Source organism: Sciurus carolinensis, chromosome 5 (assembly GCF_902686445.1).
Source record: "Sciurus carolinensis chromosome 5, mSciCar1.2, whole genome shotgun sequence".
Classification (NCBI taxonomy): domain Eukaryota; kingdom Metazoa; phylum Chordata; class Mammalia; order Rodentia; family Sciuridae; genus Sciurus; species Sciurus carolinensis.
In genome coordinates, this window is record NC_062217.1 from 120658786 (window position 1) to 120716457 (window position 57672).

The following is a 57672-nucleotide window of genomic DNA, read 5'->3' on the forward strand; positions in this document are numbered from 1 at the left end:
ACCACTGGGCTAAATCCACATCCCTATTTTATAGACGACAAGGTCTCTCAATTGTGTAGGCTGACCTTGACCTTGTGTGATCTCTTGTTTCATTCTCCCAAGTACCTGGGATTATGGAGCCTGGGTATGAAGTGGTTTTCTTATTCCTCTTTCATGCCTGAGAAAGTGGTGTTCAGCTTAATTACACAGCAAATAGTAGCAAAGGCAGATTTTCAAAGCCAGATGATATTCAAAAACATTTTATTTTGGTGGTATTAGGAAATAAATCCAGGGCCTGGAGCAAGCTAGGCAAGAACTCTACCACTTATCTACCCCTCAGCCCTCTAACACATATTTTAACCTACCTTGAGAATCTCCCAATTCTTTGAAGAACCACTAGTTCTTCAGAAAAAGCTTACCATTACTGTCACTGACCATTCAATGGGCCACTTAACTGTTTTAAGTAGTATAGTGTCCAAATTAGGCACAGAAGCCTGTTTATTTCTAATGGAGAGCTAAGTAGTTTTGACGCCCCTTTTACTGGTTCCAAGGCCAGGTTAGATGTCTCTGTATGCCTTTTAAAACAACTGACACTTGTCTCTCTTCCACCAGTCTAAAGTTTCTTGAGGGAGGCTTGGGTGTTGTTTGCTGGTGAATGCTAGCCCTGATATTTATACCTCACACCATAACTCGCACAAAGGGGATGTATGTTAAGTGCACTTATGTACGAATGACCCAGACCTTTTTTTTTTGTACCAAGGATTGAACTGAGGGGCGCTTAACCACTGAGCTACATCCCCAGCCCTTTTAAATATTTTATTTAGAGACAGAGTCTCGCTAAATTGCTGAGACTGGCTTTGAACTCACAATCCTCCTGCCTTAGTCTTCCGAGCTGCTGGGGATTACAGGCGTGAGGCCTTTCTTAATTCTGGTTCTTATCTAGGTGAATTTGGACGTCATCTCTAAAAGGCGACGAATATTACGTCACAAGATGAAGAGCACACATCCTCTGAATATGCAGGATAAGATCCCTGCAAATACGAGCTGTCTAACTGCACTGAAGAGGCGCCGCTCAAAGCAATTAGTGATCATTTATCAAGCGGGGCTGGCGAGAATCGGCCGGCATTAGAATACAAAGCTAACCTTTGTGGTTCCCTCCAGTTCTACTCTGCGAATTCTTTCAGGTCAGTCCCTGCACCCTAAGCGACCACCAAGTCCCAGGCTGGCTGGTGCGAGGCAAGCACTCTACCAACTGAGCTATATGCCCAGCCCCTGGCTGGTACTTTGTATCCACCTCGTGGACCCCGGACTTCCTTGTGCTTTGTGCTTCCGGCGGAAATGCTTTGCTACAGGACGTGACGGAAGCTGGGTGGCCCAAGGGGGCTGTACTTTCTCTTCCTCTGCACGCGGTTGAGGAAACCGGTAGGCCTAAGCAAAGTGTGCCGAATAATGCCGGGAAAACTCCGTAGTGACGCCAGTTTGGAATCAGACGCGGCCATGGAAAAGTTGGAGACCCTGCGAAAGCAAAACGTGAAGGTGATACCGAGGGACCTGGGGCAAGGCAGGACCAGGGGCTGGGTCAACGACAGCAGCGGGTCCCGGCAGTACGGGAGACATGCCGGGCTGGGAGCGTGTGGCACGCGGCGAGGACGGGCCGGGCGTGGGGCTGGGCAGGCGGCAGTCCTGGAGTGGCCCGAGAAAGGCCACATTGGGCCCTTTGGACGCGTCGTCTCCCGGACCGTGCCGGCACTGTAGCGCGGACCGCTTCTCTCTGCTTTTACGGCACCCCATGCTCGAAGTTGAACATCCACGGTTAGGCCCCACGTTGTTGACTCAGACTTAACTCCAGGAGTGAGAGTGCGCAAGGGAATTATAAGTAAGTCTAGTGGAGACTGAAACTTTAGATTGAGGAGATCTTAAACCCGTCCGCGCAGCACACGTGGGCCGCTTAAGCAGTGACATTTTTGTCACTTATTTTACTACAATAAGGGAAGTACAGTTTGTTTCTCGGCAAGCAGCTCATAGAAGACGAGGTAATCCAATTCTTAGTATTTATTGGCAAAATCGTCTTATGTGGAAATGTAGTGAGGGGTGTGCGAACGGAACACCCTGTTTCTTATATAGGTTGGCAGTGTGTAGTAGTCTTAAATTGCCCTGGTAGTCGTTCCATTCTTGCCTGTTGCTTCCTTAGGTGGTGATTTAACTTGTGACCAAGTCTGTTCTGAAAGTCAGTGGAAACAAGATTGCTCCTGAATTTGTGTTGTACACGCCTTATAATTTACTTTCTTTGCTGTTTCTGGGTCATTTTGACGGGGAACTCTTAAAACAGCACTATTTTGGCTTTGTAGGAAGCCCAGGGAGCACCAGATTTGTTACCCACAGTGCTGTGGTAGTGGCTTTAATTTACTCACTCTCCATCAGTTAAGTGGAGATGCTGCAGTCAAGAGGGACATGAGCAGGTCTGAGGATGTGGCTCAGTGATAAAGTGCTTCTGGGTTCAGTCGCCAGTACCTCCCCCTACCCCCCCCCCCCAAAAAAAAAAAAAAAAAAAAAAAAAAGAAGCAGAAGAGAGACATGAGCAAACTCTTGTTCCAAACTTGACCTCACAGATGGAAAAGGGGATGAGAGACTAGCTTATTTTTCAAATATTTGAAGGATGATCATGTGGCAGAGATTACCTCAAATCAGTGATTTGAATGCAGAGGCCAGACCTGAAGTTTCAGGGAGGGAGATTTTAGTTCAGTATAGTTTTTCTGCTTTTGGGATTCACCTGAGGCTCTGTTTGAGAGATGCTAAAGTGACTACAGCACATAATTGTTAGACGTTTACAGTAATATTAAAAGTTGGAGAGGATCAGAGACTGTGTACTTGTAACTTGTGCATTTATTTGTTTTACATATATATATGTATATTTTTACACAGGACGATAGATCGAATTTTTACAGTTTTTGTTTCAGAAAGTGTCTTTGTATGTTAGTTCATTTGCTCTTAAGATAGGCAAGGTGCAGATATTATAACATGATTTTACCTGTATAATTTTAGCAGGGAGAAAGAACTCTTGGTATCATCCATCTGTGGACATATGGCCTTATTTCTGTATTTAAATTAAATTTGGACAGCACCCGATCATTACTTCCTATAGTATTTAGTTCAGGGCCTATGGAGCTCGGATCTCTAAGGAAAATTCTGATTTATAATAATTTGGCCAAAAGGAATTGCATAGTTATTAAGAAGTACTCTTACTTTTTCCAAGCTAATAAACCTATTGATATACATTTATCTCCACATATCTAAGAAGTGGTAGTAAAAAGCATACTGACTTCTATCTTGTCACAGGAGGAATAACAAATGTTGAAATGCCCCATAATTGTGATCTTAAAATGAACCAGAATTATCATCCAAATGTATAGATGTTTTGTTCAGTGTTTGTGTTTTCTTTATTAATTTTTTAGAAAGATAGAAAAGAGAAGCCAAAGTCTAATAAGACTGAAGAATCTGCAGAAGGAAAGGAAGAAACTATTTCTTCCAAAACTAAAAACGTTAAAAAGAAAGCAGGGCCTTCTGAAGCTGACACAAATTCTCCTAAATCCAAAAAGGCAAAAAAGCAAGAGGAGCCTACTCAAGATGACATTATTTCTCCTAAAACCAAAAGTGCCAGAAAGAAAAAGGAACCCCTTGAAAAGAAAGTTGTCTCTCCTAAAACCAAAAAATCAATAAAAAATGAGGAACCTTCTGAAGAAGATGTGGATGCTCCTAAACCCAAGAAGATGAAGAAAGAGAAGGAAGTGAACGGAGATATTGGAGAGAAAAGTCCCAAACTAAAGAATGGATTCTCTCATTCTGAACCTGACTCTAACTCCAATGAAGCAGCCAGTGAAGAAAGTAACAGTGAAATAGAGCAGGTAAAGTTGCATATGTAGAATGTATCTTTCATTGTTAATGTTTCAGAAAAAGAAGTAGATAATTGCTACACATACACATTATTTTTTTAATATTATTGTATTTTTTAATACCTTTATTTTATTTTTTTATATGTGGTGCTGAGAATCAAATCCAGGGCCTCACATATACTACGCAAGTACTCCACCACAGAGCTACAAATGTAGCCCTGTGCACACTATTTTAATAGTAGAAGGGAATTTTATATCTCAGCAATCAGTGGGACTACCTTGAGCTACACTGTGAGACTTCATCTTAAAAATTGTAGTGTTAGGGGCTGGGATTGTAGCTCAGTTGTGGAGTGCTTGCCTGGCATGTGTGAGGCACTGGGTTCTGTTCTCAGAACCATGTATAAATAAATAAATAAAGGTTCATTGACAACTAAAATATTTTTTAAAAGTTGCAGTGTTAGAAAGCCTCCTTTGCAAATAAGTAGATCTGTTTTGGCTTAGGGAAAGTCTTGGTCTGCTTATTTTCAAGTCAGAAAGAGACACAGTTGTGTATTTGAGCACTAACTTTCCTCTGAGGGCTTTCACCAAACAGATTTTGATTTGATAGGCCCACTGAAAAGAGTTTCACATGATTGCATTTGTTTAGGCCATTAAGTAATTTGAGTTGAACAGGATTAAATGTCCTCATGGAACTAAGTTCTTTTACCATTCAGAAACTTAGGTCATGGAAGAAAAGTCATGGACTGGTCATGTAGCTCAGTAGTAGAGTGTTTGTCTAGCACGCCCAAGGCTAGAATTTTAGCATTCATTCATTCAGTAAATACTGGATACTTTTCAGGTACAGAGACAACCTGCTGTTAAATTTTGATGTTTCTTAATAGTACTCTCTCTATATATATAGTCAGTTTAGGATTGTACCTTATGTGGTCTTATATCCTGCTGTTTCCACTTTTATGTAAGCATTTTTCCTTGTTTTTTAAATATTTAATGTTGAATGGCTACATAACCTCTTGTAAATGCTTACAGATTCATTGAATCCTGTTGTTGAACTCTTGGGCTTTGTATTATTATAAAAATCACAGTAACTGCTGTGTCATAGACTTCTGTTCCTGGTTTTCTGTGGTTGTATATGAGGGATGTTGCTATGAAAAAGGGCTAACAACCTGTTCAATACTGGTTTGGAATGGTTATAGGATAGTTATTAGTTGAAACTGATTCTGACTTTATGAATCACACATTATAACATAGTATATATATTTGCTGTTATATACTATCTGCAGATTTTTCCTTTCATCAGGGTTTAATAGATTACTTTAATATATTTCCTTTTAGATGTTGATTTGCTAAAAGGTTTTGCCTTTTTTGGTGGAATTTAAACTGATGTTTTAAAAAGTTGTTTTTGAGGAGATTTTTTTTTTCTTTTTTCTCAGAAGGCTTCTTTATTATCTTTTATGTGAGTTATTATTTCCCTCTGTGGTCCTTGATAGGAAATACCTGTGGAACAAAAAGAAGGCGCTTTCTCTAATTTCCCCATATCTGAAGAGACTATTAAGCTTCTCAAAGGTAATAATCTTGGAAATATCACATAACATCAGAACGTATTCAGAAGCACTGCAGTATTTTTGTTGAATGAACTGGGACATATTCTTATTGTAGGACAATATAGGCAGTCAGGTAATGAAGTAGACCATTATGTTCAGAGTAGAACTATGGTAGTGATAGCTCTGGTTGCCTCTAACAAGTGATTACAATTTATCCTTCATTCAGGAGGAAGGAGGGACTGTATAGAGGGAAAAGAGGGGTGGGAGGGGTGGAGGGGAAGGGAAAAAATAATAGAATGAATCAAACATCATTACCCTATGTAAATGTATGATTATGCAAATGGTATGCTGTTACTCCATGTACCAACAGAAACAACATGTATCCCATTTGTTTACAATAAAAATAAATAAAAAATTTATCCTTAATTAAGAAGTGTAATGATTGATACTGCTGATTAATGCCACGTTCAGTTTTCCTTTTCATCTTCTGTTTGGGGCATCTCTAGGTTAATATGAGACTGATTGTGAATATATCTTTGTCTGTGAATTGTTGGGTAATCTCAGATACTCCACAAAGTGTTTTCTGAATCAGGTACAGCATAGTCTGGATTGCAAAGTATCAGATTTTTCAGGCTCACAAGATTTTATGACAGGTGACTTGCTCTCTTAAAATATAAAATATTTATTATAATTTGGTGCTTTAAAAGTTTATAAATATTTTCCAGATTCTTCATTACCAGAATATATTTGAGCCTGACTTTGTAGTTCTCAAACAAAGGTACAATTCCTTAATTCTGTAGGACTAGAAATCTGAGAATCCTTCAGTCTTGGTTATAGCTGATATTTTAAGAATTACAGTACCAGCATTGGGAGTATAGCTAAGTGGTAGATTGCATGTTTAGAGGGCAAAAGGTCCTGGGTTTAAAACCCATTCCAAAAAAAAAAAAAAGAGAGAATGCAGTGTTGGCTAATGTGATTTGTTTGTTCATAGCCCGTGGAGTGACCTTCCTGTTTCCTATACAAGCAAAGACGTTTCACCATGTCCATAGTGGGAAGGACTTAATTGCACAGGCACGGACAGGAACTGGGAAGACATTCTCCTTTGCCATCCCTTTGATTGAGAAACTTCAGGGTGAGCTGCAAGATAGGAAGAGAGGCCGTCCCCCTCAGGTAACTTTTTTGTTTTTTGAGAAAAAAGATTTATTGCTTTTCTTGCCCCTCAGGTAACTCTAAACACAGACCTCAGGTTCCAAGTCAGCACCCAAAAAACATCTCTGGGGATGGGTTACATACCCAACTATTTTTTATTGGATTCCCCTTAAAGCCAACCATCATGTTTACTATAGATCTTTACCTGAAGGTAAACCAGGATAATTCTTTTTGACACTGTTGTCCACAAACCCTATATATTTAAGTATTGTACTTAAGTGTATTTAAGTACTGTCCTGTGATTGTGATCACCAGTAACATTAGTGTTCATCATATTCCCTTTATTGATTGTACCTGGAGCTCACACATTTGGGTAAGTGTGTTTGACACTAGACAAAGTATTTTTAGTAGAGGAACTTGACAACAGGTTTCATAGCCAGACTGCCTGAGTTTAAATAATCCAGACTCTGCTTCTAACTACCCTTTTGGTTTTAGTTAAGTAATTTGCCCTCCAGTTTCTACCTCAAAAGGCTGTTGTGAGAATTAGATCAGAATAATGCATATATAAAGTACTCAGTAGAGCATAATAAGCAAAAACATTAGCTAATGGTATCATCATCATGAGTATGCTCTTTGCTCAGGTTGTTATTTTCCTGTAATGCTGCTTTATGAAATCTACAGTTCCCTCCTGGAATATCATACATTTGAACATCTACCTCTTTTTATTTATTTATATTTGGTGCTGGGGATTGAATGCAGGGGAATTAACTACTGAGTCACATCCTCAGCCATTATTATTTTTTATTTATTTTATTTTATTATTACTTTTCGGTACCAGGGATTGAACTCAGGGGCACTCAACCTCTGAGCCACATCCCCAGCCCTTTTTTATATTTTATTTAGACAGAGTCTTACTGAATTGCTTAGGGCCTCGCCATTGCTGAGGCTGACTTTGAACTCACAATCCTCTTTCTTCACCCTCCTGAGCTGCTGGGATTACAGGTGGGTGCCACCGTGCTGGGCTTATTTTTTATTTTGAGACAGGGTCTCATTAGGTTGCTTAGGGCTTTGCTAAGTTGCTGAGGCTGGCTCTGAATTTGTGATCTTCCTGCCTCAGCCTCCTGACTTGCTGGGATTATAGGTGTGCACCACCACACCCAGCATCTGCTTCTCTTCTGATTGGTATGATCACAAACTTGTGAGTATATTTGTCAGGAACCATATTTATGATTTTTATAGCACATTAGGAAGCACATAATAGATGTTCTGAAAATATATCAAAAGTTTAACAGTGAGTTGAACTTTCAAGTGAATTCCCAAGTGATAAAGAAACAATGCACAGTACTTTGAAATCAGTGAGGTTTTTCTATTTCAGGTACTGGTTCTTGCACCTACAAGGGAGTTGGCAAGTCAAGTAAGCAGAGACTTCAGTGACATCACGAAAAAGCTGGCAGTGGCTTGTTTTTATGGTGGAACTCCCTATGGAGGTCAAAGTAAGTAAATTCAAAAGCAGGAGAAGGGACGTGTCATCCATTGTTTTGAATACCATGATGGGATTCCTTCTGATCTTCACATCTATCTTCTCTCCCTTGTCTAGTCATTTATTGTATTTGTCTTTTACCATTATTGTTTAAAGATGGTCAAAAGCATGTTTCTGAGTGATGATGAGTTAATTTTGTGTGTGGTTAGTAAGACTTTTGTGTTACCTATCAATATTTATGTAAGGATTCCAAAGGCAACGTGTTGAAAAGTCAAAATTTGAGGTTGTTCTCTTTTGTCATATCAGTCTCTGCCTCCTGCTTGTTTTCTTTCCTGTGGTGAGCTGGCTGACTTTCTTGGGACCCAAGGGCCTAGTGTTGTAGCTCCTGTTTTAGCGCTCCATCACTTCCAGTTAAGACCTTGCAGCTTTAATGTGTAGAGTGGATATGAAGAGTTTGAAGGCATTAAAAAAAGTCTCAGTATTGGCACACAAAGCTTGTGATTTTTTTTTTTTCCCCCAGCTTTGGTAGGATGAATGTAGCTTGGCATCAGAAAGGCATTTGAATCTAGACTGCAAAGTGCCTAGTATGATTCCTAAAGTTAATGGAAACTTGAGAAAGGTGGGTGGGATTTAGCCCAGCGGCAGAGTGCTTGCACAGTACACATAAGGTCCTGAATTCATTCCTTACCCTGAAAAAAGAAAAAGGGAAAAAAAAAAACCTCATCCCATGGCATACATGGAATGCCTCCGTTTTCCCAAATGTTTGTGTACACTATGAGAATATTGACATTCTATCTGATTTTATCCTCCCTATACCTGTTTACATTATAGAAAGTTCTTAGTTAAGATTTTTTTTTTTTTTTAGTTAAACACAATGCCTTTACTTTTTACTTTTTTTATTTTTATGTGGTACCGAGGATCGAACTCAGGGCTTCAGACGTGCTAGGCAAGCACTCTATCACTGAGCTACAACTCCAGCCCCTCTTAATGAAGGTTCTTATTCCGACTCTATGAAACTTTGACACTTTCTGTCTGCCACCTAAAGAGTCATTCTTTCCTGATGCTGCCATCCGCCAGTGATGCACTTTGCTATTGTGTAACTTAATATATTGACTGTCACTTCTTACATGTTTTCCCTGCTGGATTAGAAGCACCTCGAGTGTTTTTGTAGCTGCCTAAAAAGTATTTGTAGCATATTGTTTTGTAGCTGTCTGAGTATTTTAGAAGGGAAGTGCATTTAAATGGTACTCCAGAATGATAAAAAGATTTGCTTTAAACCACAGCTAATCTTTTCTTTGGTGTTCTTTATAGTTGAAAGAATGCGGAATGGGATTGATATCCTGGTTGGGACGCCAGGTCGTATCAAAGACCACCTACAGAATGGCAAGCTAGATCTCTCCAAACTTAAACATGTTGTCCTGGATGAAGTTGACCAGATGTTGGATATGGGTTTTGCTGATCAAGTAGAAGAGATTTTATGTGTGGCATACAAGAAAGGTAAACCCCAAAGTTGAACAACTGATAAAAAGAACCTGAGTAAAGGTGGTGATGAAGTAATTTTCTAAGATATAAATGAAGTTTTGGGGACTAGCAAGGGGATTTATTTATTTAGGAAAATATGCAGTTTTTAAATAATCATGATTTATCATGTAATTGCAATGGGGAAAAGTAAAAGAAAAATTATATATTCTATGAAATTGTCATATTTTGCTTTTGGGGTATTCCAGATGTTCTATGTGTCATTATGTGTATGTGTGTATATGCTTATTATAATCTTAACCTTATGTATTAAAACTAGGCATAAAAGCCCCCTGCATGGGAGCACATGCTGATGAACCCTGCTACTGAGGAGGCTGAGGCAGGATAGGTTGCAAGTTTAGGGCCGCCTAGGCAACTTAGCAAGTCCTTAAACCAACTAAGTGTGACCCTGTCTCAAAATATAAAAAGGCTAGGGATGTAGCCCAGCGGTAGAGTGAGTTCCATTCCCACTATTGGGTGGTGGGACTTCTGCTTACAATTACTTATACAGATTTCCTTCCACCTCAATATCTGAATTAATTCTTTTTTTTTTTTTTTTTTTTTTTAATTTTTTTATTTGTGGTACTGGGGATTGAACCCAGGGTCTTGTGCATGCAAGACAGGCACTCTACCAACTGAGCTATATCCCCAGCTTGAATTAATTCTTTCGGATACATTTTCAAATGTAGAATTACTGCCTTAAATTAAGTTATGACTAGTTATGCTTTTCAATATATATTGTCAAAATTGCTCTTCAAAAGGGATTCTGGGGGCTGGGGAGATAGCTCAGTCGGTAGAGTGCTTGCCTTGTAAGCACAAGGCCCTGGGTTCGATCCCCAGGACCCAAAAAAAAAAAAAAAGGGATTCTGCCAGCTTACCTCATTTGAAATATGTGAGAATGTAATGATAATCTTAAATGGAAACAAAAAATAGTAGGTGACCTCAAGGAATGAATAAATATGAATTCAAAGCTGATAAAATATTAAGGAAATATCAAGGAGCAAATAAGTGGGTATAGAATCTGATTTTTTTTTTTTGTACCAGGGATCAAACCCAGTGGTGCTTAACCACTGAGCCACATTCCTAGCCCTTTTTGTATTTTATTTAGAGACAGGGTCTCACTGAGTTGCTTAGGACCTCAGTTGTTGAGACTGACTTTGAACCTGCAATCCTTCTGCCTTAGCCTCCCAAGCTGCTGGGATTACAGGTGTGTGCCACCATGCCCAGCTTGAATAGGTTATTTGCTCAGAAAATGATACTGGCTGGTTACTGGTCTTTTTGAGTCGATATTTTTCACTTGGTAGATCTCAGTATATTGGAAAAATCTCCTTCATGATTCTTAAAAGACCAGTGAGCAGAAAACAAAATAAGTTTAAAGTACTTTGACTGTTTCAAAGATCCTTTATATAAATTATTCCAGCAGTGTTTCTTTGCATGTTGGAATCCTCTGTTTTTTATTTTGTGTCCTTAATGCATGGCTAGCCTCAAAATAATTTCTGATTAATGTTGGTAGACCATGGAAGTATTAGGTGAGGTAAAATACTGTGTAGCCTTGTTTGGATTATTCATGATGACTTTTTTTTCCCCCCAAAGATTCTGAAGACAATCCCCAAACATTGCTTTTTTCTGCAACTTGCCCTCATTGGGTATTTAATGTTGCTAAGAAATACATGAAATCTACATATGAACAGGTGGACCTGATTGGTAAAAAGACTCAGAAAACAGCAATAACTGTGGAGGTAAATGATTCATTTAGTTGCCGGAATTGGTATAAAATTGTCTATAATTTGTTTCCTTTCTGATAATATTAGGACTGGCAAATACAGTCTTTCCAGATAAATGCTAAATCTGTATGAAAAATCAAGTAAAGATATATTTCTATTTGAGTTGCATATGGTTGTCTGTGTTCTCTAAAATCCATCATCTGGTAGCCTGATTTCAGAATCATTTGAACCCTAAAGTGTCTGAATTATGTAAACAAAGAAATTACCCTTAGAATTTAAACATTAGAGGGCAACTGAGAAATCTGATGTTTTATCCTGAAGCTATTTTCATCTTAGGGTCCGGTACCTAGATGAATTCATTTCACCCAAGGAACAAACTTAGTTCAGTAACTATCGGTTGTACTTTTAAACGAATGAAAGAACAAAACTTACAGAAACTTTTTTTTTCTTTTATTCTTAGTTACTTGACTTCCTGTAGAAATCTGTGGAATCACATTTCTTTTCCTACATTTTCTGCTTAAGTCAGAAAACAGAAGCCAAATACTCTCTGGAGAAAAGGGAGAGACACAGGGGAACAGATCATGTTGCTTTTAACTTTCATGGTTTAGTTTCACTCATTTTTTTTTCCCCCTTAGCAGTGGTGGCAGCAGTCTGCCCTGGTAGGTTTGAGCCCTTGCTTCCAGTACCAAGGCATTAGACCATTGGTATTGAGCATGAAGTTTCAGGTTCCGTCAAGGCTTACTAAATCGACTTTTTTTTCTTCCTTTCCTAAAAGCATCTGGCCATCAAATGCCACTGGACTCAGAGGGCAGCAGTTATTGGGGATGTCATCCGAGTATATAGTGGTCACCAAGGGCGTACTATCATCTTTTGTGAAACCAAGAAAGAAGCCCAGGAGCTGTCACAGAATGCATCTATAAAGCAGGTTGGTTCTTCTCATGCCTGCAAAGCTGGGGTCATTAACAAATCTTGACCTTGGGCATATCTGCTCTTGGTCTGTTCATTCATCTAGTGATTCCCAATTTATCTTAGGTTAGAAATAAGAGGGTACTTTTCTCAATGAATAGTCAGGTTATCCATCCACGTTAGAGCTTATCTAATCTTATCAGTCTCATCATACAGAGAGAAAAGGGTGACTCGAACCTAAAACTACCTTAACAAAGTAGGTTGGATCTCTGGTTTGGTGCTCTCAATCTTAATGGGTATAGTTAAATATAGTTGATTTAATGGTAGAGGATTTAGAAATAATTTGGAGGTTCCTCCATGTAAGAAGATGCATATGTTTTCCCCTTTATTATATTTTTGGCATGAATATCATTAAAATACTATCTCTTAACAAACCTAGCTGAGGATGTATTGGTGAAGCTAGTATTTTTAGGCCAGTTTATTTCTTTGGCAGGATGCCCAGTCATTGCATGGAGACATTCCACAGAAGCAAAGGGAAATCACCCTGAAGGGTTTTAGAAATGGTGATTTTGGAGTTTTAGTGGCAACCAATGTCGCTGCACGTGGGTTAGACATCCCTGAGGTTGATTTGGTTGTACAAAGCTCTCCACCAAAGGTATGTGTTTTATACCTAGATTTTACTTTGTTACTTGCATGTACTTGGTAATAAATAATCTTTTCAGTGCCAGTATGCTAAGGGTGAATTTAAAAACGAACCTGTTAGAGTTGACATGTGAGTGTCAGAACAGTCAGTGGGCAGAGGTTGGAATGATGGACTTTCTGGCTAGATGGGGGAGTCCTGAGAGGCTTCATGGAGGTAGTACAGTTTTGAACAGGACCTTGAAATTGGAAGATTTAAATGTTTACTTTAGTTGTAGCTACTTAAAAATTGGAAATACATATGTGCCTTTATAGGAAAAAGCACTGTTTACACAATGTTCTTTGTATGTTTGCCTAGGATCACTGTTTTTGAGGATTTAAACTGAAGTGCTAAGGGACCTCCTCCCTCCTGAACCAGGCACACCACACTTGCTAGCCCTCGTTCACCTTTGCATAGGCTTCTTAGGTGTTTTTTTGTTTCTGTTGTGTCACTTATGTGCTTTATCCCAATAGGATGTAGAGTCTTACATTCATCGTTCTGGGCGGACGGGTAGAGCTGGAAGGACAGGGGTTTGCATCTGCTTTTATCAGCACAAGGAGGAATACCAATTAGCACAAGTGGAGCAAAAAGCGGTAAAAATATTTTCCTAGCTTTCATCCAGCAGATACCGTGTTCTAAAGTTTATCTTAGACTTTTTAATTTAATTTTTATTAATTCAAATTATTATTTTTACTTCTAGCACGTGACCCTGACTGAAAACTAGTTAGATATACGTTGTTTTATATTGTCTTACAAAGCCCATTTTGAAATGATTTTGTATTTGAAAATGGTTTCCTTTTCATGTTTGAAAAGCATTTTTTGGATTATGGTAATATGAACATATTAGAAATATTGAATCAGGTATAGGAATTACTTGAAAACCAAAAGAATGGTGTGGTTACTGTCAAAAGGGTAAAGGGAGAGGAGAGACTAATTTTCCTTATAGAATTTTATTTTATTTTATTTTATTCATATTTTGCGGAGGAGTGGGCAAAACAATCCTTTACTTCTGGCAGAAGGGTGTGCTATGGAACCTGGCTAGCAAGGGCGCCTGGGTAGGCATTCCATCTGCTTGTATCTTGAACCTAATGCAGTGCTACTGTGATTGGAGGTAGAATTTTTTGTGGAGGGAGTACCTGGGGTTGAACTCAGGGACACTCAACTACTGAGCCGCATCCCCAGCCCTGTTTTGTATTTTATTTGAAGACAGTGTCTCATTGAGTTGCTTAGTGCCTCAATGTTGCTGCTTTGAACTCAAGATCCTCCTACCTCAGCCTCTGAGTGGAGGTAGAATTTTTAACAATATATATAGTACTTCCTCCTCTGGGAGATGAAGCTTAACCTCCTCTTTTCCCCTTGAGTGGACTGCATTTCATGCCTGAATAGTAACTGACTTACAAAGATAGGAGTATGTGTCAGGCATAAAATGTACCCTCCTGTAATCCCAGTGATTTGGGAGGCTGAGGTAGGAGGATTGCAATTTGGAGGTCAACCTCTGCAATGTAGTAAGACCCTGTATCAAAAAAAAAAAAAAAAAAAAGGACTGGGCTATAGCTCAGTGGTAAAGTGTCCCTGGGTTCAATCCCCAGTACCAAAAAAAAAAAAAAAAGTAATGAAGTATGAAGGAGGTTGATAATTTTTTTCCTTTGTACTGGGGGTTGAACCTAGAAGTGCTCTGTCACTGCGCCATCCATCCCCAGCCTTTTTAAAACTTTGAGACAGGATCTTACAAAGTTGTCAAAGCTGGCTTTGAATTTGGCAGTCCTCCCCTCCCTAGTAACTGGGACTATAGGTGTGCCACCTCCATGTTTCAGTTTTGGGAGTTGGAGCTTTACAGTGGAGAATCCAGCAAACATTACCTGAGCCAGGGAATCTCAAATTAGGCCTGTTCCACAAAATAACTGTTTAAAGCTGTTAGGGTCATGGAAAACCAGGACATACAGTCTAGGATTTAGTTAATAGTAATTTTATCCATGTTGGTTTCTTAGTTCTTAAAAATGTACCGTAGTAATGTAAACTGTTAACAATGTCAAGAATTTGGTGGATGGTATGCAGGAACTGTACTGTCTTTGTACCTTTTTTGTTTTTTTTTTCAATACTTTCATTTGGTAGATATAAAAAAGGATGGGACTACTTAGTCATGGAAATAAGTGATGACCATCTTATGTTAAACTATGGATCATTTTCTTATAGGGAATTAAATTTAAACGAATAGGTGTTCCTTCTGCAACAGAAATAATAAAAGCTTCCAGCAAAGATGCCATCAGGTATGTTTCCTACCATCACTGTGGACTGTTTAGTGTTTGGTCTATGTATTGAATGCGAATGCTTTTGTGTAGTACAAAATTTGGGATTTGACCTTTTAAAATTTATTTTTTACTTTATTTGTTTTTATTTTCTGCAGTTCTGAGGCTTAAAATCCCAACTCTCTCCCCCATCCCCTACATACACACACAGTACTGGGGATTGAGCCCAGGGGTATTCAGTAGTCTACCACTGAGCTATATCCCCCAACTCTTTTTTTTCCTTTTGAGACAGGATCTCTCTAACTTTCCCAGGCTGGCCTTAAACTTGCATTACTCTTAGCGCAGCCTCCCAGATCACTATGATTACAGGCATGTGTCACCATGCCCAGCTTTTATTCATTATTTTGGCGAAGTACATATCCTCATTTAAGGAATGATGACTAAGATGTGATAGAGGTGCTTCCTATCTAGGCACTGGTTAGACTGGATCACAAATTACATTCCAGATCTTCATTAACTTAGTCCCCAACCTGTTAGAAAGAAAACTAATTTTTTTGGTAGTGGGGATTGAACCTAGGACCTCACACTTGCTAGGCAAGTGCTGTACCACTGAGCTATATCCCAAGCCCTAAAAACTGATTATTTCTGTAGGTTCTAGTAAATATCTATGGTGAGGATTGGGTAAGCTAAGTGTTTGTCAGTGGAGGTGTTATTCGCATTGAGAACAAGAGCATCTTTGTATGAGATTATCCTACAAACTGAAGGATATTTAGAATTCCTGATTCCCTTGTGCAGCATATGCCTGGGGTAAGTAGGGTTGGCATTATAAAAACCATTTTCCTCCTAATGTTGAGCTACATCCCCTGCTAAGGAACTACTGAGTTTGAGAATCAATTTGAGAGTACTCATTGCACATACTGTTATACATGTGTGAAATGCTTGTCTGAAAAATAGGCAGGAGGACTGGATCCAGCCTGTCCTTCATGCCTTAACCCCAGAAAGCAGTGCTTTACTCTCAAGTCAGAATGACAAACAGAAGGACTGGGGTGTGACTCAGTGGTGCCTCTTTTGCCTAGCATGCAAGACACCCTTGGTTCAATTCCTAGCATCACAAAAAGGAAGAGTCCACAACAGAATGGCAAGCAGCCCTGCTACTGCAGCATCAAACTGGTGACTGGGTGGTATTCAAGTATGGTATAATAGTGCTCAGGATTCAATAAACTGAGGTTAATTTAAGATGATACAGTATATGAGCATGAAGATGTAAAATGGGTATTTCTTGAAAACCTTAATAATGAAAGAATATTTCACATTAAGAGAGCAGCAGGGGCTGGGGTTGTAGCTCAGTGCTTGCCTAGCACATGTGAGTCCCTGGGTTTGATCCTCAGCCCCACATAAAAAAATAAATAAAAAGGTATTGTGTCCATCTATAACTAAACAATATATTTTAAAAAAGAGAGTGCAGCAGCAGCAGCAGACATGACCATAGCATCAGATCTCACTGTGAAGAACAGTGGTAAGATAAGGGATAGATTCTACCAGGAACTGTATCCAAAAGAGGTTATTTGGGGCAGGGGTAAGGGAGGGAAGAATGGACATAGAAGTAATTGTGTAGTTAATCTATGTACACAGCTGTCCTCAGTATAGTTTTATAAAGTTTATTAAACCTGAAATATAAAGTTCAAAGAATTTGATCTGTAGATATATTACTTTTAAATGTCCATTATAATTTTAAAAATAGGGACAATCCATGATTAAAAGAAATGCTGAAGAACAGCTTATTAATGATAGCTTGGCAAAGTACAGCAGATGAAGATTTTAACTCAATAGTTTTAAAAATTATTTTAGTTTCACATGCTTTTCCTTAAGTGGTCCGTAGATGATGTTCTTAGGGTACTGGCTTGGGAGGAGAAAAGAGATAAAAGATGCTAGTTATATATAAGAGACAGGCTCTTGAGTGGTAGCCCTGTCACAAGAGACTGCCTTATATAACCTGGCTTTTCCTTTTACTGGAGGATCTTTCAACTTTGAGATGTGTTTATTATAGCTAAGACAGTAGTGAGCACCTACCATATGTATGGTTTCATAAAATTCCCTATCAATTTGAACCTGAATGGGTACAGGCATGGTGGTGCATGCTTATAATCCCAGCAACTTAGAAGGTTGAGGCAGAAAAGGATTGAAAGTTTGAGGCAAGCCTCAGAAACTTAGCAAGACCCTGTCTCAAAATTTATAAAAAAGACCTGGGGATGTACATAAAGTGCACTTGGGTTTAATCCTCGGTACCAAAAAAAATAAATGAGTAAGTAAACCTGATTTGGGACATTTTTTTTCTTTTTTTCTCAGAATGTGAATAGCTATAGTATTTTCTGATTCTAAAAATAACAATTATTGGGCTGGGGATATAACTCAGTTGGCAGAGTGCTTGCCCCACTTGCACAGGCCCCGGGTTTAGTCCCCAGCACCACAAAAAAATTAAATAAAAATAACATTGGCGAAAAAATGTTTGGTATTATTTATCATTGTTTTTAATGGCAGTATGGCATTTCATTGAATAAACATTTTTCTTTGTATCTGTGTATATAAAAAGACCATCTTGATGTACATTTTCAAATTCTTTAACTTTCAGCATATTGTTAGTCACACTGTGCTGTTACTTGTAACTTTTCTCCTAACAAATATATGCTCAATCAAATCATAGGCTTTTGGACTCTGTGCCTCCCACTGCCATTAACCACTTCAAGGAGTCAGCCGAGAAGCTGATAGAGGAGAAGGGAGCTGTGGAGGCCTTAGCAGCAGCGTTGGCACATATTTCAGGTGCCACATCGGTAGATCAACGCTCCTTGATCAACTCAGAAGCGGTAAACTTTTTTCTTTTTTTTGGCCATGCTGGGGATTGAACCCAGGGCCTCCAACTGAGCGATATCCCCAGCCCAGAAGCAGGAAAATTCTGATGCTTTATAGTTTGGGGTTTTAGTAGGATTTGAAAGGGTTCGCTTAAACTTGGTAGTTTCTGCTTTCTTGTGAAAGTAGGAAGGTACTAACAGTATTTTACCATTTTTCTAATGAAAATATATATTCAGATCCATAGAGACAAAATAAATTAGTGTTTGTCCGTGGTTGGGTGGAGGTGTAGTAATGACTGCTAATGGGCCTGAGTTTATTTTTGAAGTGATGAAATGTACTAGAATCATAAATAGTTGTGATGGTTGCAAACTTAGTGAATGTACTTAAAAAACTCACTGCATTTTATACTTAAAATTGAATTTTGAGGTATATGAATTATATCTTAATTCTTTTAATTCCTTAAGAGCCCAAATATATATATATACATAAATATAGTATAATTTAGCCAGTATATCTAGAAACTTTTTAGAAAGTATATGTTTCTAGAAAGGATGGATTGTATAGAGGAAAAAGAAGGGTGGGAGGGGTGGGGGGAAGGAAAAATAATAGAATGGGACAAATGTTACCCTATATACGTGTATGATTACACAAATGGTGCGACTCTACTTCAGTGTACAACCAGAGAAACAACAGTTGTACCCCATTTGTTTACAATGAATCAAAATAAATTATTTTAAAAAAGAATAATAATAATAAAAAGAAAAAGACAATACTGAAACAACTATACTTTCACTAACATTTAGTGTAAATTATTTAAATGAATTAAAATCCAACAGAATAAATGGAGTGATAACCTCAAAAAAAAAAAAAAAGAAAGTACATGCTTTTATTAACCCTTTTTTATAACTTGAATATAATTTAGCCAGGATATCTTAGAAACTTTTTAGAAAGTAAATGCTTCTATTAACCTTTTTTTATAAGGTGAAGTTCTGAAGTTTTTATTAAGATATATATTTACATGTAGTTGTAAGAAATAATATGAGGTCCCTTGTACATTGCCCAGTTTCCCCCAGTGGTTATATTTTAGAAAACTGAATTACCACAATAAAGATGCTGACACACTGATGCAATCTACCAGTCTTATTAAGAGACACGCTGACTCTGTGTCTCTCCAGGGGGCAGTGTGTGCTTCTAGAGAACTTCCAGAAATACTGTAAGGCTAAGTGTTTACAATGTAGGTTTGTTGTTGAGACCTTTTTGTTGTTTGTTCCCTTTCTTCCATAAGGGTTTTGTGACCATGATCTTGCGGTGCTCAATTGAAATGCCGAACATTAGTTATGCTTGGAAAGAACTTAAAGAGCAACTGGGCGAAGATATTGATTCCAAAGTGAAGGGAATGGTCTTTCTCAAAGGAAAGCTGGTAAGGCTGGGCCCTCTGTCAGACTTAATTTTGGTTCAGTTGCTTAACGTGGGCAGGAAAACCGAATGATGTCCTCTCAGTGTTCTGTGGGGATGGTGCCTTTACTTTTTCACTGTATCTGCTCTGGGTCCTACAACTGAGAGGCTTTTGGTTACTGATAATTACCCATGTCTTTATCTCCAGCCCAAACCATTCTGTACACCATGCCAGCCATAAAGATCAAACTGTTTCACTGATATCTTCACATGGCTTAATTAAGTAACTAATTCAGACCTTTTTTTCTTTTTTCTCTCTCTGTCTCTCTCTGTTTTTTTTTTTTTTTTTTTTCCCTGTAGTACCAGGGATTGAACTCAGGACCTTGCACAGGCTATGCAAGCACTCTTAACACTAAGCTATACTCCCAGCTCTTTTTTGTCTTTTGAGGCAATGTCTAAGTTACTGAGGCTGGCTTCTAACTTGTAATCTTCCTACTTCAGCCTCCTGAGAAACTGGGATTACAGGCATGCACCACCATGCCCAGCTTTAGTTCAAATTCTTGAATTCAGGTTCAAAATTTAAACTTCTGCTGGGTGTGGTGGCGCACACCTATAGTCCCCAAGGCTCAGGAAGCTGAGGCAGGAGGATCATAAGTTGAAAGCCAGTCTCAGCAACTTAGCGAGGCTCTAAGCAACTTAATGAGAACCTGTCTCAAAATAAGGCTGGGGATGTTGTCAGTGGTTAAGCACTCCTTGGTCAATCCCTGGTACAAAAAAAAAAGAATTCTTGCCTACCAAACCTGGAAAACTTCATCTTCATTGTTCCTTTGTGGGAAAATGGGAGTGAAAGGCACAGGTTTACTATGAAAATAGTTTTGACTGGAATCCTGAAGAGTCTGAAGTTTCCAAAAGTGCACTGCTAATGGAACAAAAAAAATTTACCCCATAGTTTATGTGGAGTTGTTTGAGGTAAATAGTATGATCAGACAGGCGGTAAGCTGTCTTGAGGTGAAGCTAAACCTGCCCCAATTTCTAGTTTCAACTCTGTCTCATCACTCCCAACTCCTTTTACTCTGGCAGTGGCAAATGTACCATGCAGTCTCATCCAGAGTGAAGACTGAGCCCCTACTTTTCTAGTATTTTACCCTCCACAGTGTCCTTTATGACTTTTTCCTTAAATCTCCTTGTGAAACTTTGATAGCCTTAACAGGCATAATTAGGGGCATCTTTATCTGTACTTCAGAGTTCTTAGGACATAACATTTATTTAGGTGATTTTTACCTTGCTGTCTTTGTTTTCTGACTGAAATCCTCAAAAGCACTGTTATCTGCTCAGTGGTAAAATCTGCTTTCTGATCAACTATACCCCCAGTGAATGGTGTTGTACTCTAAACACTAAGTAAGTATGTGAATGAAAAGTCCCACAAATGACAGAATCCATCAGTACTTGATGATACTTGTGTTAATATTGTGTGAACTGCTGGGCAAAAGGAGTGTTTCTGATGAAGTCCTGTAGTTAAAGATGATAGGGAGAGGAGAGGCTATGCTTGCTAGAGGATAGTTTGACATGCTTGTGGACATGCCCTTGGAGAGGACAGCATTTACTGTCAAAGGTCTTATTATATAAGGTATTAACTTTTCTTACTCTTTCACAGGAAGCTGAATTATGAAAAACTAGAAAATTAACAGTTTTTGTTTCTTCCTGCCTCTTAGTTTGGTCATTCTAAATAGCTGGCAGTGCTTTTCTAATGGAAGGGAGTAAACTGTAATGGTTTTTAAACCCTACACACCATATTTTAAATAACTTAAATAGTTGCAGGGCCTTACACAAGTCAATTAGTCTCTCCAATCCTGTTTCCTCAGCTGTAAAATACAGCTAGTAGCCTTTCCGTACCACCCCACAAGATCCAAATTAAATCCTTGTTATTTAAAAAAACAAAAACAATAACAACAACAAAGTGTAGTTTGAGAGGTACTTGAGGATTAAGCACAGTGTGATAGCCAAGAATATGTTTACAGTCAGGAAGTTTTACACATTATTTTGAGTCCTTCTTAACTATTCCTTGGCTTTCTGCTGTTGTGCTTTTGGGAGCTAAAGTGTATTGGCCTTAGACTTAAAGTTCATCTAAAATTAATATCCGAAAGCTGGTTGCAGTGGTATGGTATATGCCTGGGAGGCTGAGGCAGGAACATCATGAGTTCAAGGTCAGCCACACCCTGTCTCTAAATAAATAGATAAAAACCAGGTGAGTTTTATTTATTATTTTTTTTGTATTGCCTTATATATTGTGGTATCATTTGGTGCGTATTGATTAGTTTAACTTATTTTTCTTTGGTTTCTAGGGTGTTTGTTTTGATGTCCCTACTGCAGCAGTCACAGAAATACAGGTATTTTTCTCTTGGATTTTGTTTGTTTTTGCAGTACTAGGGGTTGAACCCAGGGCCTTACACATACTAGGCACATGAACCACACCCTCAGCCCCTTTCTTTTGGACATTTAAAGTTAACTACCTAAGTTATATAGTGTTCATTATGAAAATGATAGGGTGGTGAACACAACAGCTCTGGTCTCTTACCAAAAGACAGTTGAGAATTACATTTTGGTACTTTTTTCCTCCTGTTGTTGAACCCACCTTTTTTCCTTTCTAGAGTTGTGAATGACGTCCAAGCCTTCCCCACCCATGTTATATATGTTTTCATACACGTTTTAACTTAAGAAATGCATTTGTAAACATGTATTTGTTTAATTACCTCTGACAGAGACCACATAGCAGTTGAATTGAAAAAACATGCAGTGAGGAAGGCTCATAATGAAAGTTATTTTCTAGTGACTTTTGGGCCATGAGGGTCAGTATTTGGAACAGTGGCCTTTTAAGCACTTACATTATCAGCCTAGTTGTTTGAGAAATGGCAACACATATGTTGTCTTTCTCATGCCTTAACCAATTTAATAAAAATCAAAGCAATTGAAAACAAAACTTTCTCTCGACAGGAGAAATGGCATGATTCACGACGCTGGCAGCTCACTGTAGCCACAGAGCAACCTGAGCTGGAAGGACCACGGGAAGGATATCGAGGCTTCAGGGGTCAGCGAGAAGGCAACCGTGGTTTCAGAGGACAGCGGGAAGGAAAAAGAGGCTTTAGGGGACAGCGAGGAGGAAATAGAAACTTCAGAGGAGGATCAGGAGGTGGAAACAAAAGCAACAGGTCCCAAAACAAAGGCCAGAAGCGGAGTTTTAGTAAAGCATTTGGTCAGTGATTAGAAATAAAGGATTTATATGGCAGAAACAGGACTGTGGCACCATGGAACTGAGTGGTATTTTTCACACAAAATTGAAAGCTTGTTGTTTTCTTTTGACCACTTGGCCAGTTCCCATCCCTTGAAAAGAGACAGGCTTAATCTAAATTATTTCATCTGATCATTATAATTTCTAATTTTATTGCTTTTATTGGGTTTTCCTTTTGAAAAGTAAAGAATTCATTATACTTTTATTCTGATATACTTTCTGTAGATACAAGATAAAATCAAGCATGTTTGTCTATACTTGTAAGTTGATCTGTCTTTTTTTGTGTGTGTGTTAGGGATTGAACCCAGGGCCTTCCACATGCTAAGCATGTGCTCTACTACAAAGCTACATCCCCAGTCCCTGAAAGTGTCTCTTAATAGTATGTTTCTCTAAAGTAAATACCCAAGGAAATGCAGCAATCTCTGGAGGACCATGTTAGCCTTCAAAAGTGAAAGCTTTGTTTTGTAATTGGCATTTTTCAGCCTTCTGCCAGACATTTACTTGTGTGGTCCTATAACTTGTCTTCTGAGAATTTATACTGAACAATGTTTTAAAATGAGGTTTCAAACTTAGCTGGGTTGTGATGGTTTATGCCTGTGTATATGCTGTAGTTTTGGAGGATGAAATACATTCAATATAGATTACCCATGATTGTGTTCATTTTTAAACGCTTTTAGCTTCTCACATAAGGTGAGTCATGCTTTAGTAAATTCTTCACAGATAATATATATATAGAAGTACATTTTGATAGAAAGGCAGTGTCTTTAAGGAATTCCAAATGTATAAAATGACTCCATATCTTTTCTTATGAATAAGGAGGCTGGATAAATACTGTTTAAATGATTGTACTCCACTTCTTCCTATTGGAAGATCAACATTATTTTTCAAGAAGAAATTAAGGGAGTAGGGGGCACAGGTTTGTGTAGAGTATGTCTAAAAAATTCTCACTGAAAATATTCTTCACATGTGAGAAGGAAATATAACTGGAAAGCAAAGAGAACAAGTGAAGATGCATGATAAAGCATTCTTTTAATGGTGACAATTTAATGATTCATGAGTATATCAAGAGGTTAACTTCTAATGGGCAAGCTAGGGTTTTTAGGGAGAATGGTCCAATTTAGTTTCTCAATGGCCTAGATTTTAAAACCACAGAGTAGGACCTGTTTCTGTAAAGCTTATTCTCTATTGAAACATTTTCACTGTTTAGAGACTTCCTTTTAAGAAAAACTGTATGGTTTTTTTAAGTTGTTCTTTTGTGGGAACTGAATTCTTAATATTGCTCCTCATCAGATAACTATACCTGAGAACTCCAGTATTTGTTGGAAACATCTACTTAGCATGGGAGCTTAAGAGTGGCATTGTCCTCTTGCATTCATTTCCAGAAATTATCTTTGATATGTTTTTTTTCCTGACTGCCTCTTACTCTTTACTTCAGCTCCTGACCATTGAAAACATCCTTCTTCTGTTTGAGCTTCAGTTTTATCCTTAAGTCTGGGACCAGGTGTTTTTTGCTGTCTCAGAATTCTCTTGGCTTTTATTCTTTGAACCATTTGTCAGTTTTTATCACTTTGTTTATATTCCTCATGAATTTCTATTAAGCCACAGAGAATTAGAAGGTATTTGATGACAGTCCACATGTGCCTTGTGGGTTATAATTTATTAGATTCTGGTTTTGTCCGTATACTGAACATGCTTAAAAAACAACTAAACATTTCACAATTTGGATACAAATGGGTATCAGGCAGTTTCAAAGAATATAGTAACTGCATGGTGGTACACATCTGTAATCCCAATTATTCTGGAGCTAAGGCAGGAGCATCACAAGTTTGAGACCAGCCTGGACAAATTAGTAATACTTGTTCAAAATAAAATTAAAATAAAAAGTAAAATTAAAATAAAAGTAGCTGGAGTGTGGTTTAGTGGTAGAGCACTTGTCTAGCTTGTGAACCTTGGGTTTTATCCCCAGTACTAAAAAAATATGGTAGCTGTCTTTCAGGAAGTAACAGCTAAAACTTTTTATTATGGGTTAGCCTGAATTAGAAAAATGATCAGGCATAAATCAAGAGTGAAAAGGAAGATTAATAGAAATTTCACTTTATACAACTTAATTTTAAGAAAAGCATGGCTCTTTCAATAAATGAAGCTAACATTTTTTTGGATTCCAGAGTTCAAATCATATTTGTAAATGTATAATTGAGCTATTATTCGGTTTAAATGAACTTGTTGGGCTAGCCTGGGAAATGTTACCATTTTTACTATTTTCTACAAAGAAAATATTTTCAGAGCTATGTGTCAAATAATTCAATGGACTTAAAAATTACAACCCATTTTTGTGTTTGAGCCCTGTGCTATTTCCTCTGCACTGTACATAAAATGTTTTTACTGTAAATTAATTGATATACTGCTTTAAGCCATAATAAAAAAAGATGTTAGTACTATATGGTTTGGGTGACTTTGTTTTCTAAAATGAAAATACCCCAAAATCTTGCATAAAACAAAGTCACCCTATATCTAATATTTTGGTGAGCAATTTTCTATATATTCATTTATAAAATTAGACTCATCCTGTTTTGTGACTCATCTGGAATTGTTCCCTTACCCCCAACACTCTGTATACCTTTCTGTAAATACAGATCTACAATGACTGTTTTTTAGTTTTTTTGGCACAAGGGATTGAACTTGAGTACTTTACCTTTACCTCTGAGCTATATATCCCCAGCCTTTATTTTTTTTTTATGTTTTTAATTTGTGATGGTCTTACTGAGTTGCTGAGCCTATCCTCAAACTTGGGCTCCTCCTACCTTAGTCTCTCAAGTAGCTGGGATTACAGATATGTGCCACCATTCCCTAGTCCTGTGATATTTTTGAAAACTTTTCTCAAATAGATAATGCCACTATACATTTAGACTGACTAGCCACATTGGTTTTTCCTCATTTTTCACTATCATAGCAACCCTAAAGTTAATATCCTCCTTTATATCTGTATACTTGCTGTCATTTTAGGATATGTTTTCTAAAAGAATTGCAGAATGAAAGTGAATGTACGTGAGATTTTGGTGTAAAATGCTCTCCAAATCAGTACCACTTTACACTTCAACCATTGTCTCTGAGAACCTGGTTCTTCACAGCACTGCACAACTGAATTTTATCTTGTCTTTCTCGGTTTGCAAGGCACCAAGTAAAATTGCATTGTTTTTGTGTGTCTTTTAATTAAGGATTAACATCTCACAGTGGCTATAATTTGTATTATACACTTAAATTGGGAGCTGTCTTCTTGATAAGAGTTTTTTATTATTAACATATACCATTTTCAGATTTTCATTTGTATTTTAACTGAAGTGTTTTTACATGGAACTTTGTTTTTATGCAAATGTATCCAGTCTTTTATTGTTTTTATTACCAAGAAAATGCCTAAATAAACCCTCTAGCTTCACTTGCTCATAATTGACTTTAAAATCACTAATTTTGGAGGTTATGCAGCTGGGCAATACATTATTATTTTCTCACTAGCTTTGCTATAGGTAATACCTTTGATGTGATAATGGTTGTCTAGGGTATTTTTCAGGGTCTTACTGAAAAATTTTTACTTGGGCTTGCAGATAATCTGGTGGATTACTGGAAGGGAATGAAAATGCCTACCATTTCTGTCTTCATAGTGTCTGTCTGCTTTGTAGCCTTAACCTTTGAGTCAGGTTCCACATACTTCTGCATGTAGACATGTTGATCACTTGAAAAATGTTTTGTCCAAAACCATAATACAGTGGTAACCTAAACTCCCATAGTGTCTCCCCACACTCTTCAAGGCTAAAGACACCTACCAACTTCCATGACTACAAACACCAACAGTGCAAGTTGAATGACAAGAAGAGGCAACTTTCTTTGCCTATACCCAGTATGCATGAATATTTCTCCCCTATATTAGCCTATCTGTCCCACGTTAGTCCTATCCTGTATCTTTGCCCTGGAGTGGAGAAGCTCATTTGTGAATATGGGTTCTTCCCCATTCTTGGAACACCAAATAAAGCTTTTCTCCCCAACACTGGTCTTTCAGATTTGGTTTTTCTGTGGGATAAGCTTCTGAACCTGGGTTCTGATTATATGTCTTTAATTCAGTCTAGTTGATGAGGATTAAGTAGGGATCTAGCTTTATTTGTCCTCCCAAATGACTAATTTACACCGTGTATGTTGCCTGTTTTTGTAAATTTTTAGTTGTAAGTGGATGCAATACCTTTATTTTTATGTGGTGCTGAGGATCGAACCCAGTGCCTCACATGTGCTAGGCAAGCACTCTACCACTGAGCTACAAACCCCAGCCTTCCTAACTAACTTTTGAAATACCACCTTTACTGTATGATTTACAAATTTTTTTCAGGTTATTTTTAAATGTTTCCATTGGAATTGCATAGAATTCACAAAATGCATCGAATTCTCTAAAAACATTGCTTGTAATTTTTATAAAATGTATTCTATTTTGGGTTTGAGGTAATTTTAAACTACAAAAATGTTGCAGAAATAGCTGGATGTGGTAGTGCATGCCTATATTGCCGGCTACTTGAGAGGCGGAGGCAGAAGGTTAACCTGAGAATATAGCCAAATTCAAGGTTAACCTGAGAATATAGCCAGACTGTCTTCAAAAAAATTTTAAAAAGACTGGGATTGTAAACTCAGGGGTAAGAGTGCTTGCCTAGTATGTGCAAGCTCTGGATTTGATTCCAGGTACCGAAAGGAAAATGCCAAAATAATGGTTCTCATGCTTCACCCAGTTTCCACCAATGTTAACATTTTATATAGCTCAGTGCTAGAATACCCCTGGGTTCAATTGTCAGTACTGGAAATTGTAAATGAATACAACCCTTCATAAATTGAGAATTTTCAACATTTTGGTTTTATATTTTTTTTCATTTTCGGTACTGCGGATGGAACCCAAGGATGCTTTACCACTGAACTTCATTTCCCAGCCCTTTTTATTTTTTGAGACCTTCTCACTAGATTGCCCAGGTGGGCCTTGAACTTGTGATCCTTTTGCCTCCCTCCCAAGTCACTCGGATCACAGACATGCGCCACCGCACCTGGCCATATTTAGAGACTTTCTTAAAAGAAATTTTCATCCAGTCATAGGCTGGGCTATACACTAATGTTCAAAGGTTTCTGCCTTTCAATTTATGTCAGCTAATGCGAGTATGCTACTTCTGTAGACAGTCTACCGAAATGTTTCATTAAAGTAATACGATATTGGACGTTACATACACACTGTACTTACATCCTCCTGGTGTGGAGACAAGATTTACACTGCAGGAGGTGGGAAAAGCCTCATTGACAACTTTATTTCCATGACGACGGTTACTATAATGACCGCCACAACGTCTTCCCATTGGCCAGAATCACATATTGCGGTTCCCTTGACGAACTTCATTGGTTACCGTTCCTCAGCGGCCCGGACTCGTCAAGGGCCGTAAGTGAAGTGTCGCAAAGCATAAGGAAGGCGGGAGTCCCAACTACAAGCATTGAGCTCTCCCAGGCTGTGGAGGCCGCTATGGCGTGCGTTCCGTGGGTCGAAATTCGTGAGAAATTCCAGGCGGCTCTGACCCTGTCGCGGGTGGAACTGCATAAAAACCCGGAGAAGGAACCGTACAAGTCGAAATATAGCGCCCGAGCACTGTTGGAGGAGGTCAAGGCACTGCTCGGCCCAGCGCCTGAGGACGAGGATGAGCGGCCTCAGGCCGAAGACGGCTTGGGCGGGGGTGACCACGCCCTGGGGCTGCCCACCGAAGTGGTGGAGGCCGAGGGGCCCGTCGCCCAGCGGGCGGTGAGGCTGGCGGTGATCGAGTTCCACCTCGGGGTGAACCACATCGACACCGAGGAGCTGTCGGCGGGGGAGGAGCACCTGGTGAAGTGCCTGAGACTGCTGCGCCGGTACCGGCTCTCGCACGACTGCATCTCGCTGTACATCCAGGCACAGGTGAGAGCGAGCCCGGCCGGCCGCTGCGCTGCCAGCACCCTCCGGGGGAGCGGGGACGCGGGGACCGGCGGAGGAGCCCTGGCGGTGGCCGAGGGCAAGGGTTATAAAACGCCGCGTGCCCCCATGTTTTTGAAGCTTCGGGATGAGCCCCAGACGGGCTCTCTATGGCCTTCAAAAAAAGTCTTAAGGGGGCTGGGGTTGGGGCTCAGTGGTAGAGCGCTTGCCTAGCATGTGTGAGGCACTGGGTTCAATCCTCAGCACCACATAAAAATAAATAAGGGTTTTGACCATCTACAATTAAAAAAAAAGTATTTATTGCGTTGTTACTAGATCTCCCACCGTGGGCTTCCAAACTCCTCTGCACCCCCATCGTCCACTCTAACATCATTTACTTGCTACTCTACTTAATCGTAGGCAAAGCATCGATTTCCAAAACCCCTCCGTTGTAATGTGCTTTCCACTGTCGTTCAAATCCTGTTTGTTCAATTAAGAAAAAATCCGAACTAACTTATTTTGTATTTATTTCTTTTTTATTTTTGGTACTAGGGATTGAACCCAGGAGCTTTACCACTGAGCTACATCCCCAGTCCGCTTTCCCGTTTTTATTTTATTTTTTATTTTGAGGCAAGGTCTTGCTAAGTTACTGAGACTAAATTTGAATTTGCTATCCTCCTGCCTCAGCCTCCCACGTCGTTGGGGTTAGAGGTTTACACCACCGTGCCTGGCTCCAAAGTAGTTTAAACCTTAAACTCTTGCCAGGCACTGTGGTATATACTGCTAATCCCAGCGACTCTGGAGGCTGTTTGCAGGAGGGTCGCAAATTCAAACCCAGCCTCAGCAATTTATTGAGACCCTAAGTAACTTAGCAAGACCCTGTCTCAAAATTAAAAAAATAAATAAATAAAAAAGGTTGGGGATGTGGTTCAGTGGTTAAGTACCTCTGGGTTTAACCCCTGTACCAAAATCATCATCAACTTAAATTCTCAAGGAAATGCCACAGAATGACTGGAGTACACTCTGGTTTTTTTTTTTTTTGTTTGTTTGTTTTTTATTTTTAGTTGTAGATGAACACAATACCTTCATTTTACTTATTTTTTGTGTGTGGTGCTGAGGTTCAACTCAGTGCTTTACAGGTGCTAATAAGCCAGGGCTTTACCACTGAGCTACAACTCCAAACCCCAGGAGTACACTCTTAATTCCAAACAAAATGTCAGAATCTTCAGTTTCCATTGTTATCATGTTCTCCAGGGAATTTCTACCCATTCTTTAGAATATATTTTAAAAATCACCTCATTTTTTTTTTTAAATTTTTTATTTTTTTGGGTGCTAGGGATCGAACCCAGGGCCTTGTGCTTGCAAGGCAAGCTTGCACTCTACCAACTGAGCTATCTCCCCAGCCCCCAAAATCACCTCATTTTAGTAACTTTCTTTGAACCATTTTTGTCCTTCCTTTTTCTTATTTATTTGATGCATGATTTATTAAGAAGTAAATCTGAGGTAGGCACAGTGACTCATGCCTGTAATCCCAGCAACTCAAGAGGCTAAGGCAGGAGAATTCCAAGTTCAAGACCAGCCTCAGCAGTTTAGTGAGACCCTGTCTCAAAATAAAATAAAAATAAAAGGGGCATGTGACTCAGTGGTTAAACCCCCTGGTTTCCATCCCCAGCACTACCCACCTATGCCCATAAAAAGAAGTAAATCTATGGAGTGCTATGGTGCATGCCTATAATCCCAAAGACACAGGAAGCTGAGGCAGGAGTATCACAGCAAGTTTGAGGCCAGCCTCAGCAATTAGCAAGATCCTGTCTCAAAATGAAAAAAATAAATTAAAAAGGACTGGCATGTTGCTCAGTAGGAAAGCATTCTTGGGTTCAATCCAATCCCTAGTACCAAAAAAAAAAAAAAGTAAATCTGACATTTTGACATTCTGTGTTGGGAACATAACACTTTCAGACACAAATATTAGACTGGGGATACAGTTCAGTGGCAGAGCCAGGCCCTAGCAAGCATTAGTAGGCCCTGGATTCTATCCCCAGCACTGCCAAAATAAGTAAAAATTAATAAATATAAATATGTTTGAACTTGTCATACTTGCAGGGTACTAGGTACTTTGCATAGACTCACAAACCATTTCATCCAGGAGTTATAGTTTGTAATGTTTGTGATCCAGGAAACATTTACCAAAATTGATCATATGGTAAGTAGAACTTAAGAAGAATCTCAAAGTTTAGAAGGAAATTGTGTATAAGTTGTATTTTATTATGGCCCAGTAAAATTGAAAGCCATATGATAACAAGGAATCCATCTGTTAGTTCACCATTTATAGCCCAGTACACGACACATAGTAGGCATATTTTAAATATTATTTGAGTGGATGAATGATCAAATGAAATTCACAAAACGTTGAATTCAAACAAAACCTGTTATTTGAATTTTTCTTTAATTGTATAACATAAAACCTTAATAAACATTTAAACTTGCTTCAATATTTCAAACAAAGACTTAGAATTAGGAATCTTCCTTAATGTAGTATCATTAGTATATACTATAGTTTATTTATTTTATTTTATTTATTTATTTTTTGGCAGTAGTCAGAATTGAGCCCAGTGCTTCACACATGCTAGACAAGTGCTTTACCATGTCCCCATCCCTTTTTTATTTTTATTTTGAAACAGGATCTCATTAAGTTATCCATGTTGGACTTGAACTTGGAATTTTCCTAACTCAGCTTCCCAAGTAGCTGATATTACAGGTGTGCACCCTACCAGCTGTATTTTATTGATTTTAAGATGCACACATCTCCAATGTCTGAATTTGGGGTGCATCTTATGGCTGATCAGTTTTATCAGTTTTATAATTTACTTGTCAGTGTTTTCTGTCTTTTTCTTTCTTTTTCGGTACCAGGATTGAACCCAGGAGCACTTAACTACTGAGTCTCATCTCCAGCCCTTTTTTTTTTTTTTTTTTTTTTGTATTTTATTTAAAGACAGGTTCTTGCTGAGTTGCTTGGGACCTCCCTAAGTTGCTGAGGCTAATCTCAAACTTGTAATCCTCCTACCTCAGCTTCCTGAGCTGCTGGGATTATAGGCAGGCATCACCACAACCAGTTAGTGTTTTCTTGATATATAAAATAATTGTGTGTCTTAAAATTGTGACATCTTACAGAAGAGTCATTCTTTGATATCCAGCTGCATAGAATTGGTTGGAGGACCCCAGCTGATATTGAACATTCTCTTAAGACTTTGACTTAAAAATTCCATATCACTATTTTAAAGTAATTTTAGGCTAGCATGTGCCTGTAATACCAGCTCCTTGGGAAACTGAAGTAAGAGGATTGGAAATTTTAGACCATCTTCAGCAGTTTAGCAAGACCCTGTCAAAATTAAAAATAAAAAGAACTAGGGATATAGTTCAGTGGGAGAATGCCTCTGGGTTCAATCCCTTGTAGCTGCCCTTCCTCCTTCCCCAAAAAAGAAAAAAGTAATTTGAGACAAATACTTAAACACGTGTGAAAATGAATGTTCATCACAGCATTGTTGATTATTAATAAAGGAAAATAATATAAATATGAGTGTGGGGATATGATTGATTAAATTGTTACATCTATATAAAATACTATGAAATCAATAAAAATAGTGATTTATATTTATCAACAAAAAATTGCCAGTTACATATGTGTTAGAATCCCAGATCCTTGGGAGATCCCATCTCAAAGAAAAAAAGAAAGAAAGAAGTCACTATTAAGAGGGAGGGAGAAGACTATAAGCCTGTTTAGAATTATATAGACTGTTTCAGTTTTTGTACAAGATTACATATATTTACACATATGTACATATATACATATGTAAGAAGTCTGTATGTATAATACATGTAAATACATATACAAACATGAAAAAGTTGAAAAGTATAGGTTGAAGGGAATTGATGATATTCTAACTGCTTTGTCTCAATTTGATATCTTCTTGGGAATGAACTACAGAACCTGTAGATTATCAAAAAAGACACCCCTTCTACCTTCACTGGGTTCTGAGAGCCTTAGGAATAATTATTCTCTCATATTCCTTTATGATCTTTGCTGTTAGCAACATACTGGCATTATCATTTTGATTACTTCAACTTTAGTAAAATTTTCTACAGAATTAGTGGGTCATTCATTCCACTCCATTGTTATTGTTCACAGCTGCATTAAGGTGCAACTGGCATGCAATAAACTGCACTTTTTTGTGTGTGTGCTGCTGCGAATTGAACCCAGGGCCTTGTGCTTCCTAGGCAAGCACTCAGCCAACTGAGCTATATCCCCAACCCGAGCTGCACATTTTTAAGCGTACAGTTTGATGAGTTTTGACATATGTATATACTTTTCAAAGCCAACCTCAGCAAAAGTGAGATGCTAAGCAACTCAGTGAGACCCTGCCTCTAAATAAAATACAATATAGGGCTGGGGATATGACTCAGTGATGGAGTGCCCCTGAGTTCAATCCCTGGTACCCTCCCAAAAAATGTTATTTAGGATAGAACCCCAAATCCAGTCAACTCTTTAGCCTTTATGATAGAAGAAGGAAGTTGGTGTAATGAAAATCAAAAAGAGATCAATACTGACAGGGTACAGTTACATAACTAATTTTAAGAACTCTGGAAACACAAACTGTATTGTTTGAAATGGCAAACATTTAGGAATCCGACTTAACTTATGAAAAAAGGCATATAGTATCTTCAGAAATTTTTTTATTCCTGTCCAGGAGATTGAACCCAGGGGTATTCTACCACTGAGCAGATCCCCAGCCCTTTTTATTTTTTATTTTGAGGCAAGGTCTCACTAAGTTTCTGAGGTTGTCCTTGAACTTGTAGTTCTCCTGGCTCAGCTGCCTGAGTAGTTGGGATTACAGGCATGTACCACTGTGCCCAGTAAGAGTATTTAAATAAATAAGATATTTATTTAAAGTGGTCTCTGGAGGAGACTGTAGTATTTTGAGGGTTTTGTTTTATTTTTTGTTACTTTTTTTTTTTTTTTTTCTTTTTTGTACTTTGAAAGTATTGTATGTTTCTGGTTCATCTTTATTTTGGGGGTACTTGGGGCCTCAGGGCCTTCAGGGCCTCACTCGCGCTACCACTTAACTGTACCCCTAACTCTCTGGGTCATCTGGGTCTCTGTTATCTCAGGGATCTTGGCAGGGCTTAGCTAGTATTCCTCATCACATTGTTGACCTGCCGGGACCCACTTGAGGATTCTTACTAGGGGAAAGGTCCACTTCCAACTTATTCACATGATTGTTGGCAGAATTTAATTTCTTATTGGCTTTTTGTCTGAATGTCTTAAACTGTTGACCTTCCTCATTTCTTTTCCACATGCATTTTCTTTTCTTTTTTTGGTGGTACTGGAGATTGAACCCAGGCACTTTACCATTGAGCTACATCCTCAACTCCTGTTTTTTTTAGGTCAGGGTCTCATTAAGTTGCCACGACTGGCCTTGCACATGTAATCACCTGCCTCTACCTCCCAAGTGTCTGGGATTATGGGCATGGGTCACCACACCAGCTTCCACATGAGCTTTTCCACAGTGTGGCCATAGCACGGCAGTTGGCTTTCCTGAAAGCAAGCAAGAAGAACACATGATGGCTGCCACCTTGTTTCAAAGCCTAGTCTTAGAAGTAATTTTCCGTCATTTCTGCCATATTCTGTTCATTAGAATCCAGTCACAAAATCCAGTCCATATGCAAGGAGAAGAAATTACACAAGGGCATGAATACTAGGAGGCAGGGGTCATTGGGTATCTACTTTAGCAATTGTCACTATACTACATATGGCTGATATTTTTGTGAGTAATTAATTAATTGTCAATCAAATTCCAGTACTATTCAGTTGGTAAACATTGACTTTGAAACTATGTAATTACTTTAATTGGAAGTCTCATATCATTATTGTTTTTCTTTTCTTTATTTTTCAGAATAACCTGGGTATTTTGTGGTCTGAAAGAGAAGAAATTGAAACTGCACGGGCTTACCTAGAATCATCAGAAGCACTATATAATCAATATATGAAAGAGGTATGTTACATGTCATAGTTTTTTAAGTTTCAATTGAAATTAAGAATTGATAGAGGAATTCCTCATTCATAATATTGGTTGTATCCTGGAACTTCTCTATAGAGCTGTCTAAATCCACATAATAGCCAAAACATGACAGACTTGGAGATTTAAAAAGTAATCCTTGATTAGTCAGGCTTGGTGGTGCATGCCTGTGGTCCTAGCTACACAGGTGGCTGAGTCGGGAAGTTGGCAAATTCAAGGCCAGCCTCAGCAAATTAGCTAGACCCTGTCTCAAAATAAAAAATAAAGAAAGGGCTGGGGGTTTAGTTTAGTGATAAAGTACCCCTGGGTTTAATCCCCAGTACCACAAAATCAGTCAATCAATTAATCAATCCTTGGATAGAATATAATGGCAACTTTAGTCTAAATACAATTATACAGGAAATATTCTAGTGTTAGACTAGAATATACTATTTGCATATTTTTGCATTTATAATCTAAAAATTCTATTTGTTTCCACTGCAAATAGCTGTGCCTAAAGGAAAGCAAATAAGAACTACTTGAACCAAATATCTTTAATCTTTGAGGTTAGCATGAGGTTAGCATGCAGAATTACCTGGAGGACTTGTTAAAACTCAGCAGGTTGAGCTTCCAGTAGTTTTGGGATGAGTCCTGAGAATTTTCTTTTTCCAGTGATTGACCCCAGGGCCATGTGCTCTTCCACTGAGCTATACCCCCTTCCCAAGAATTTACATTTTTAATCACGTTCCCTGTGATGCTTATACTGCTAGTCTAAGTCCTGTACTCTGAGACACTGCTTCAGAACAGTGATTTTTTCCAGTGATTCCTTTTGTTTTTTAAACCTATGAAACCTTTCTGAAATGAAGCATATGAAAACTGTTTAATAAGCAGATTAGAGTCCACATGGTGATATATGTCTTTAGTTATAGCTACTTGGGAGGCTGAGGCAAGATTACTTGAGCCCAAGAATTCAAGACTAGCCTGCGAAACATAGTGAGACTCCCATCTCAAAAAAAAAAAAAAAAAAAAAAAAAAAAATGGAGGTTAAAAAAGACCCTTTACGGGGCTGGGGAGATAGCTCAGTCAGTAGAGTGCTTGCCTTGTAAGCACAAGGCCCTGGGTTCGATCCCCAGCACCAAAAAAAAAAAAAAAAAAAAAGAAAAGACCCTTTACTCGATCTACTGCAAATTCCTTCCTCCCTACCATGGTAGTACAAAATAAATGCTGTACAACTTCTAGGGCTCTGGGGAACGTAGGTTGAAAACTCACTTTAGGAGTTCACAGCCCTGCAAAGGTGAGAAACTACTGTTTCCTTAATAAACTTTTTTAATATAAGAAATTACATTATTTTCTGTGACTTACTATTTGTCAGTAATCTGCTTTAAAAATTTATTAGTAAAGAGCTCTCATTACATTAAAAAATGTACCTCATGAAAGACTAAACATGCTTAGGATGCAATTCAATGATAGATTGCTTGCCCAGCATGTATGAAGCCCTGGATTCAAACCCCAACACGAAAAAAAAATGTACAAAAACATATTTGCTAAATTCAGCCATCAGAATACTTGACTACTGAAGGGTATGAAATTGGTGAAATTGTAGTTAGTAAACACATAGCTTCCATTTAAGAACTTACTTGTGTGTGAGCCAGGTGCAGTGGTGTACACCTATAATTCCAGTGGTTCAGGAGGCTGAGGCAGGAGGCTCGCAGGTTCTAAGTCAGCCTCAACAACTTAGCCAGGCCTTAAGCAACTTAGTGAGAGCCTGTCTCAAAATAAAAAATAAAAAGGGCTAGTGGTGTGGCTCAGTGGTAAACCACCTTTGTGTTCATTCTCTGGTACCAAAACAAAAACCAAAAATGTGTGTGTGTGTGAATGCATGTGCACTACTGGGGATTGAACCCAGGGGTGCTCTACCACTGAGCTACATCCCGAGCATTTTCTATTTTTTATTTCTAAGACGGACTCTTACTAAGTTGTGAGGCTGTCCTCAAACTTGGGACCCTTCTGCCTCAGGCTGTCAAGTCACTAGGATTACAGGCATGTGCCTACATTCCTAAGAAATTTTATGTACAGAAATTCTAATGGATTCATTACAGTTTTAATAAACTTTTGCCTACTAAAAGTTGGTAGTCTCTTTTTTAAATTAAAAAACATTTTAGTTAATTTTGTTTTGAGGTTATTTGTAGCATTTCTTTAAATAACCAGGGGTATTTTGAGGTTGGTTATGAATCACTATGTTTTCAAGTTCACTACAGGTTGCTAAATTCATAGTAAATTTTTACTTTCATTTTATTTGACTTGTCATTAGCCTTTGGCACAATTGACCAGTCTTCCTTGAAACACCTTTTTTTTTTTTTTTTTTTGTGGTGCCGGGGATTAAACCCAGGGCCTTGTGCTTGCAAGGCAAGCACTCTACCAACTGAGCTATATCCCCAGCCCTTGAAACACTTTTGTACTTGGTGTCTAGGACTGTACTTGCCCGTTTTTCTTTTAGATGTTTAATGTTTCCTCCTTATTTCCTCAACCTCTGAACACTAGAGTACCCCAAGTTCAGTCCTTGGACTTTTCTCCTTTTTCCATGTACATTCATTGCAAATAATCTCTACTGATAGTCCTAAATTTTATCTCCAGCTTTACCTCTGTGATTCCATACTCTGTAAACTTGCTTGCTTTATTATTTATTTATTTATTTATTTTTGTCTTTGAGATGGGGTCTTGCTGTGTGGCCCAGACTGACTTTGAATTCAAATTTGAGATCCTCCTGCCTGTTTCCCAAGTAGCTGGGATTACAGGTGTACATCACCATACCAGGCTGACATTTGCAGTTTTTGTGGAGTAGATATTTCTAAAACTACTGTTTGAAAGTAGTTTCCTGATAATCCCCACTACTACCCATTTTCTCTTGCTGCAAACACTAATTCTTTCTTTCAGTTGTTGAGACCTAAAAACTTTGGAGACTTCTCTTATTCCTCCACTCTATCCAACTGATGAGCAAATCCTGGTGGCTTCACTTTCTTTTTTTCTTTTTTCTTTCTTTTCTTTGTTTTTTGTTTTTTGTTTTTTGTTTTTTGTACTGGGAATTGAATCCAGGAGAGCTTTACTGCTGAGCTACATCCCCAGCCCTTTTTATTTATTTTTTAACTTTTGAGACAGAGTCTTACTAAGTTGCTTAGGGCCTCACTAAATTGCTGAGACTGGCCTCAAACTTGCTATCCTCCTTCCTCAGCCTCCCAAGTTGCCGGGATTATAGGCGTACACCACTGTGCCTGGCTTCCTTTCATGCTTTAATCTCACACTCTCATACCTGAAATTGCTAGTGTATAAGGATACTAAGGACCTATAGTATTTTGTTAAATCTAGTGTTCAAGTCCCAGTACCAAAAATCAAAAACAAATAAAAAAATAAGACGAGTGTTAATGTGGAAGCATAACCTATAGCAAAACTGTTTGTACGTGGTTATATTTCTATTTGAGTTGAAAAGTGACCTAGTTGGTGTTATGTATGAAGTGTGATAGCCTTATCAGTGAAGTAGACACATAAAATAACATGTTGATTAATTCTCCTCATCTGGATGGAGGAGGAGCTTATTAAATAACCCTCAGAACTGTTGAGGAGGTTTCTAAAGAACTACTTATCAGTTGTGTCTGCCTTGACCTTGCTTCCTATCTTCTTTTTTGGGGGGGGAGGGGTTACTGGGGATTGAACTCAGGGGCGCTCGACCACTGAGCCACATCCCCAGCCCTATTTTGTATTTTATTTAGAGACTGTCTTACTGAGTTGCTTAGTGCCTCACCATTGCTGAGGCTGGCTTTGAACTCAGGATCTTTCTGCCTCAGCTTCCTGAGCCAGTGGGATTACAAGTGTGCACCACCGCACCTAGCTCCTGTGTTGGTTTTTATTTTCTGTGTTCAAGGAGCACAAGCTGTGATGCTTCTAGTGTTTATGTCAGAGTGTAAGATCTTATATTTTATGGAAAACATTGCAGCTTTGAAGCCTAATGAGTTCAGTTAAAAGCAAGGATGGGGTCCAAGGGTGTAACTCTGTTGCAGAGTGACATGTTTAGCATGTGTGAGACTTGGGGATCAGTCCCCAGTGCCACAAACAAAACAAAACAAGGATGAACTTGTAGATAGGACACTTCTCATAAAAGTAGAATGAAGCAGAGGTTAACTGCTCTGCTCTTATGGAATACTTAAGATAATATTGTAAATGATTTATAGATATTAACTCAGTCTTCAAAACAGCCTTATGAGGTAGGTATTGTTTTTTTGTTTGTTTGTTTTGAGATACTGGGGTTTGAACCCAGAGATACTTTGTCACTGAACCATACCCCTTTTAATTTTATTATTTTTATTTTTTATTTAATTTATTTCAAAATATTTGTTAGTACATTACAGTTATATAAAATAGTGGGGTTTGTTTTGACATATTCATAAATGCATATAATATAGTTTGCTTCATAAAAATATGGAACACTTCAGAATTTGTGTGTCATCCTTGCACAGAGAACATGCTACTCTTCTGTAAATCGTTTCAGACTTCAATATATGTACTGCTGAAACAAACACCCTTTTTATTTGTTATTTTGAGACAGGGTCTCACTGAATTGCTGAGGCTGACCTTGTACTCATGATCCTCCTCCTTGGCCTTCCTGTTCACTGGGATTACAGGCATGTGCCTCCATGCCCAGTTTATGTTTTTTTGTTTGTTTGTTTGTTTTGTTTTGTTTTGTTTTTATGCAGGTCTGGGGATTGAACTCAGGGCCTTGTGCTTGCAAGGCAAGCACTCTACCAGCCCCCAGTTTATGTATGTTTTTTAAAGTGCCTTTTTACTAGATAAAAATTAAGATTTAAAATAATCAAATAATTATACATCTTAAGCCTGGTTGTGGTAGCACCTGCGTATAATCCCACTATTTGAGAGGCTGAGGTGGCAAGATTGATAAGCCCAAGTGTTTTGGTCAGCCTGGGCAACATAGCTAGATTATAAGTGAAAAGAAAAGAAAAAGAAATACATCTCTAAAAAGCAGATTGGAGGGGCTGGGGAGATAGCTCAGTCGGTAGTGCTTGCTTTGCAAGCACAAGGCCCTGGGTTCGATCCCCAGCACCCAAAAAAAAAAGCAGATTGGATTTATTTCATATTTTCAGTTTTACTACAGTAGCAGTTAAATTTTTTGCCAAGCATGAGCTGTTAGGCAATCTTTTATGCGTTGACTCTTTTGGATACTATGGTTAAGAAAATGATTTCATGGGTAACATGAACTAGTAAAAAAAAATGAGGTGTTTAAGGTGTGTTGAGCTTTTGTTGTGGGAGGTTGTAGATTGAACTGAGGGCCTCTAGCAGTCTAGGCAAGCACTCTACCACTGAGCTATATCCGCAGCCCTTTTAAATTTTATTTTGAGACAATTTCCCACTGAATTGCTCAGTTTGACCTCAAATTTGTGATCTTCCTGACTCAGCCTCCTAAGTAACTGGAATTACAGGCATAGGCTAGCTAGCATGCCTCTGTTGAGCTTTTAGAATGGATATTTCCAGTTCCTCCAGAAGAGGGTGCTAGGTGTTTACAGTTTGAAATTTGAAAGAGCTTTCCTTTAATGTTGTTCATAGATTGGGAGTCCTCCTCTTGATCCTACTGAGCATTTTCTTCCTGAAGAAGAGAAACTTACTGAACAAGAGAGATCAAAAAGGTTAGTAAATTTAGAAATCACAGATATTTCCACACAGGGTGACTATTCAAAAAAAGCACAATGTTTGTTACTTTGCAGCATTTATCAAGGTTGCAGAGTGTATATTCTGACATAAATAAAACTTTAATTTGTCACTTACAAGTTAAATGATCTAGTCCAAATCTGAGACTCAGTTTCCTCAATTGTCAAGCAGATACAAGAATCAAATATAACTCAAAGTGTTGGTGAGAGGATCAAGATAAGTATATGTGAGTGCTGATGATATAGGCCATCCCGTAGGGCACTAGCTTTGCAAGTGGAAAGGCCGGGGTTCAAATCCCCAGCACCATGGGATGGAAAAAAGAAAAGAACAACAAGATAAATATATGTGAAATTTACTGAATAAAGTATAAGCCATTATGTGAATATTGATTTTTTTTTCACAGATTTGAGAAGGTTTATACTCATAACCTATATTACCTGGCTCAAGTCTACCAGCATATGGAAATGTTTGAGAAGGCGGCTCATTATTGCCACAGCACACTAAAACGCCAGCTTGAGCATAATGCCTACCATCCTATGGAGTGGGCTATTAATGCTGCTACTCTGTCACAATTTTACATTAATAAGGTAAGCTTGTTAGTTATCTAACAGAGAATAATAGTGAATATAAATATAAAACCAATAACACCCATCTTTTGAAAACAGGTAACTTGCATTTTATGTATTTATTTCTGGTACTGGGAATTGAACCCAGGGCCTTGTACATGGTAGGCAATAACCCTACCACTGAGCCACAACCCTAGCCCAGGTAGCTTACATTTTATGATGTAAAATCAGACTGAAAAAATATAACCTTCTTTGCAGCATATTAAAATACTGTAGCTCTTTGTTGCATGAATTCTTTTGAGTCTTAAAATATTGAGTTTTATCATTGTCTTACATATTGCTAGCCCCTAAAATTATGAGTTACCTAAGCCCCCCTTTTTTTTATATAGGCATTCTATTTCAATTCACTTTAGTGATTTGTTACCTTAAATTGCAGATTTTATCTTGTTATAGATATAACTTTATCTTTATGTAATGGTAATCTTGTAACTATGAGAATTTGTCTGAGGAAGTTGACTGTTAAATGTGGGCTTTGATAAAAGCATGTGATACATTTCGGTTATTTTTTAGAATTAACTCCTCTATAATAATATCTCTACTGAGTTCTGGAGCTCCAGGTTTATCTGACATACTTCTGGACTGTTAAACAGGGACAAATTTAGACTTCTTAGTTGTTGTTTGGAATTGCTCACAACCATATTCTTGTACTCTTAATGGACCCATTTCTTTTTCCAGTCCTTAAATTTCTAATACTAAAACGCTTTTAAACCACCTTTCCCAACCAGATTTTTATTAATCCTTAATAAGATATCTTAGTAAAAATTACTTTATTTGTATTTCTGATTCACAAGGCTCTCTGAAATTTTGGTAATTCTCTGCTTATCAGAGTTCCTTCTGTTCATTTCTTTGGTTACCTGTTACCTTACCCTTGGGCCTTTGTCCTTTTTAAACTTTTTGTTAGTGTTGGTTCTGTAAATGCGCCCTATGTTTAAAGTATTGTCCCACAGAATTTCATTCAGAAAAACTATTAGCAGGAGAGAAAGGGCTGTGGTGACTGCAGCATCGCTTCTAGGACTTTGGTCTAAGATCAAGTGTGTAAGTAACGCTACTGCATATATCAGAGCATTCAGCTAACCTAATTCTCATGAATCCATTTCATTGTGGACATCATCAAAATGTGCCTCTGCTTGTGGCTCCTTTTTTTATAGCTATTGGATGCCCCTTGTTTGTTTTGTTTAGTGACTTTAAAATTCTCACTATGATTTTAATTAACCCTTAAAACTCCATGCATATTGATAGTACTAAGATATCTGGATATGAATGTAAACTGTGATTAAGAATTTGAAGTTGCTAAGCATTACTTACATGGAGCATGCACTAATTTCCATGAACACCCCCTTCACCCCACACTTTTGTTTTTTACCAAAGTGTTTTGTAAGTTTTTGTTATAACCAAGTTATATTGTAAAAAGAGGTATTTGAACCATGTTTAAAAGTGCAGTTGTCATTTGTGTCATTATCATCTTCATCCAGTTCCAGTGATGAAGTTTTGCTCTTTGGTGAGTCCCTACCTGGCAGGTGCTAAAGTCCCACATTTACCAGCCATCTAGAGGGCACAAAGCACTCACTAACCCTGGCAGTGTTTGCTTATAGGGAGCCAATCTGGACAAAGCTGAAGTGATAATGATGGCTATAGAGGGGTTATAGAGGGACAATTGAAGTTTCTTTATGTAAATTGTAACTTTCTTTGGCTTTCAAGATTTGACACCAACATGTTAACGTATACGTGTTGCTGGGCTAATACTGTACATGCTGCCCAACTGTTCCCAAGTTATCTTCTAAATTCACTGTAATGGAGAGGTGGATTTAATGCTGAGGTTTTAAAGTCATAGCCAACCATTAAATGTCTTTCATATTTACGAATATGAAGTAGACGTTCTATTTAATGATGGTGGTCTCCAACTAAAAGTTGGACTTTAACTTTGTATTTCTGCCAGGTGAGCCTATGACTTACATGACAAATGCAGTGTTTTTATTAACAAGGAGATCTTTTTAAAATATTTGAGAAGATTTTCATGCCCAGATTTGAATTATGAACTCTTTAAGTGTTAAAGAGTTAGTAAAGCATTTCTCTAACGTTTGTCAAAATCTATTGACTTTAAAACTTGATGGGAAGCCTCATTGTAAATTCCAAAGATTTTACAAAACAGGAATCTCTTTCTATCAAAATATTTCCTTTTTCCTTTTAATTACAGGATGTAAAAGGAATCTCTAAATCTAATAAAAATTAAATCTTTAGTCCTCTGACAGATGGTCAGTGTTCTAAGAATTTATCATGCATAGAACTTTGGCTCTTTAGACTGAACCTAAAGGTCTTGCTGAGGTAAAGTCTAGAATGATAGCTGTTCCTATATATGTACTGGTTACATGAGGAGAGCTAGTTCTTACGCTTCAGTATCTTTCAGCCAGTTTGGGTTATTATTAAGAGTTTTGGGGCAGTGCTATTTTAATCTCTGAGGTACCTATTTACTCAATAATACTATATAATATATATTTCATACCTTCTTAACAATTACACTGGGCCTCCTTAGTAGTAGATTTTACCTAATAGTATGGTTTTTCCCATATTAATAAACTTTTTGCAAGTATCAGTTGCAAATAAAACTATACAATAGCTATATTTGTTCTTATTTATTTCCTCAACAGCTATGCTTTATGGAGGCCAGGCACTGTTTATCAGCTGCTAATGTTATTTTTGGTCAAACTGGAAAGATCCAAACCACAGAGGACAGTAAGTTTATGTGTGCATGTTTCATTATTTAGCTTTTTAAAAAATATATTTTGAATTACTTTAAACTTTAGAAAAGTTACAAAAACAAAACAAAGAACTACCATATATGCTCTCCTGAGTTCACTAATTTTAATATTTGCCTCATTTGCAATCACATTTTACTTTTCTCTCCGAATCATTTGAAAGATTACCTACATTAAACTCCTTTACCCCTTGTACTTCAGAGTGTATTTCCTAAGAACTAGAATATCTTTTTGCATAATCATAGAGTTGTTAGCAAATTCAGGAACTGTAACATTGATTTGATACATTTGTTTATCTATAGTGTTTATTTCTATTTTGTCAATAGTCTCCGTAATGTTCTTTTTTGTTTTGTTTTGTTTTGTTTCATACCTGGGATTGAACCCTGGGGTGCTTAACCACTAGCCACATCCCCAGCCCTTTTTTAATATTTAATTTTAAGACAGGGTCTCACTAAGTTGCTTGGGGCCTCACTAAGTTGCTGAGGCTGACTTTGAACTCATGAACTTCATGCCTCAGCTTCCTGAACCACTGGGATTACAGGCGTGCACCACCACACCTGGCTAGCCTTTCTCATTTATCACATATTTTTGAAGAATATAGGCCAGTTTCATAGAATTTCCATCAGTTGTGGTTTGTCTGGGTTTCCTTACGCCAAGATCAAGATTATACATTTTTGGTTGGAAGAATACACACATAAATGATATATCTTCATATATATCTTTTTAAATATAGTGTTTTATTTAGCCTCTTAAAAAATAAGTTGTTGGAACTGGGGATGTAGCTCAGTGGTAGAGTGCCTGCCTCACATACACAAGGCCCTGGGTTCAATCCCCAGCACCACAAAAAAAAAAAAAAAAAAAAAAAAAAAAAGTAAGTTGCTGGGTGTGATGGCTGCAATTTGGGAGGCTGAGCCAGGAGAATACCAAGTTCAAAGCCAACCTCAGCAATTTAGAAAGACCCTAAGCAACTTAGCAAGACCCTGTCTCTAAATAAAAAACAAAAAGGGCTGGGTGCAGTGGTAAACACCTGTGATCCCAGCAGCTTGGGAGGCTGAGGCAGGAAGATTGTGAGTTCAAAGCCAGCCTCAACAACTTAGTGAGGCACTTAGCAACTCAGCAAGACCCCATCTCTAAAAAAAATTAAAAAGGGCTGGGGATGTGGCTCCATGTTTAAGCACCCCTGGATTCAATCCTGATACCCAAAAAAAGGGGGGCTGGGGTTGTGAGTCAGTGGTAAAGAGCCCCCTGGGTTTCATCCCCAGTACCAAAAAAAACAGAAAGAAAGAAAAGAAAAAATAAATTTAAAAAAATCACAGCATGTGTTTTTGAGTCATTTAACAGGTTTTGTATTAAGTTCATCATTTTCTTTATCCTCTGATTCTGTAACTCACCATTGAACAGCCTCCAACCTAAGAGGTTTTAGATTTTTTTAAAATTTATTTTTATTGTACACAAATGGGATACATGTTGTTTGTGTTTGTGCATGGAGTAACAGCATACCATTTGCGTAATCATACATTTACATACGGTAATGATGTTTGATTCATTCTGTTATTTTTTCCTTCCCCCCACCTCTCCCACCCCTCTTTTCCCTCTATACAGTCCCTCCTTCCTCCATTCTTGCCCCCCTCCCACCCCCATTATGTGTCATCATCCGTTTATCAGCGAGATCATTCGTCCTTTGGTTTTTTTGAGATTGGCTTATCTCATTTAGCATGATATTCTCCAATTTCATCAATTTGCCTGCAAATGCCATAATTTTATTATTCTTTATAGCTGAGTAATATTCCATTGTATATATATATATATATATATACCACAGTTTCTTTATCCATTCATCAACTGGAGGACATCTAGGTTGGTTCCACAGTCTGGCTATTGTCAATTGAGCAGCTGTATTGTGAATTGATGTGGCTGTATCTCTGTAATATGCTGATTTTAAGTCCTTTGGGTATAGGCAGAGGAGTGGGATAGCTGGGTCAAATGGTGGGTCCATTCCAAGTTTTCTAAGGAATCTCCACACTGCTTTCCAGAGTGGCTGCACTAATTTGCAGTCCCACCAGCAATGTATGAGTGTACCTTTTTCCCCACATCCTCTCCAACACCTATTGTTGTTTGTATTCTTGATAATCGCCATTCTAATTGGAGTGAGATGGAATTTTAGTGTAGTTTTGATTTGCATTTCTCTTATTACTAAAGATGGTGAACATTTTTTCATATGTTTGTTGATTGCTTGTAGATCTTCTGTGAAGCATCTGTTCATATCCTTAGCCCATTTGTTGATTGGGTTATTTGTATTCTTTGTGTAGAGTTTTTTGAGTTCTTTATATATTCTAGAAATTAGTGCTCTATCTGAAGTATGAGTGGCAAAGATATTCCCCCACTCTGTAGGCTCTCTCTTCGCATTGCTGATAGTTTCGAGGTTTTAGATATTAAAATATCATGTGTTTTTTACAATTAAATGTTCTTATTTTGGATTAGAAGAATGCAGAGGCTCTGAAGAGTTAAAGAAATGCACATTATCAAATTAAATAGTTCATTTTCCCCTTTATTACATTGGATTATTTATAGATTAGTTGAAGTTTAAAAGGCACTTGTCTCAAAAGGAATATTAATAACAACTAAACCACCATTGAGGTATCACTTGTTTTCACTCTTCAAAATAGAAAGCTCTGAGGACTTGGATGGAGCTCAGTGGTAGAGCATGTGCTTAGCACACACAAAGCCCTGCTCCATCCCCAGCCCCCCAGACCCCCAAACAAAAAAAAAAGAAAGATGAAAAAAAAATGAGTGTCCAATATTTTTAAAATGCTTTCTGTGAGCCTCCTCAAATATCATTGGTATTTGCTGAAAATAATTTTGGTGGTATTTGTTAAGAACATTTAAAAATGTATAAAATCTTGACCTAGTAAATTCCATTTCAGGAGTCAGTCCTAAGGAAATAATCCAAAATGCACAACAGATTTATGCAAGGAGATTTTCATTTTTAAATTTGTAATAGTAAAGAACTAGAAATAATGAATTCCCTATATTAGAATGGTTCAAATACAAAATATTGATTTAATTGTTTAGAATATATACTTTAAAATGATGCTAAAAAGTTGATAATGATATGGACAAACTGTTAGTAGTATAATGTATGAAGAAAAGTTATGTTCAAAATCCAGTAGATAAGCTGTGTGTGGTGACCTGTAATCCTAGCAAGTAATCCTGGTGACTGAGGAGGCTAAGGAAAGAGGGTTGCAAGTTCAAGGCCACCCTCAGCAACTTAGAGAGGCACTAAGCACCTTAGCAACACCCTGTCTCAAAATTAAAAAAAAAAAAAAAAAGGATTGGGGTTATAGCTTAGTGATAAAGTGCCCCAGGGTTCAATCCCCAGTGCCCCCCCACACTAAAAAAAAAAAGAAAGAAAATACAAATGAAATTAAGGTAATTTTCATTTGTACATAAAATGTAAGAAAAAGTTAGAGAAGTGCAAAAATAATAGCAGTGAGTACCCTCCAGTGGTAGGATTTGGGGTGGAATTTCTTTTCCCCCTGCTTCAGTGAAAATCTGCAACTTCCATAGTCAGAAAAAAGTGATATAAAAAAGAATACAGTACACAATGAAAATTACAATTGTGACCATTAACATTGTGACAAATCATGTGTATATATAATTTTAGCTCCTGAAACTGAAGGAGATGTGCCAGAGCTTTACCATCAAAGAAAAGGGGAAATAGCAAGGTGCTGGATCAAATACTGTTTGACTCTCATGCAGAATGCCCAGCTTTCCATGCAGGTAATCTAGGCGGAAGTTGCCTTTTTCTTTCTAAAATGAGTAAGATGTAAGTAAAAGCTCACAGTGGGGATTATACTCCTTGGGCTCACTGTGTGTTATTTATGGAAGGCAAATAGAACATTCTTATATTTATTTCTTGCCTATCTTACTAATTATTCAATGCCTATCTTAATTTACCTCTTCTTCCATGCAGACTTGTCTTTCATTAGAATATTAGCTCCTTGGAGTGGTAGAATCTGCATCGTATTTTTATTATATTATTGTCTTCAGGCATAATAGGTTCTCAAAAAGTAATTATCGAATGAATAATTCTTTTTGCCCTACAGATGTTCTCTCTTTTTAAAATTCCATAGAATTTTTGTTTGCCCCTTCCTAAATTATTTGTTTTGTGTTATCCCTAATTGTTTTAAGTATCTAATTGTTTTATAGTACCTTATTCCTTTATCTATTTTATCTTAGTTTTTATTTTGTTTTGCTTTGGTACAGTTTGACAGCCTGTCTCAAAATAAATGAAAAAGGGCTGGGGGTATAACTCAATGGCAAAGCGCCCATAGGTTCATCCTGCGGTACCAAGAAAAAAAATCACGTTTTCTTCTGTGGACTTGACTTGATAGTCATTCTATACTGAATCCTAGTTCCTAACCACTGAGGAGGAAAATGAAATAAATTATTTGGATGCAATCTATTCAGTGTAGATATACAGACTTTCCTGGGGGAATTATTGTGCTTTCATTTTTCTCTGTGTGCATTAAATTATAATTTTTAATAGTAAATAATACAGAACTTTGTGAAACTACTGAACAAAAGAAAACTAAACAAATTAGATTAGCCTGGAATATCCCAGAAACATCAGTCTTGAAAAAATGAGATTATTTTAGAGGAAGAAGGTGAAGATGAGGTATATTAGGGAGAGAAGGGATATAGGGAGAAGAACCATGAACTTTTACCTGCAAAGAGAGAGCTGTCAGCTTTCTTTTGGTCAGGTGAGGAAGACTATGGAAAAAGGAGGATTTCAAGGTCTATTGGAGTAAAAGAATGGGCTAATGAAAGCACACAGCTTAGAGAGTATGGGAACAAACAGGATTAAGAGACTTATGACCTGCATTTGAAGTAATGGTGTCAAGTGGAATGCACTATGGCTGAAGCATAACTTTTACCCTTCATTGGGTTGCTGTTTCCATCCTGGGAACTAGAACTTTATATTTGATTAGTTTAAACTCAAATATTTGCCTTGCTACTAAATTACTCAGCTTTTCCTTAATTGACATTTTTGTTTGTTTAACTTCAGCTTCATCCTTTGATCATCTGAGTGTTTATCTGAAAATCTTTTTCTTCATTTCAAGCTTTAAAACATGCACATTTTTTTTCATTTAAGCATTTATTTATGCCAACTCAATGCCAGTCATTGTCCAAGGTTCAAGGGATGCTGTAATGAACAAAATTAGACATGATCTTTGAATTCATATAAAAGCGCAACTTTGATAAGTTCCACAAAGGAGAAAAACATACCATGAGAAGGCACAACAGGAGGAAATACCATTTGAAGCAGCCTCCAGACATGGGTAGGAAGTACCTAGCCTGGAGAAAAGGGGCACATTCCTGTGAGCTGAAACAGCATGTTTAAAAATTCTATGGCATAAGGGAAGATGCCATTGGAAGGGATGCAGCAGAAGCCAAGTGATGTTGGAGCAAAGCAGAGGAAGTGTGATATAGGACAAAGTTGGTTAGAAAGGGATGGTAGCTAGCAGGCTTCAAAGGATGTCTTTAAAGCAAAAGCATTGAAAGCTTTGGCAGGTCTTTGGGAAGATCAGTAGTCAGACAATGTCAGGTTCTAAATTTTATTGGTCAAGAAGAGCTCTTCTCTCTCTCTCTCTCTCTCTCTCTCTCTCTCTCTGGTCCTGGGGATCAAACTCAGGGCTTTGCACATACTAGGCAACTGCTCTACTGCTGAGCTGTACCCCAAGCCCCAGTATATTCTATTTTTTAATCATTTTAACTCTTTTTGTGGTTTTTATTGCCCTCCCCAACAGATAGGGAAGGTAACTTTGTGAAGGTGAAGGTAGATTTAACTGTGTCATCACTTTAGTGTCTTTTAGTGTCTTAAAGAGACACTAAAGTGTAATATATTTCACTAAATAACTCATAGCATAAATATATCAATAATCTTCATGGTATCACTGTGAAAGATTTTTAGGATTTAGATTACAATCTTACTACAATGTTGAAGAATAAATATAGGGACTGGGGATGTATCTCAGTGACCTAGCTTGTGTAAGGCCCTGGGTTCAATCCCCAGCACTACAAAACAATATAATAATAATAATAATAATAATAATAATATGCTAATTAATGGATTACATGTATATAATGTTTCATGATGTTCAAAGTACTTTAAATTTGCAGCATTTATCTTATTTGAAGAATAACTGTTAAATAGTTTAAGTTCCCTGGAGAGGATAAGGAACATGTAAGTGGTTTATCTATTTTATCTCTTTATATACTTTTTTCACATTTTTTGAATTTCTAGTATAATTGGAATAAAGTTTTAAAAGATATCTAAGATTATAAAACCTGTGCGCTGGTGAGACAGCTCAGTGGTAGAATGCTTGTCTAGAATGACCAAGGCCCTGAGTTCCATCCCCAGCACTGAAAACAAAAAACAAAAAAAATTGTACTTCCCTTAGCCAGGCTGGAAGAGTAAAAGTTTTTGTTTCTTTACTCTTAGTTTTATTCTTTAAGTTTTATTTGACACCTGGAGATGAGTGACCTACTTAACCATGACTTATCTTTTTCTTTCAGGACAACATAGGAGAACTTGATCTTGACAAACAGTCTGAACTTAGAGCTTTAAGGATAAAGGAACTAGATGAGGAAGAAAGCATTAGGAAAAAAGCTGTGCAGTTTGGAACTGGGGAACTGTGTGATGCCATCTCTGCAGTAGAAGAGAAAGTGAGATATTTGAGACCTTTAGATTTTGAAGAAGCCAGGGAACTTTTCTTGTTGGGTCAGCACTATGTCTTTGAGGCAAAAGAGTTCTTTCAGATTGATGGGTATGTCACTGACCATATTGAAGTTGTCCAAGACCACAGTTCTCTGTTCAAGGTGCTTGCGTTCTTTGAAACTGACATGGAAAGGCGGTGCAAGATGCATAAACGCAGAATAGCCATGCTAGAGCCCTTAATTGTAGATCTGAATCCACAGTATTATCTGTTGGTAAACAGACAGATTCAGTTTGAAATTGCACATGCATACTATGATATGATGGATCTGAAGGTTGCCATTGCTGACAGGCTAAGGGATCCTGATTCACACATTGTAAAAAAAATAAATAATCTTAATAAGTCAGCATTGAAGTACTACCAACTCTTCTTAGACTCCTTGAGAGACCCAAATAAAGTATTTCCTGAGCATATAGGGGAAGATGTTCTTCGCCCTGCCATGTTAGCTAAGTTTCGAGTTGCTCGTCTCTATGGCAAAATCATCACTACAGATCCCAAGAAAGAGCTAGAAAATTTGGCAACATCATTGGAACATTACAAATTTATTGTTGATTACTGTGAAAAGCATCCTGAGGCTGCCCAGGAAATAGAAGTTGAACTAGAACTTAGTAAAGAAATGGTTAGTCTTCTCCCAACAAAAATGGAGAGATTCAGAACCAAGATGGCACTGACTTAATCCTTGTTTTTAAAGAAAGGAAATGTGCAATATTGAAATGATTTTTTCCTGTAGTCAAACAGGCCCAATTTCATTGTGATATTTACAACTCCAGAGCCAGATGAATGCAGTTTGAGCATGAGATTCATTCATATCATCTGAGTCTTTGTTAGGACCTTAGGTAACATAAAGTTAATTAATAATTTATGCCTAATTATGTAAATTGCATTGTTAAAGTGACATGTAATTTGTATTTTAGATTGCCTGTTTCCTATTCAAGCATAAACATTTCCTGCCTCAGTTACTAAATGTAGATTCTTTGTTGACTAGTACTTGATAGATTTCCTTACAAGGAAGAATGCTGGGTAATTACCTGGTAGACAAGTCTGTTACTGCATTAAGTTTGAAAAAGTAACTTCCTGTAGTAATTCTTAATAAAATATTTACTTTCCTAAATTCCCAAAGAAATCTTTCCCTTTTGGAAATACTAAAAATTACGTTACACTGGGCATGGTGGCATACAACTGTAAATCCAGCAACTTGGGAGACTGAGGCTGAAGGAGCTAAAATTCAAGTCTGGTCTCAGCAACTTAGATCCTATCTTAAAATAAAAAATAAAAAGGACTGCAGATGAAGCCCAGTGGTGAAGCACACCTGGGTTCAATCCCCAGTACAAAAAAAAAAAAAAAAAAAAAAAAAAAACAAGACCAAAACAAAAATCCCTAAGTTATGTTGTTATAAAGTGTTGTAAAAATGGTTTGTTTGTCTCAATTACAGGGTGGGGAAAGACCTTGGAAATATAATAAATGAACTTATTTCAACTATTAAAAGGCTTCCATTTTCTTTTTTAATTTTCTTTTAAAAAATGGTTTTAGTTTTTGATACATCAAAGATATTAGCTTATTTAAAGCCAGAGAAGAGTATTTCTCCAATAACATTGCATAATTAGAGAACATTAAATACCATTCATTGAGTAAATGTTTTTTAAGCTAGTACTGTGTGCCAAAAAATCTTATTGGTTATAGTTTCTCATCAGAGGATCCTGCTATATTTATAAACCTTTAAGCCCTGTTGAAAAATATGTACAACACAATTAATCATTGTTAATATGTTAGTCATTTTAAGAAGTGCAGAATTGAAATGGCATCCCTATCCAGTTTACCTTGGTTGTAAAATTTAATATAGAGAATATCTCTGTGTTGACTTGCCTATTAATTTACTTCTGCAAGTTTAGGACTAGGTCAGCTCGAAGATTGAATAACACACACACACACACACACACACTCTCACACACTCTCACACACTCACACACGCACACACTCCTGGGCACAGTGGCCATGCCTGTAATCACAGCAGTTTGGGAGACTGAAATAGAAGAACCAAAAGTTTAAGACCAGTGTTGGCAACTTAGACCCTCACAACTTAGTGGGGGTTGAGGATGTAGCTATCTCAAAATAAAAAGAGCTGGGGATAGTTCAGTAGTAAAGTACCTTGGGTTCAATACCCAATACCCCTTCCCCCAAAAATCTCATATATACATATATAACACAAACATGCATTTATGTATGTTTATGTGCATGATAATCACCTTGTTTTTCCTTTGAAATCAATTTGCCAGGAAAAAAAATGTTTAACAGCAATGTATAGTTCACTCAGTTTTTAATATTTATTAAACTCCATTATTGGCCAGGAACTATTGTCACTTTTCTAAGCATAGACTATACTGGTGAACAAGATAAATGAGGTCCTGCTCTCATGGAGCAAGTACATAAATATTCAGGTAAGTGTATTAAGCAAGGAAAACCAAGTGATTTGGTAGATGTTTTGGGGAAGTGTGCTTGCTGTTCAGCTCTGGTGACCTGGAAAGACCTTTGAGAGTTGAAAGGTGACATCGAACTGAGAACTAAATGGGGGGAAAGCAGCCTCGTAATCCTTGGCAGAGCACTCCAGGGGGTGTTCAGCTAGAACAAGGTTTGGAAAGAGTTTTATTTACTTATTTAATATTTTAAAAAATATTTTTAGTTGTAGATGGACAAAATACCTTTAATTTGTTTGCTTAGTTTTTTAATGTGATCTGGGGATTGAACCCAGTGCCTCGCGTGTGCTAAGCAAGCACTCTACCACTGAGCCACAACCCCAGCCCCTTTATTTAATTTTTGATACTGGGGAATTGACCCAGGGGCACTTTACCACTGGGCTGTAGCTCCAGGCCTTTTTATTTCTTTAATTTTGAGACAAGGTCACTAAGTTGCCGAAGGCCTCACTAAATTGCTGAGGCTGGCCTTGATCTACCAATTTTCCTGCCTCAGCCTCCCAAGTCACTGGAATTACAGGTGGTGCCACCACACCTGGGTGAGTGGCATTTTAGAAGATATGAAAGGTCAGTGTGGGTAGAGCAGATGGGGGTGGGGAAAGGAATGGAATGGGGCAGGCTTAGGGAGTTGAAATGGAGGGCCTTTGTAAGTCAAGGTGAACAGCAGGAATTTATCCATTTAGCCAGATGCCTACCTATTACAGCCTTTTTTTTTTTTTTTTTTTTCTTTTGGGTGCTGGAGATTTAAATCAGGGGCACTTTACCACTGAGCCACATCCCCAGCCCTTTTTGTTTTTTTACTTTGAGACAGGGTCTCACTAAGTTGCTAAGGGCCTCACTAAATTTCTGAGACTTGCCTTGAATTTGTAATCCCAAACTGGTCTTAAACTCCTATACTAAAATGATCCTCCCAAGAACTGAGATTATGGGTGCGCACCATCACACCCAACTTAAAATTCCAACTCTTTTGTTTTTTTTTTTTGGTACTGGGGTTTGAACCCAGGGGCTCTTTACCACTGAGCTATACCTTCACTCCTTTTTATTTAATTTTAATTTATTTCTGGGGGTGTTGAGAATTGAACCCAGGCCCGATTGGAATTTTAAGGAAACTAAACTATTCTGGCTTCTAAGGAGAGAATAGGAGGAGGAAGGGGCACACCAAGGAAATCAGGAAGACAAACTAGGTTTTATAAAGATTAATCCAGCTGGGTACAATGGTGTGTGTCTATAATCACAATATCTTGAGAGTTTGGGGAAGGAGGATTGCAGATTCAAAGCCAGCCTCAGCAACTTAGCGAGGCCCTAAGCAACTCAGAAGGACCCTAAAGGGATGGAGATGAGACTCTGTGGTTAAGGACCTTGAGTGAATCCCCAGTACCAAAATAAATAAATAAATAAATAAATAAGAAAGATTAATCCAACTAAGAGACAAAAGTGGTTTGCACTAGGATGATGGAGTAGGGATAGAAGTGGATAAAATCAATGTGGAATCTTGGAATTAGAACCACAAGACATGCTAAAGGGTTAAATGTAGAGCACCAGAGGAAAAGAATCAAGAATAAGTTGAAGTCAGCAGGCAAAGCACGTTTCTATGGGTGACATGCATTAGAATCAAGAGTTCTATTTGGGTCATGCTGAGTTTAGGATGTTAAGCTTGAGATGAAACAATTGTTATTTAATAACATCCTTTCATTGAACCTTAAAAGGAAATCAAGGAGGATCAAGAGGAAGCAAAGACAGGAGGGAGGTTTCTTGAGGACACTGATGTGGCACTGCATCTCAGCTGCTCTCATCTCTTCAACTGTCTTGAGAAGTTATTCTAGAACAACCCCCCTTGTTGTGAACCTTTCTTGATATAGCCACTTTCCTACTAACCTTATTCAACTTCATTTATGTATGTATTCCTTTATTTAACAACTACTTACTGAACTCTCTCTGTGTGCCAAGCTTTGAAAATAAGATCTCTAAGACAGTCTTAAATCTTAACTTTTCTTCTTGACTCTCTTACTCAACTTGATTTCAAAAGATAACATTCAAGTATAACAGGCAGTGATCTTAAAACCAGTCCTTATCCCAATAGCCATCAACATACTCTGCTATTTGTCATTTGCTGTTTGTAATGACTTTTTATACTTTTAAGACTTTTTTCTGTATCAGTAGAAAATCTCACCGTCTGCTCTGCAGTCCTGCCCTCTGTTCACATAGCCTGTTCCTCAAACACGGCTTCTCTGAGTATGGCTCCCGAAAGAGCCGCCTTTGGAGATGTTGCTGCTTCTCAAGATGAGTGCTTCTCAAACGTTTTGGTCCTAAGGCTCCTTTGCCCTTGACAAGTTAGAAGACACCAAAGAGCCTTTGTTTATGTGGCTATATCTTTCTGTATTTACTCTATTTGAAATTAAAATTGAGAATTTTAACAATTGATGATAAAATAGTAATAAACCCACTACATTTAAGCATGACCTTTTGGGCAGGGATCATAGCACAGTGGTACAGTACTTGCCTAGCATGCGTGAGGCATTGGGTTCAATTCTCAGCACCACGTATAAATAAATAAAGATCCATTGGCAACTAAAAATATATTTTTAAAAAGATAATAAAATAAACATGATCTTTGGGACTGGGGAGATAGCTCAGCTGGTAGAGTGCTTGCCTTGTAAGCATAAGGCCCTGGGTTTGATTCCCCAGCACCAAAAAAAAAAACATGATCTTTTATGAAAATGATTACTTTCCAAAACAAAAAAGAACAAGTGATGAGTGGCAGATTTTGTGTTTTGGCTTAGCTTGATTCTCGTAGCTCTTGTGATATAACATGTCATGTAGTTTTTGGAAAATTCATTGTACCTTTGTAAGAGAATGAGAGTGAAAAAGGTAGTGTCTTCTTACTGTGAAAACAGTAAAATAATTCCATGAGAATCCTTTCTCCCCATAGCTGCCCCAAGGTTCCCTGGAACATGCTTTGAGAACTGTTACACTGGCCTACTCCATGTCGGGAGCACAGAGCAGACAATGTGGAGAATTGGTTTGGGAAACCAATGTGACGACAGTGGCTAAATCTTACTATTACTTCGTACACACTGGCTTTGGTTGAGTCTGGAGTTATGGCAGTGTTACATTTTTAATCATTATTTTGCCATATAAACCAGATTTCTTGGGCAATACTGGATCCTTTAAAAAAACTGCTTTATCTGCTTGAATTCTGCCAAAACTGTGTTTCAGTGTTGTTTGTCTCTGTTACTGTGGAGTTGCCAAAAGGTAATTAGGGACCCTCTCTTTCTTAAACAATTGGCTCATTATTCTGTGTGAAGTTTGCAAAATCTTACATGAAATACTCATGCTCAGAACACTTAGAAGTGTTGGCAACATGGTAGAATTTGGGAATTAATGACTATCGGGGCCACAGTTTTACTTCAAATAACCTTTTGTTCTTCTTTCCCTCACCCCATAAACCAGTTATCCAGACAAAGACTATAGACTGAGCTAATAAAATGCGTCTTTGCCACAAATTGTTTGCAATATCCTTCTCAGCATTGCTAAATCTAGACAATTAATAGCTAAAGTCATCCTTTATTCATTTACTTCATCCATTTACTTTATTCACTTAGTATATATTGAACGCCTGTTACCAGAAGACTGCATATTATCTGACAAGTCTGCACTTGCCTAGGAAAAAAGTTGAAATTTATAGATGACGCTGAAGGTCTTCCACATGGCATATTTTGGGAAATCCTAGTTATTAAGAACAGATTTATGGCCTGTAATCCCAGTAACTAAGGCAGGAAGATCACAAGTTCAAGGTCAGCCTCAGCAATTTAGCGAGGCTCTAACCAACTTAGTGAGACCTGTCTCAAAATTAAAAGTTCTGGGGATGTGGCTCAGTGATTAAGTGCCCCTGGGTTCAATCCCCAGCACCAAAACGCAGTGTAGCTCAGTGGTAGAGTGCTCGCCTAGCATTCATGAGGCCCTGCCTGGGTTCAATTCCCAGCACTGCAAAAACATTTAAAATAAACTAAAATGCCATCTGTTTTTTGCTATTAATTGGGGATGGGGCACACTGGGTGGAGGAGAGATTTTTCCTTTTAGAATTCCTTGAGGAAAGTTGTTGAAATTGTCTAAAACTCAGCAGGGATTTCTGGGTTACCTCTCTCTTGCTCATCTCTATTCAGATCCCAGTTGAGCCCATGCTGTCAGTTTCTCCCTGAATCATGTGAGAGGAGGGGCTTCATAAAGACATGCATTTTTGCTAGGCCTGGAGGCACACACCTGTAATCCCAGTGATCAGAGAGGCTAAGGCAGGAGGGTCACAAATTTGAGACCAGCCTCAGCAACTTAGGCCCTAAGCAACTTAGCAAGAACCTGTCTCAAAATACAAAAAAAGGCTGGGGACGTGGCTCAGTGGTAAAGCACCCCTGGGTTCAATCCCCAGTGCCCCCCAGAAAAGAATGTCAGTTACAAAATGAAGTTGCTGTTATCAGGTTAATTTGATTGGACTGAAGGGATAGCTACATCTCAGGTAAACTTGCTGACTAGTCATTAAGGCAAACAGAAGCAATATCACAGAGTCACAACTCCAGGATATATATATATCTTTTTTTTTTTTTTTTTTTTTTTTTTTTTTTTTGTGGTGCTGGAGATTGAACCCAGGGCCTTGTGCTTGTGAGGAAAATACTCTACCAACTGAGCTATCTCCC

At 37.9% G+C, this 57672-nt stretch overlaps 2 protein-coding genes and 1 non-coding gene across 3 annotated transcripts; 2 read left to right on the top strand and 1 right to left on the bottom strand.

The window, feature by feature from the left end:
* Positions 1–1363: 1363 nt before the first annotated feature.
* On the top strand, positions 1364–26079 carry Ddx21 (DExD-box helicase 21). The gene is made up of 15 exons (XM_047553143.1): positions 1364–1515; positions 3432–3881; positions 5357–5432; positions 6402–6580; positions 7935–8052; positions 9351–9536; positions 11151–11296; positions 12057–12206; positions 12681–12842; positions 13340–13459; positions 15060–15133; positions 17814–17973; positions 19245–19379; positions 21697–21741; positions 22346–26079. Exons 1-15 carry the CDS (start codon positions 1429–1431, stop codon positions 22610–22612), a joined length of 2355 nt encoding a protein of 784 aa, XP_047409099.1. The 5' UTR covers positions 1364–1428; the 3' UTR covers positions 22613–26079.
* Positions 26080–28102: 2023 nt separating this feature from the next.
* On the top strand, positions 28103–52001 carry Kifbp (kinesin family binding protein). The gene is made up of 7 exons (XM_047554493.1): positions 28103–28599; positions 34545–34643; positions 40257–40336; positions 40762–40945; positions 43630–43714; positions 47402–47517; positions 50317–52001. The coding sequence occupies exons 1-7, from the start codon at positions 28174–28176 to the stop codon at positions 51190–51192; spliced, it is 1866 nt and encodes a 621-aa protein (XP_047410449.1). The 5' UTR covers positions 28103–28173; the 3' UTR covers positions 51193–52001.
* LOC124985996 (U6 spliceosomal RNA) lies at positions 39111–39215 on the bottom strand. The gene has a single exon (XR_007108921.1). It is a non-coding gene; the product is annotated as a U6 spliceosomal RNA (small nuclear RNA).
* Positions 52002–57672: the final 5671 nt, after the last annotated feature.

Bases quoted from the DNA above. Each gene is read 5' to 3' on its own strand.
- Ddx21 (XM_047553143.1), top strand. From the start codon at position 1,429: ATGCCGGGAAAACTCCGTAGTGACGCCAGTTTGGAATCAGACGCGGCC. The intron at 9,537-11,150 runs GTAAACCCCAAA...TTCCCCCCAAAG, and splicing joins ATGTGTGGCATACAAGAAAG to ATTCTGAAGACAATCCCCAA. The intron at 17,974-19,244 runs GTAAACTTTTTT...TTCTTCCATAAG, and splicing joins CCTTGATCAACTCAGAAGCG to GGTTTTGTGACCATGATCTT.
- Kifbp (XM_047554493.1), top strand. From the start codon at position 28,174: ATGGCGTGCGTTCCGTGGGTCGAAATTCGTGAGAAATTCCAGGCGGCT. The intron at 34,644-40,256 runs GTATGTTACATG...TGTTGTTCATAG, and splicing joins ATAATCAATATATGAAAGAG to ATTGGGAGTCCTCCTCTTGA. The intron at 43,715-47,401 runs GTAAGTTTATGT...ATATAATTTTAG, and splicing joins GATCCAAACCACAGAGGACA to CTCCTGAAACTGAAGGAGAT.